Below are 72,089 nucleotides of genomic sequence, written 5' to 3'. Positions count from 1 at the left end.
CATCTTGCCCATGAGGCACGGTTCGCAAGCATCAAGTGATTCATAATCAAGTGATTCCAAAATCCCATCAGTATGGAGTTTCTTCATGCGCTTTACACCAATATGACCTAAACGGCAGTGCCACAAATAAGTTGCACTATCATTATTAACTTTGCATCTTTTGGCTTCAATATTATGAATATGTGTATCACTACGATCGAGATCCAACAAACCATTTTCGTTGGTGTGTATGACCATAGAAGGTTTTATTCATGTAAACAGAACAACAATTGTTCTCTAATTTAAATGAATAACCGTATTGCAATAAACATGATCAAATCATATTCATGCTCAACGCAAACACCAAATAACACTTATTTAGTTTCAACACTAATCCCGAAAGTACAGGGAGTGTGCGATGATGATCATATCAATCTTGGAACTACTTCCAACACACATCGTCACCTCGCCTTTTACTAGTCTCTGTTTATTCTGCAACTCCCGTTTTCGAGTTACTACTCTTTAGCAACTGAACCAGTATCAATTACCGAGGGGTTGCTATAAACACTAGTAAAGTACACATCAATAATCTGTATATCAAATATACCTTTGATCACTTTTACTAGTCTCTGTTTATTCTGCAACTCTCGTTTCGAGTTACTACTCTTAGCAACTGAACCAGTATCTATTACCGAGGGGTTGCTATAAACACTAGTAAAGTACACATCAATAATCTGTATATCAAATATACCTTTGTTCACTTTGCCATCCTTCTTATCCACCAAATAGTTGGGGTAGTTCCGCTTCCAGTGACCAGTCCCTTTGCAGTAGAAGCACTTAGTCTCAGGCTTAGGACCAGACTTAGGCTTCTTCACTTGAGCAGCAACTTGCTTGCCGTTCTTCTTAAAGTTCCCCTTCTTCCCTTTGCCCTTTTCTTGAAACTAGTGGTCTCGTCAACCATCAACACTTGATGTTTTTCTTGATTTCTACCTTCGTCGATTTCAGCATCACGAAGAGTTCGGGAATTACTTTCGTCATCCCTTGCATACTATAGTTCATCACGAAGTTCTACTAACTTGGTGATGGTGACTAGAGAATTCTGTCAATCACTATTTTATCTGGAAGATTAACTCCCACTTGATTCAAGCGATTGTAGTACCCAGACAATCTGAGCACATGCTCACTAGTTGAGCGATTCTCCTCCATCTTTTAGCTATAGAACTTGTTGGAGACTTCATATCTCTCAACTCGGGTATTTGCTTGAAATATTAACTTCAACTCCTGGAACATCTCATATGGTCCATGACGTTCAAAACGTCTTTGAAGTCCCGATTCTAAGCCGTTAAGCATGGTGCACTAAACTATCAAGTAGTCATCATATTGAGCTAGCCAAACGTTCATAACGTCTGCATCTGCTCCTGCAATAGGTCTGTCACCTAGCGGTGCATCAAGGACATAATTTTTCTGTGCAGCAATGAGGATAATCCTCAGATCACGGATCCAATCCGCATCTTTGCTACTAACATCTTTCAACATAATTTTCTCTAGGAACATATCAAAAATAAAACAGGGAAGCAACAACGCGAGCTATTGATCTACAACATAATTTGCAAAATACTATCAGGACTAAGTTCATGATAAATTTAAGTTCAATTAATCATATTACTTAAGAACTCCCACTTAGATAGACATCCCTCTAATCCTCTAAGTGATCACGTGATCCATATCAACTAAACCATGTCCGATCATCACGTGAGATGGAGTAGTTTCAATGGTGAACATCACTATGTTGATCATATCTACTATATGATTCACGCTCGACCTTTCGGTCTCCGTGTTCCGAGGCCATATCTGTTATATGCTAGGCTCGTCAAGTTTAACCTGAGTATTCCGCGTGTGCAACTATTTTGCACCCGTTGTATTTGAACGTAGAGCCTATCACACCCGATCATCACGTGGTGTCTCAGCACGAAGAACTTTCGCAACGGTGCATACTCAGGGAGAACACTTATACTTTGATAATTTAGTGAAGGATCATCTTATAATGCTACCGTCAAACAAAGCAAGATAAGATGCATAAAGGATTAACATCACATGCAATCAATATAAGTGATATGATATGGCCATCATCATCTTGTGCTTGTGATCTCCATCTCCGAAGCACCGTCATGATCACCATCGTCACCGGCGCGACACCTTGATCTCCATCGTAGCATCGTTGTCGTCTCGTCAATCTTATGCTTCTACGACTATCGCTACCGCTTAGTGATAAAGTAAAGCATTACATGGCGATTGCATTGCATACAATAAAACGACAACCATATGGCTCCTGCCAGTTGCCGATAACTCGGTTACAAAACATGATCATCTCATACAACAAATCATATCACATCATGTCTTGACCATATCACATCACAACATGCCCTGCAAAAACAAGTTAGACGTGCTCTACTTTGTTGTTGCAAGTTTTACGTGGCTGCTACGGGCTTAGCAAGAACCGTTCTTACCTACGCATCAAAACCACAACGATAGTTTGTCAAGTTGGTGCTGTTTTAACCTTCGCAAGGACCGGGCGTAGCCACACTCGGTTCAACTAAAGTGAGAGAGACAGTCACCCGCCAGTCACCTTTAAGCAACGAGTGCTCGCAACGGTGAAACCAGTCTCGCGTAAGCGTACGCGTAATGTCGGTCCGGGCCGCTTCATCTCACAATACCACTGAACCAAAGTATGACATGCTGGTAAGCAGTATGACTTATATCGCCCACAACTCACTTGTGTTCTACTCGTGCATAGCATCAACGCATAAAACCAGGCTCAGATGCCACTGTTGGGGAACGTAGTAATTTCAAAAAATTTCCTACGCACACGCAAGATCATGGTGATGCATAGCAACGAGAGGGGAGAGTGTTGTCCACGTACCCTCGTAGACCGATAGCGGAAGCGTTATCACAACGCGGTTGATGTAGTCGTACGTCTTCACGATCCGACCGATCAAGTACCGAACGTACGGCACCTCCGAGTTCTACACATGTTCAGCTCGATGACGTCCCTCGAACTCCGATCCAGCCGAGTGTCGAGGGAGAGTTTTGTCAGCACGACGGCGTGGTGACAATGATGATGTTCCACCGACGCAGGGCTTCGCCTAAGCTCCGCAACGGTATTATCGAGGTGTAATATGGTGGAGGGGGGCACCACACACGGCTAAGAGATCTCAAGGATCAATTGTTGTGTCTCTGGGGTGCCCCCCTGCCCCCGTATATAAAGGAGCAAGGGGGAGGCAGCCGGCCAAGGGTATAGGCGCGCCAAAGGGGGGAGTCCTACTCCCACCGGGAGTAGGACTCCTCCTTTCCTTGTGGGAGTAGGAGAAGGGAAGGGGGAAGGAGAAAGAAGGAAGGGTGCGCCCCCCTTCCCTAGTCCAATTCGGACCAGACCATGGGGAGGGGTGCGGTCACCTTTTGAGGCCTTTCTCTCCTTTCCCGTATGGCCCATTAAGGCCCAATACGAATTCCCGTAACTCTCCGGTACTCCGAAAAATACCCGAATCACTCGGAACCTTTCCGAAGTCCGAAAATAATCGTCCAATATATCGATTTTTACGTCTCGACCATTTCGAGACTCCTCGTCATATCCCCGAACTCATCCGGGACTCTGAACTCCTTCGGTACATCAAAACTCAATAAAACTGTCATCGTAACGTTAAGCATGCGGACCCTACGGGTTCGAGAACTATGTAGACATGACCGAGACACGTCTCCGGTCAATAACCAATAGCGGGACCTGGATGCCCATATTGGCTCCCACATATTCTACGAAGATCTTTATCGGTCAGACCGCATAACAACATACGTTGTTCCCTTTGTCACCGGTATGTTACTTGCCCGAGATTTGATCGTCGGTATCTCGATACCTAGTTCAATCTCGTTACCGGCAAGTCTCTTTACTCGTTCCGTAACACATCATCCTGCAACTAACTCATTAGTCACAATGCTTGCAAGGCTTATAGTGATGTGCATTACCGAGTGGGCCCAGAGATACCTCTCCGACAATCGGAGTGACAAATCCTAATCTCGAAATACGCCAACCCAACAAGTACCTTTGGAGACACCTGCAGAGCACCTTTATAATCACCCATTTACGTTGTGACGTTTGGTAGCACACAAAGTGTTCCTCCGGTAAACGGGAGTTGCATAATCTCATAGTCATAGGAACATGTATAAGTCATGAAGAAAGCAATAGCAACATACTAAACGATCGAGTGCTAAGCTAACGGAATGGGTGAAGTCAATCACGTCATTCTCCTAATGAGGTGATCTCGTTAATCAAATGACAACTTATGTCTATGGCTAGGAAACATAACCATCTTTGATTTAACGAGCTAGTCAAGTAGAGGCATACTAGTGACACTCTGTTTGTCTATATATTCACACATGTATTATGTTTCCGGTTAATACAATTCTAGCATGAATAATAAACATTTATCATGATATAAGGAAATATATAATACTTTATTATTGCCTCTAGGGCATATTTCCTTCATCCCCACCTTATGTGGGGTCCGCCAGGGTGACCCGTTCTCCCCGTTTGTGTTCAACATGGTTGTCGATGCCCTCGCGGTCATCCTTGATAAGGCCAAAGCTTGCGGCCATATCCGCGGCGTAGTCCCCCACCTAGTGGGTGGGGGAGGGGTCTCCCTCCTCCAATATGCGGACGACACCATAGTTATGGTGGAGGGCTCCGCACCCGACATCGCCAACCTGAAGTTCCTCCTTCTGTGTTTCCAACAGATGTCTGGGCTCACCATCAACTTCGATAAGAGCGAAGTGATGGTCCTTGGCTATCCTCCAGAGGAGGCTTTATCCATTGCGGACCGGCTGAACTGCCGCCTTAGTGATTCCAGGCTCACCGTCGCTGATCTCCGCCCGACGGTGACTAGGATGCAGCACCGGGTTGAACCCTGGAGGGGGAGGTGGCTGTCGAAAGCAGCCAGGGTAATCCTAATCAACTCTTCGCTTGCTAGCCTTCTCTGGTTTCTCATGAGCTTCTACGGCCTCCATGAGACCCTCCATCAAGAGGTTGCCAAATACCAGTCGAGGTTTTTTTGGGCTGGTGAGGGCGACAAGCAGAAGTACCATATGGTGAGCTGGCCCGACATTTGCAAACCCAAAGACCAGGGTGGCCTTGGGATCTTGTCATCTCGGCGCATGAACATTGCTCTCCTGGCCCGTTGGCTGTGGCGTATCGCCAATGGGGAGGGAGGCCTCTGGCTTACCATCATCCGTAATAAGTATCTTCGGGGCCAGCCTCTTGCCTTTTGCCAGCGTACGGGTGGATCCCAGTTCTGGCAATCCGTGATCCAGCTTCTGCCCGTCCTTCGCATCGGCACATCCATCTCAATTGGATCCGGGTCCTCAACCCTGTTCTGGTTCGACCGTTGGTTAGGGGACTCCCCCTGGCTGCGCGATTCCCAGAACTCTTTGCCATTGCGGCCGACCCTCGGGTCTCTGTCGAGATGGCCCTTATTGACTTAGGGCGTCTCGCTTTCCGGCGCCCCTTCGGCCCCCTTGAGGTGGCTGCTTGGGACTCCCTCCTCCAAGACATCGCCCTTATGCCGATGAACATCGAGGAGGACCTGGATGCCCTTTCCTGGCGCCTTGAGCCATCTGGCCGCTTCTCCACGAAGTCCTTGTACGCCGCCATTGCGCCCTCGGCGGCCCCGGAGCCCTTTAGCCTAATCTGGGACATCCGCCTACCTCTGAAGATCAGGATTTTCCTGTGGCAATGGATCCGTGGACGCCTCCCCTCTGGGGTTGAAGTCCTCAAGCGTAGCGGCCCGGGCGATGGGATGTGTCCCATCTGTGGCACGATCGAGGATGCTAACCACATCTTCTTCTTGTGCTCTACTGCCCAGTTCCTCTGGGCTTGCTTCCGCGAAACGGTCGGTGGACGGTGGTGCAATACCAACTTCCCCGACTTACTTGCGGAGCTAACGCTTCCCCTACCCGCTACCTGAAGGAAATATGCCCTAGAGGCAATAATAAAGTTATTATTTATTTCCTTATATCATGATAAATGTTTATTATTCATGCTAGAATTGTATTAACCGGAAACGTAATACTTGTGTGAATACATAGACAAACAGAGTGTCACTAGTATGCCTCTACTTGACTAGCTCGTTGATCAAAGATGGTTATGTTTCCTAGCCATTTACATGGGTTGTCATTTGATTAACAGGATCACATCATTAGGAGAATGATGTGATTGACTTGACCCATTCCGTTAGCTTAGCACTCGATCGTATAGTATGTTGCTATTGCTTTCTTCATGACTTATACATGTTCCTATGACTATGAGATTATGCAACTCCCGTTTACCGGAGGAACACTTTATGGGCTACCAAACGTCACAACGTAACTGGGTGTTTATAAAGGTGCTCTACAGGTGTCTCCGAAGGTACTTGTTGGGTTGGCGTATTTCTAGATTAGGGTTTGTCACTCCGATTGTCGGAGAGGTATCTCTGGGCCCACTCGGTAATGCACATCACTTAAGCCTTGCAAGCATTGCAACTAATGAGTTAGTTGCGGGATGATGTATTATGGAACGAGTAAATAGACTTGCCGGTAACGAGATTGAACTAGGTATTGAGATACCGACGATCGAATCTCGGGCAAGTAACATACCGATGACAAAGGGAACAACGTATGTTGTTATGCGGTCTGACCGATAAAGATCTTCGTAGAATATGTGGGAGTCAATATGAGCATCCAGGTTCCGCTATTGGTTATTGACTGGAGACGTGTCTCGGTCATGTCTACATAGTTCTCGAACCCGTAGGGTCTGCACGCTTAATGTTTCGATGATAGTTATATTATGAGTTTATATGTTTTGATGTACCGAAGGTTGTTCGGAGTCCCGGATGTGATCACGGACATGACAAGGAGTCTCGAAATGGTCGAGACATGAAGATTGATATATTGGAAGCCTATATTTGGATATCGGAAGTGTTCAGGGTGAAATCGGGATTTTACCGGAGTACCGGAGGGGTTACCGGAACCCCCCGGGGGTTAATGGGCCATAGTGGGCCTTAGTGGAGAAGAGGAGAGGCGGCCAGGGCAGGGCCGCGCGCCCCTTCCCCCTAGTCCGAATAGGACAAGGAGAGGGGGCGGCGCCCCCCTTTCCTTCTCCTCCTCCACCTCTTTCCCCCTCTTCTCCTAATCCAACAAGGAAAAGGGAGGGAGTCCTACTCCCGGTGGGAGTAGGACTCCTCCTGGCGCGCCCCCTCCTGGCCGGCCGCACCTCCCCCCTTGCTCCTTTATATACGGGGCAGGGGGCACCCTAGAGACACAACAATTGATTTGATCTTTTAGCCATGTGCGGTGCCCCCCTCCACCATAGTCCACCTCGATAATACTGTAGCGGTGCTTAGGCGAAGCCCTGCGTCGGTAGAACATCATCATCGTCACCACGCCGTCGTGCTGACGAAACTCTCCCTCAACACTCGGCTGGATCGGAGTTCGAGGGACGTCATCGGGCTGAACGTGTGCTGAACTCGGAGGTGCCATGCGTTCGGTACTTGATCGGTCGGATCGTGAAGACGTACGACTACATCAACCGCGTTGTGCTAACGCTTCCGCTTTCGGTCTACGAGGGTACATGGACAACACTCTCCCCTCTCGTTGCTATGCATCACCATGATCTTGCGTGTGCGTAGGATTTTTTTTGAAATTACTACGTTCCCCAACACTACCGCCATATTAGATGGTTGTGCGTTGGGGTTCTTGCCTGGACGCTTTGGAACATTCGCAATAAGCTTGTTATTCAGAAGGTGCCCCTCCGACGTGCGACTGACGCGATCTTCAAAATGTGTGGTTACTTGCAGCTTTGGCGGCCGCTTAGCCGCCCTCAGGACAGGGACGTCATCACCACCCTCCTCACCGATCTCCACTCGATGGTGCTCCGCGTGGCACCCCCGCTGCCGCCCCCTTCCCCACAGCCGGACTAGGCCGTCTAGTGGCTCTGTGGAGTGTGTGTTTTTGTGTTTAGGGCTTGTTGTGCTGTGCCCTCAGCATTGACCCTTATGTCTTCTCTATGTTCTTGTGGACCTCCGTGTGCGCGTGTGTGTGTGCTTTGTTGAACCTTGTTGGATGCTTGGCTTGGGCGGTATGCTTTATAATATAAAGCGGGGCGAAAGCCTTTTTCAGTAATATAGGCTGCTAGCCTCCACGCGCACACTTGTTTAGGCTTCTGGCCTACACTGGAGTAGTAGTACTACATTGTCTAATAGTGCCAGTTCACAACGTAAAGCTAGCTCGGTTGCTCCTCACGTGAAACTTCTAGGGCAAGTGTCAGGTTGGTCAGATGCAGCGTTTAACTCTAGAAAGATCCATCGACCTCGTTTTGGCGCGCGGCCATGCGAAGCAAATCCCACAAATCATGGCCGTCGGATCAGTTGGGTTCAACATTGATAAATGGCAGTGATCCATCCCGTGGAAAAAATCAATGGCTAAGAAATGCTTCTGCATCACCGTGTGTGGCTAACCCAAATTTAAAATTGATGTACTATAGTAGTAGAGATAGAGATAAACAATGTTTGCGCTCTATCCCAGGCCATTGTATCCAAAGGCGCATCCAAGAGTGAAAGTGCCTTTCTGCTCCCGAGCTCATTTGAGCTCGGTGAACAGTAAAATAAAAAAACAAATCAAAAAAATTCAAAACATTCCTAATTTTTTTGGAGAAACATTGACAAAATTTCTAGGTGCTTGCAAAAATTCGTCATGAAATCACATTCCTGTAAGGCGTGGCAAAAAAAAATTCAGTGCTCCAAAATACTTTTGAAAGTAGCAGTTTCAGAGTACCGATTTTGTTTTTCATTTGCCACGCCTTCTAGAAATGTGATTCCATGATAAATTTTTGCAAGCACTTAAAACTTTTGTAAATGTTTCTTCCAAAAAATTTGGAAATTTTTGATTTTTATATATTTTGTTTTGATTTTACTGTTCACCTGAGCTCATTTGAGTTCGGGTGCAGAAACTCTACGTCCCATCCAAGAGTCCCTTTTTGATCATATTCATGTAGTTAGGATTTCCTTGCGGTGAGTATCCTCGATTTGTGAAGACTTTTGAACTATTTCTTGGGAAGTCTACAAATTGTTAGGCACCCTAGAGCTGATTTTCAAACTTTTTCACCAGTCTCTGGATAGCCCAGGCACCCGGTCCCCTTTACCCGGGTACCCGGGGTAATCAGACCAACCGACTATATACAGGGGAGCGCGTGGGGGCTAGGGTTTCTTTCAACCCAAGTTGCACCCACGGCCCCCAAGGCGCCACTTGCCACCTCCTCCGCACACATTGTTGTCTGGTGACCCTCTGGGCCTTTTGACTTCGCGCGCTCTTTTTGCCGGCCCATTGTGGTGTGGGTGACCCTAGGTTTTTTCTTCTAGTTTTTTTTGCCTTTTAAAAAATGTGCGTGATTTCAAAAAATGTTCACAGAAAATTGAATTTTTTTTTCTATAAATTTTAAAAAACTACATGACTGAAGAAAAGTTCATGATTTTTTCAAAACATTAACTAACTTACAAAATGTTTCGAATTTCAAAATTTGAAAAAAATATATTCATGAATTAAAAAAATTGTTTGTGAATTCAAATATGGTCATGAATTTTAAAAAATGTTTATCGATTCGAAAAATATTCACAAATTCAAAACATGTTTGTGAATTTCCGAAAAAAATCCCAAATTTTAGAAACTGTTCATGTATCTAAAAGACGCTTTTGGATTTAAAAGAACATTCCCTTATCTGCCAAAAACGTCATGAATCTGACAAAACATTCTTGGATTTGAAAAACTATTCTTGTGTTTGAAAAAATTGTTCCCATATCTTAAAAATGTTCACATATTTCAGAAAAAGTCACCAATTTGTAACTTTTTCGTGAATTTAAGAATAACTGTAGCCACGCTAACGAGATTTTTTGAACAAAAATGTGAAGAAAATTTGAAAGGTCACAGATTTCATAACAAATCATGAATTAGGAAAAAATCATTGATTTCAAAAAAGTTCACAAACTTGAAAAAAGTTCATCAACTTTAAAAAATAGTTCGCCAATTTTAAAAAGAAACAATTGATTTTATAAAAAGTTCATCAATTTTGGAAAAAACATTCATCAAGTTTGAAAACAAGTTCATCGTTTTATAAAAAAACTTCTTCGAAAAATTGAATTTTTTTTGTGGATTTAGAAACAAAAGTTCATCCAACATGAAAAAGTTCATCAGATTTGGAAAAGTTCACCGATATTGAAGAAAAGCACATCGAATTTGAAAAAAAGAAGTTCATCAGAAAATTGAAAAAAAGTTCATCAAAAATGAAAAAAGTTCAAGAAGTTTTAAAAAGCACAAGTGAAAAAAAAGGTTCAAACGATTTGAAAAAAAGTTCATGGAATTTGAAAAAAGTTCATCAAATTTCCAAACAAAGTTCATCAATTTGAAGAAAAAGTCCACGTATTTGCAAAATAAATAAATAGTGAACCATGAAGATGAAAAAAACAGAAAGCAAAAAAAAAAGGAGATGGAAAGAATATAAGATGAAAAAAGTGAATGTTACCATATCCCAATAGGTGAGTGGTTATAGCAGCGATCCTTTGTGACGGGGATCGTGGATTCGATTCAGTATCAGCGCAGTTGATTTTTTGGATTAAAAACGCAGGACAAACCAGTAGCCGGGCCGGACCAGCGGGGATAGGGGGTGTGCGCCCTGTACTGGTTCGCCTTTAAGGGGTGCTTAAGGCACCGTTTAGGAAATGCCCTCTCCCTTGGTGGTGACTGGTGAGAACAAGGGGCGCGATCTAGTTGAGGCTACGGCAACAGTTTCATTTGTTTTTTTTCCTGTTTTTCCTTTTTGTTTTCTGACAGGGTTTTCTTTGTTTTTTGTTTGGTTTTCATTTTTTCTTCTCCAATTTTTGTTTGATTTCCTTTTGTACTCTCCGTTTCTCGGTTTTTGGTTTTTCTTATGTTTGTTTTCGTTTTCACTCTACATTTTCATATATGTCAAAAACATATTTTTTATTAAGTGATCAACATACTTTGTGTACATATTGAACATTGTCCAAGCTCTTATTCAATATTTTTCAAATACTTATTCAATTTTTTTAAATATTTGCTTAATATTTTTCAAATGCTTGTTCAACATTTTTTAATACATATTCAACATTTTTGAAATAATTGTTCAACATTCTTAATACTTATTAAACATTTTCAAATACTTGTTCAACATTTTTTAATACTCGTTCAAAGTTTTTTAATACTTACTCAACATTCTCAAATACTTGTTCAACATTTTCAACACTCGTCCAACATTTTTCAAATACTCATTAAACATTTTAATACTTATTCAATATTTTTGAAATAATTGTTCTACATTTTTAATACTTATTATTTTTAAATACTTGATCATCTTTTTTTAATACTTGTTGTCTTAATAGTTATTCGACATTTGTCAAATACTTGTTCAACATCTTTATTACTTATTCAAAATTTTCAAATAATTGTTCAACATTTTGTAATATTAATTCAACATTTTTCAAATAATTTTCAAGATGTTCCATATTCGATGAAGTTTTTCCATATTCGATAATTTTTTCCACAATCGATGAACTTTTTTTCAAATTCGATGAACTATTTTGACATTCGATGAACTTTATTCGAATCTGATGAACTTTTTCCTAAGAATAAGAGTATGTACTGTAGCAACCCGCTTGGTTTTTTCCTAAGAAAATCATGACATAATGAAGCAATTTTGAGAAAAAAAACAAACGATCGAGCATGAGCCAGCGATCGAGTGTGCAGGTAGCGGGAGCCAGTGCGCGTTGCTGGGCCAGGCCCATGCGAGCGACGCAGCAGGCGGTTCGCTAACGGGCGCTGAAGGCGCGGGGAGGTCCTAACCGGCGCTCTCAGTGCCGGTTCGGCTTACTGGCGCCCGCAGGCGATGGTACTGGGCCGGCCCAGCAAATTTCAATAGATAGAAGGCCGAGTTTGCTTGTTCGTGGGTAGCGCGAAAAAATCGGCAAAAAAGGTCTCCTCCTGGATCAAACAAGCGCACGCACGAACACGTTTACGAAAGGTTAACCACCTGACCTAGGTACGTGCTAGTGACCAAGTCCAGGGCGAACTCTTTATGAACAATAATAGATGCGTAATTTACTGCACATCTACCATTAACTGTAGCGTTTGATTTTTCAACAATCTGAAAACTTTTCGAAAAAAGTTAATGAATTACAAAAAAAAATCATTAATTTTGAAAAAAAAGTTCATCAATTTTGAAAAAAGTTCACGGTTTTAAGAAAAAGTTCATCGATTTTGAAAAGAGTTCATCAATTTTCAGAAAATAGATAAAAAATATTGAGAAAAAATTTCACGAATTTGACAAAAGTTCATCAAATTTTAAAAAAGGTTCATCACCTTTGAAAAAGGTTCACGCTTTCTGAGAAAAAGTTCATCGAATTAGGAAAAAGTTTATTAAATCTGAAAAAAGTTCATCATATTTGAAAAAAGTTAATCAAAATTAAAAAAAGTTCATCCAATTTTAAAACGTTCATTGATTTTGAAAAAAAGTTTTGTACAGTTGAAAAAACTTCATCAATTTTGAACAAGTTCATCGATGAAAAAGGTTCATGAATTTTTTAACAGAAAAAGAAAAGGAAAAAGACAGAAGAAACCCGGCCAAAAAAATGGAAAAAACACAACACAGTTTAGTTAAAGAAATGTAAAGGAAGGTAATTACCACCAAGGGAAATCGTTGCCAGTTGGTTTGTGCGCTGGTTCGATCTCAAAGAATAAACAGGTGCTGAGTTTGACCCTCAGCGGCGCTATTTTTTTTGGGAGTTTTTACAGAAAAAGAAATGTAACATGGGCCGGCCCAGCACGGAGCTATAGTGTGCGCCCGTTTGCTGGAATCGAATAAACGGGTACTATTTGGCTAAGAAAAAGAATAAATGGGCGCTGCTGGGACATAGGGCCGGAGCAACTAGTTAACGAGCGCTCCTTCGGGAGCCTCACAACGATCAGCACCACTTGGCGCGCTCTTAGCCATTCGCCACGTGTCGCGCTCTGGGCGCTCCCTCCGGTTTTTTTTATTTTTCTGCACGCGTTTTTGGCTTTTTAAACGGTGTTTTTTCGGGTTTTTTTTGACGTTTTGGTTTTCCAACGGTCTTTCTTAGCTTTTCAAGCAAAAAAAATTTGAAATTTTTTTTGCGTGAAAAAATATGTTTTTTTTTCTATTCGCGAGAGTCATGGTTTTGCTTCCGCGAGAGTCACGGTTTTGCTTCGCGAGAGTCACGGCCGTGCCTCTCAAAAACGAAAAAAACGCGTTTTCTATTTTTTTTCTTTCGCGAGAGTCACAGTTTTGCTTCCGCGAGAGGCACGGGTGTGCTTTCGCGAGAGCACGGTCGTGCCTCTCAGAAACGGAAAGAAAAACGCGTTTTCTGTTTTCTTTTCTTCCGCGAGAGTCACGGTTTTGCTTCCGCAAGAGGCACGGTTGTGCTTTCGCGAGAGTCACGGCCGTGCCTCTCGGAATGGGAAAAAACGCTTTTTCTATTTTTTTTCTTTCACAAGGGTCACGGTTCTGCTTCCGCAACAGGCACGGTTGTGCTTTCACGAGAGTCACGGCCGTGCCTCCTCGGAAACGAAAAAAACACGTTTTCTTTTTTTTTTCCTTTCCACGAGAGTCACGGTTTTGCTTCCGCGAGAGGCACGGTTGTGATTTTGTGAGAGGCACGGGCGTGCCTCTTTCGGAAAGGGAAAAACCCGTGCTCCTGGTTCGGTTTTTTCGTCTGGTTTTTTCGTGAAAAAAAAGTTCGTCAAAACCTATCAACATGGGATCTAGTTTTGAAGATCTTGCGCGAGGAATCCAACGGTGAAAGCGGTTCGAGATTTGGACACACGGTTTGAGAGAGAAAATATTTTGAATAAACGAATCTACGAAAAAAAGAAAACTCACAGGTTGCGACAAGTGGAATGTACGCCACTTGTCTCATCCAGGGGAATTGAAGTGATCTTTGCAACGAGTACTTCTTAATTAGTGATTTTGACCTAGGGCGCTCCTCGTCTGGGACCCGATCACGCTGGCACCCTGAGCTATATGGGCCGTCCATTCTGGTTTTCCTGGAATTAAGATTCCCCAAAGTTTATGTAGATTTTTTGGGACACGCCATGAAAGAGGAGAGCTGGAGAATTCCCTATGACGCGCGAGTCCAAAGCCAAGAAATGTCAGGGCAGAAGTCGGCGCTATATATCAGGAAACAGATTCGACAGGGAGACAGACCACTGCACCAGTCGCGTCCTATGCCTACGGCGGTACCACTGCTACACCCATAGCTGGGGACATGGCTCGTGGTGTGGGTCATATACACGTAGACAATGCGTACAAAATATACGGAAGATACAGCTCCGATGCGGGAATTGATTATGTCTCGGACTTTATTCTTGTCGTAGTGCCATCATCATTGGAGAGCTATAGCTACTTCAGCTAGCTACATGACCGGATCACGATCGCTATGGGGTCATGTGTGTCTAGTACGTAGTGTAGATAGTAGTGGTTTCGGGCTAGCTGTGCTCGAGTCTTGCACCAGCCCAGCGATCACTGGCTCTTCAGGTACCTTGGCCTGGAAAAAGGAGAGAATAAACCGAGGGTTAGTCTAGCTACGTTCCAGAGGGAACTGAAAAAATGAAAAATAAATCCACAAAAGAAATAGAAATGCTTGGCTCACAGTGTAACAAGTATAAATGTTCCCTGTAAAGGTAGAGATGCCGACAGAAACAAAGAAGAGTGTCTTTCCAGTGAAGGACATTAATTTGGAAATAACATATAGTAGCGGATCTATTCTAGTCTAGCTAGGGGGGCAAGAGGAAGAAACCTAAGATTGGAATTTGTTCTGTACGTCCATATGCGAGAGAACAAAACATCAACTGTTGAGACGAGCGGCACTTTATGCGAAAAGACAGCAAGTAAGGGACTGAGCCCGCAAGCTTTACGCACAAATGTTGAGCAAAAGCATGCTCTAGCTGCCTGCTTACTACACTTTTTTTGTTATTCTGGACAAATTAGTCTCCTGCGGTATCTCCTTTTTTTTGCCAGTTAAGGGCATGCTGTGGTTAAAACATCGCCTATAAGCCTAATAAAGGCGCCCTGCTTTTGAGGTTAGTTATCAGATGGATTGTAGGATATATTCTGACGCTGTCCTTTCTTCACCGTCTTTATAAGACCAACTGATAAAGCCAGAAAAACAAACCTGTGTTTATATAGTGATAAACCTGTGTTTATATAAGTGATAAATCTGACAGCAGTTCACTAGTACAGCAGTTCACTAGTTAAGTGATTGGCTACGGTCAGTGAAATGAGTGACGGAACAAAAATATGTTCATGAATTAGTCAAGTACTCCCTCCGTAAACTAATATAAGAGCGTTTAGATCACTACTTTAGTAATCTAAACGCTCTTATATTAGTTTACAGAGGGAGTAACTAGCTTCCCAACAATGGTAAAGGAGTCAATGCTACTACATTTGCAAGACTACATAAACTACAAACAAAATTCAGTAGGGCAAACATAGTTTTTTCCTAAAGGTCAAGAGATAACCAAATATAGCATTTGCAAGACATGTAGAGTAAGAAGGGAACAGAGAAGTCGATGCCTAAGGGAGCAGCAAGAGACCATGCATATTAGTAGAGGGAAATACATGTATGGAAGGAATATAAAGCATCCAGTGCAAGTGACTGCAGGGGGAAAGCTAGTCAGGCCGGCCGAAAGGAACACCGCCCTTTCCCTTTGCAGTTTGCACACACCACATGAGTAGTAGAGGGTGGCCAATTATGTGATGATGCATGTGCATGGATGGAACAGTCCAGAACTAGGAGATTCGGACAGACTACTTACTACCTCTGCCCATCGCTGCTGCCACCACGGCTGGAACCGCCCTTGGTGTTGTTGCTGCTGCTGCCGGCACCGTTTGTATGAATCTCGTCCACGTCTTTTTCCAGCTCCGCGAAGTGCTTCTTCACATCCTCCACCGACTTGCCGTCGCCAACCTCCCGCGCCACGTTCTGCCATCTGTCTGGCGCGTCCTTGTCGTACTTGGCCAGCGCATCCTCGAACACCTTGTTCTGCTTGAATGTCCACGATGAACTCATGCTTGACTGGGCTGTGGCTTCTCAACAAAAAAGAAAACTAAGGTGGATTGCAATGACTACTGTTACTGCTACTACTACTAGTGCTACTACGGTTGCTAGATCACCGGGCTTGGCTTGTGTTTGTATGCAACAAGAGTGGTGGCAATGGTGCAGCTTATATAGTGGGATGAGAGGCTAGTTGGAGAATAATGCTTGGGAATGGTGGGGGTGTATTGGAGGTGTTAGTAGCAGTACCAGTGGGCAAATCAGCGACAAGCTTGCATAGGAGCCACAAGAAGAAAGAAAGAAAGGAGAGGAGCGATTTCGTTTCATATTTTCATTGTACGAAATGAAATGCCGGGGAGAATCCGCATCTCTTTTTGCCTGCCTATCTTCGTTGAGACTATTTGGTTCCTTTGCTCAATGGCAGAGGCCTCTAATACTTTAAGCAGGCTATTGACTACTATGATTAATAATTACCATAGGCTAAATAAACCTAAAGCACCTGCTGAACATGCAAAAATGGCAAGCTGATTCTTCTTTGGACCATTGAAGCTTATCAAAAAAGGCTTTCGCCCTGCTTTATATACAAAGCACCGATCCACAAGCATCATACAAACTCATGCCACCGCTGCACACACAACCAAGGCAAGATACAAAGGAGCCGAGCACGGCTACACCACTGCAACGACTACCAAGCCACTATGTATGAGTGAAGACGAACCGCTTGGAGCCAACGGAGACCTCCACCGCGAGCAATCCTCCGAGGAGAGGTGAGACGGAAAACAACAGAGCAAGGACTCCAAGATGGTGCCTCCTAGAAGGGAACAACCACTGATAGCCTCCACCATCCGATCCCGAAGATTGAGTTTTCACTCGGAGCATCACGAAGGAGTAGGGACACCGCGACGGAGCCTTCATGAAGGATACGGCGTCCACGGCCATCGCCACCGTGGGCCAATACAATAATTGGGCAAGTGATGTACCCTGGCACTCCCACCCCTCCGACGTATCCTAGCTCCACCAACCACCAGCGGCCACCCATCCGCGTGGCCATGGCTGCTCGCCCGCACTCGAGACGTAAGTTCCACCCACGAACGTCGTGCCTCCCGCCGCCAGGGCCCCCGCCCTGCATCCGGACACCCCCAAGACCGACCAAAGTGACCGGCTTTGGGCCAAAGGACGCACCCGACCGAAGAGACCGCAGCATACATCCCGCCTTGAATAACGCCGGAGCCACATCTGCCCACACACGGCCGGGGAAAGGAGGGGGAGCAGACACATCCAGGCTAGCACACCCTCGTACCGGCTCGTCGACGCCTCCCATCCGTCCAACCTGCCTCCCCACCGGACACCCCCCGTGTCGCCCCACCTCGGCGGCATTCGCGGCTCCACGCGAGACCAGGAACATACACCCGTCCACCGGCAAAACGAAATCCCAAGGGCCACCGCCAACCACCAAGGAAGCTCAACGAGGAGCCCATCTGCACTGCCCGCCGTCGTCCAGCCGACGTAGCCCTTGGATCCCGGCCGGCCCGCCCACCACTTAGTCGTTGTTGCGTCACACCACCACCTGCCACGGCCATGGCAGGGACAGAGACCTGCAGCCCGCGCCGCCCCGGCCCGCGCTGTCTGACCCCAGTTCTAGCCTCGATGCTGCCGTCCCTAGCGACCAAGGCGCGCCCACCACCTAGCCGCCCGCCGCGGGGGACAACAGCGCTTGGGCACCGCCACCGCCCGCCACGCCGCCGCGACACCTGGCTCCAGCGCCACGCTTTGGCCCGGAGCGAAGGCCCGTGCCAGCGCGCCTGAACAGGAGGACTCAGAGTGCCCCGCCGCCGCCGGCGACGGCTAGGGTTCGCCCGGCCACGCCCCCAGGAGGGGGCGATGGAGGAGGGGGAGGGTGGGGGCTGGAACCGGCGGGGATTAGGATTGGCCCTCCGGTCGCTGCGTGGGGACGACGCTGAGGGAGGGGAAGGGGGGGGGGGGGTTGACCGACCGTTGAAGCTTTAAGGGGAAATAAAGTTATTCCTACCTTTATTTCTAAATGTAAGATGTTTTGGTAGTTTAAATTGAACTGCCAAAATGTCTTATATTAAGGAACAAAGGATGTATATATTATCATTACCTATCACTAGAAAAATATTTCTAAAGTAATTTTTTTTGAGTGATGCCCAAATGGGTTGGTACTTCTTGGTCGGACTCTTAACTTCAAGTGGAGAGTTATCAAACATCTAGACATACTAGCAAGATGCCCATGCGTTGCACGGAACATCAAGATGCATTTGTATGAGTAGTTTATCTTGTGGGAGAAAAGGATGAACGAGGAAAGGCCTTATTTGCAAATGTGGAGATGGGTGTGGGTATCTTTTTGCAAAATTGCCATAGTTTCCTTCCTATCCGTCGGATATAAATCGGATGGCCTATATTGCAGGATGGCAGACACACCATCATCACCAACTCTGTTTTTTATAAGAGTAGAGACATACATGATGCAGTTCGTAAAAAATGCGCACACATCCTTATTGAGTGATATATCTTAAAACTTCCACTTGAAGAATATTTAGCACCAGATAAAGCCGCAGTGCTGGGAATTTCGACGTACATTATCTCTTAGAAAGCAAACGTACGCTGAATGAATTTTCTTCCCGACAAAGTATGTACACTGATGGAATGTCTGTTGTAGACACTAGGAACAAACAATGTGCACCATCAGTTGCAAACCATAACCATGAATTATCTGTACTACTATGATTCCAGTTTGTAAAAGCAGGACCGATTATGTAAGACACTGCCAGAGAATCAATGCACCTCTAAGGCTAGATGCTAGAGAACTGCTAGCATTGTTGTGTTGGCATTTACCCTAGCCTCTGAAGCAGAGACTTTCAAAGATTTTTAGTCCACCAATGATGGAATGCTGGACTTGTATTACAGGTGTTAATAGAGTGTCTGCATGCTTTATACCACTCTTTACATGTGACATCCAAAAGGACAAGATCTGTGCAGATTCTCTTATGCGACACATCAAAGATGGAACAAACTTGTCTTCCTAGCTAATTTTCTTTATCGTATTTAATCGGGGTAACTCTCTTGACAAAGGGTGAAACCCCAACCAGCTTATTAGGAGCTACTAGGGGAGATTTTTTTTCCCAATAGAAGGTACTAGTGGAGATTAAGACAAAGCCTTGATGGGCTTCCTCTGGTTCAGGAGGATTAAAAAGGAACAGAACATGCATCCTTTTGGTCAGAAATGATAGCAGAGTAGGTTCATCTCCCCTTCCATGAGTTTATTGGTTTCATTGCTCAACCCACGAGGGCTTATGGATTCCAGGTGATGGATAAGTTATGTATAAAATCCATATCCACCCTGAATTTTTTTCTGTTCCTTTTGGATGGCAGACAAATCGGATGCAGAGATTAGTTCTATGACGTATATATAAATAAAATATGCAGAATATATGCATGAATCTACACATATGTTCTTCGGGCTATGAGGTGCATTTGAATTTTGTTAACCTAAGATGAAAGTAAATAAAAAAAACTGAAGTAGAACTTTTTTTTTTTTGAGAAACGAAGTAGAACTAATTCAACGAGGGGTTAGCTTGGAAATGCAGTGATTTGTGATAATATCGTCACATAAATCTGTGGAAAAGCGAGCCTAACGCACTTCTGCTAGATGTTTTACATATTTGACAAGTAGGCATACATCACACTAAAGATTAGAGGCACCTTCTTTAGTAATACCTTAGGCCCAAAATATCCTGGTTAATTAAGCTTTCTATAGACCAAAACGAACATTAGTGTAGGGAAACCGTCATGATTCTACTCAATAACAAAGATGACATACACGTCAACACATACGCAGTTTTGTCTTCTTACTTTTTTGTAGGTCCGCTACCTCTCAGGTGCTTCATGTCTTTTCCTTCTTCGTCCTTGTACCATACTTCGTAATTTGAAAATTTATAAAAATTCAGTTCGTAGAAATCCCGTCCGATTCACTGAAAAAAACTACGTAGTGTTGTAGCATACACGGAACGTGAAATTACCTTGTAAGCTCTAGATGCATAAACTAAATTAAGTCGAAGAACTTACTCAATAGTCTGCGTCATTCAGAAAGTTCCATACTTTCCTTCCATAGTGCTCCTCTTACAACAAGTTTCAAGTGGCTCCAGCTTTAGCCATATTCCAAGTACAGAAAGAAGCATGATAGCAACTCCTGTGGTATTCGAGATTCAAGGTGAGAACATAGACTATTGAATAGCAATTTTCGGGACTTTGATTCGAAGCAGGTTGCAAAGGAAAACTATAACACAAAGAAGGTATGGTGGCTATTAATGTTAGCCATATAAATAACTCATGTTTAAACAAATAAATTAATTTGTGGAAGATGATTTTTGTCCCTCAATTGTTCGCAAAGTTGATTTTTGGTTGCTTAACTTTTTTTGTATACCTTTGGTCCCTCGTCTTTCCAAATCTGAGAGGTTTGGTCCCTCACCAAACCCGAAGTGGTTTTCTCGTTCACATGGTCTGGTTTTAACCCACATGCCACATGACCCTACCCATGCTTCTTCTTTCCATGAATCTTAAATTCCTGCTGATGTGCTTTGAGTCGATGTGCGGACTGAAGATCAATTATGCAAAGACTGAATGGCTCTGGTCAGTTCACATGAGGAACTGTGGGCTTGATTTGCATCCCATCATATATTTGGGCATCCCAATTGACTCTAAGAAGCTTTCAATTGTTGATTTGAAGTCCCTCACGGACAGAGTGGCCAATAAGGTTGACTTGCAAAGATTACTATCTCCCTTTTCCTTGTTCACCAAAAGAAGAACTAAGTGAGGATGTCTTTATTGGGCAACCCTACGCATAACTCTTGGTGTTCAGATCACAAATTTCTGTGTAAAAATCTTGAAATATGCTTCTCCGGTTACCAGTTATATTCTAGCCTAGGTGTCACGCGTTCATCCTCAAGCCAATATATGTCCTATAGCTGAACTACTTGTTTCTAACGAACACCACAGAACTATCTTTTGCACACGCCGTGGTCCCAACGCACCCTATGGACTTTGACATGAATTGGCAATATTTTATAAGAGAAACTTTTCTTTTTGGCTAGAATGTTATAAGAGACTTGCAGAAGAAACAAGCTTCTGTAGTTATGACAGGAACAAGAGACAGAAGTAGATTTTTGCACCTAAGGAGATACGGCATGCACATCAGGAAAAGGTACATATGTCCGTGCTCATGAGAATCTCCCACGTGACATGCTTCAAAGTGCTCACTATCCTGAGGTGCACAGATTTGAAAAGGTGCAAACACCTGCTCAAGTTGCTTCAATTTTGCATCAACTTGGACTTCATGCCTCATGATTGGAGGATAAAGATTCAACTTCGATGGTAACGTGAGTCTTGTCGACTATCACCGAAAGAAGTAATTTTATTCGAATTGTTGATCTTTTCAGTAGAGCTCTTGCTAATCCATTGATCAGAAAATATATTTGGGGAAAGCACCATGTATTTTCTCCCCATGCAGCAACTTCCAATGGAACTACTCCTCTATATAGACGACACATGTATGCAAATGTTAATTGCAAAATATGTCTTCACTAATGGCAAGGGCTTCAAAACAAGATCCCATTTTGTCATTCTTGATGAATTTTTTACCGCAAGTGCATATTAATAACCAACAGCTGCCATGATAATGATGTATGGTCATTGCACAATAATTTGCATGTTTTAGGCATTACCATGTTAAGTAGAGCTAGAAAATGAGTTTTCAAGTTTTATCATCATGCAAATGATGGTACCATATCACAAAAAAAAAAGATCATGCAAGTCTTGTGTGTGTGGAGAATGTTGTTTAGTAATATGGTAACCAAGTTATTATAATTTGACAAATGAGTGACTATAATCTGGCCACGACATCCTCCAGTGACCTGGGAGGGAGTTGGAGCGGTGGAGGTGGCTAGGTTATTTGAAAGGGGTGGAGGTGGCTAGGTTAAGAGGAAAGGTGTGGAGGCGGCTCATAAAAATTAAAGCTAATTCTATTACCGTTGACATCGTCAAAGAATATTTTCCTAGAAAGTGTGTCATCCTAGCGCACCTACATTTAACCCTTTGTTACTCACTTAGAGCATCGCCAACAGTTTTCCTAAAGAGCATCCCCTAAAAGCTCTTTGTCGCTGGAGAAGGAGATCGGGGCCCCCGCGGGCGACCGGCCGCGCCCCGATCTCCTTCTTCAGCGACCCTCCCTCCTCCTTCCCTCCCCGCCGCCGTCGTCGGCGCTCGCCGCCGGGCCTGGCCCGGGCGACGCTGGCGGCGGTGGCCCCCTTGCTTTTCCCCTCTCGGCCTCCTCTGGCGCGGGACGGAGCGGGCTGGGGGGTGTCCCTAGGCGGCGGCGTTCCGGCGTGGCGGCGGGGTCCTGGCGCTACTCGGGCGGATGGCTGGACGGCGGCGTCGCCGTTGGTGGCGGGGTAGCGCGGCGGCGCGTCCTGGCGGCGCCCGCTCGGCCCAGATCTGGGCCCGGGCGGTCCGGCGGCGGGGTGAGCCTGCGGCGCGACCTCCAGGAGGCCGGGGCGTGGTGGCGAGCGGCGGCGGGCTGGCGACGCGGATACCGAATTGCTGCAGCGTGGTCGGCGGGGCTTTGCGGGCCCGTTTGGGCCCGGCCGGGCCAGGGGTGGCCTAGTGTGCCCTGCTGCCGCGTCCGGCCGGCGACCGCGACGGTGCTGGGGGCTCGGGCCTCCCGCACGTTGGCGGGGGAGGTGGGTCCCTCCTGCTCGGTAGCGGTGCCGCTGCTTCCGTCGTTTGGCGTTTCTCTTCGGGTCTCTTGGCCTCGTGGTGGTGTTCGCAGTGAGGCGGCATGGGTGGTGGCGCAACCGTGATGGCGCAAGGTGGTGGGCGGAGGTTTGGCTGGTCGGCTCCGGTTCGGTCGGGCGGCGGGGTTTGGAATGTGGGAGAAATCCTTGCCAGTCTTCGGCTCCGATGCGGTGACGCCTGCGGGTGCCACCATTCCTTCCTGGAGGGTGTCGTTGTTATCCATCCCCCAACTCCCTCCGCGTGCCGGGGGAAACCCTAGGACCCGTCCGGGTAGCAGCGTCGTCGGCGTCGCATTCCCTCTTGGGGGTGATGCTTGGTACGCGGCGGATCGAAGCCTCGGGCTATGGTGGTTTGTCTCCGGTGGGCGCAGCAGTGGCGGATCATCCATGCTTGGTTGAGCTGCCGTTGTTGGCATTTGTTTCTTCTTTTTCTTTTGGGCTTGTTGTGCTGCTCGCCCCAGCGATCTGTAATCGGTGTTCGTTGCTTTGGAATACAAAGCGGGGGGAAACCCTTTTTCGGTAAAAGCTCTTTTTTGCACCACCCCAAACGCGCCTCCCCCTCCACCCCTGCCCACACCCCCGCACCTAAATTCCTTTTTTAGGTTAATTTCCCTCCCTACCCCAACTTATTTTATTACCGTTGGTCGCGAGATCTTATGGATTTCACCTCTATCCGACCTCAACTTGTTTGGGTTTAAAGGCTTTGTTGTTGTCAATTTCCCTCCCTGTATTGTGCATGCAAATCATTAGAACTCAAATTTATATTTTACATGATAATAATTCAAATCAACCAAACAATATTTACATTGATCATATAGAACAGAGAATTCGTCTACACAGAAGAAACGGAACATGTCAGTTTACAGTTCACATTTGATCGTAAAGATTCACAAGAAACACTTGCTGGTAATGTTATCAAATACCTTGCGGGCGTCAACAATGACGTTGGCTAGCAAGGAGGAGGAGACACCATGATGGAGTTCATAGGCAGAGAGGAGGGGTAGGAGGAGGTGGTGACGCACGAGGCGAGGAGGGGTACGACACATGCTGAGGCAGGGACGCAGGAGTCCGTGACAACTGGAAATGGCGGTGGTGACCAACGAGGACATGGGTACTGGAGGTGGCCCCACAGCGTCAGAATGAGTGACAGGGCCCGGAAAGCAGCAGCGGCACAACGAGGGGAGGACGGATGGCACTGCAGGGTGGGTGGAGGCGGCGCCGGTCAGGAGTGGTGGTGGCAAGAGTAGGCGGGTGGTGCTGAAATTTGAGCCCGCCAAAATAAGGTGGGATATGGAACCCCTCCATGTACAGTGTGTGGGGATTTTTTTTGGCGTCCCTGTTTTTTTGGCATTGGGGATGGTAGACGCGAGTCTTTCTAGTATGTTTTTTCAACCTTTTGATGATTTTTTTAGTGAAAGGGTTGTTTTGGGGGATCTGTTAGAGATGCTCTCACATGGTTATTACACCACTAATAGTGGGGTATGGCAGTTCTCTTTTGCTATGGAACGGATAATGGTGCAGCCAAAGGGTTGTTGGGTAACTGTATGATGTTAATAAAAGTTGTCCCCTTGGAATCTATACATCTAAACGATTGTGTGGCTACGGGAGTGTGGTGGTAGACGTGTGGGTTGAACCTTTCTTGCGACCAGGGTCCGGTCACTGGCATTGGTTAAAAGGCCCATCCAAAAAAGAATTTTATCTGACTAGAGCTTCAATGATATGCCATAGCCCTGGAAAAGGTGGTATAAGGTTAAAACATTATTCTCCTACGTTTGACGTTTGAATGATGGACTGGTTTTTTTTTTTTGATCGAGTGAAACTTCTGCAGTGACACCAATTAGCACACTATAAGTATAAGACATCACTAGTTTTTAGAATCTATGCCCATAGGCCTGGTGAACAGTTTAAAAAGTAGTTGCGTTGGATTCCTCTTTGGGGAAAATGGTTACTAGATGCCGATTTTCGCAATATTCTGATGCCCTCTTCACATTTCCCTCTAGCTTTCGTACTGTCCCTACCCCCTAAGTATCTTATGTCATAATTCATGAATTCGTACTGTCCCTACCCCCTAAGTATCTTATGTCATAATTCATGAATCACAGATTGTGTGTATGATGTCAATAACACTACGGAATCATCAAATCACGATAGAATGGTCGGTGCAATGAGATGGGCGTCGACTTCTGCTGAAAAAGCAGAGAATCCCACAGGATAGATATGGTGAATATGTGGCTTAAAAGCAAAAGCATAATGAGTGGACAGGATTGGATAAACCCCCCTGCTTACACTGCTTCGAAGGACATAAATGTGCCATGTAGCTAGATAATAGTGCTGTCCAAATATGATACGGGGACTCAACTCAAACAGAAGTTTTGTTGTTTCTGTGGTTGCTTTTGGATAAGGTTACACTCTTATTTAGCTTCAGGTAAGGTACTAGCTCTGTACCAAATACCTGATCATGGTTGAAGGCTGGATGGTGAAGCCTATAGAAGGGGAAGTACGAAAAGAAGTGAGAGTACAGGTTCGGGGCAGTTGTAATTCATCGGTTTCTGTTTCTGTTTGAATCTGGTGCACATGCTATATAACTGGGCTACAAGAAAACTGGCCTTACATCTAGGAACTAACTGTTTTTTTTTTTCAATAACGAATCTGTTGGAAATATTAGCACTTTTCCGATTATACTTATCCACGAGTAAACAGTAAGCATGGCATAAAAGGTATGCATCTCATAGCGATACCTAAGCATACTAGCACGTACAGAACATAGAATCGAACTATCTATGAGCAGCACATATATGGCTAGCATAAGTACGAGTAAACGAGGGATGAACAGATCATACCCTCCGGTTGGCTAGGCCAACGCAGCGGCGGCGGCAGCAGCCTCGGCGTCGTCCGTGGCCTTCTTCTTAGCGGCGGCGGCGTCGGCCATGGTGTCGATGCAGGGGAGTAGTGGAAGCAGAGGCGGACGGAGTTGGGGACGGATCGGGAGCAGTCGCGTCGAGACGCTCCCGAAAAACCTTATTGCCGTTCTCCCGGGCAGGATCTCGAACGACAGGGTTCCGGAGGCACCTGCTCTCTCGACCAGCCGTGCACGCGGTTGTCGGGATGGGATCGCCGGAGGCAGCACAGAGTGAGGAACAGTAGATGACGGCTAGGTCACGCGAGAGGGAGTGAGTGAACCGAACTAGGTTACTTCACTGGCCAGACCCTTCTTATATAGTCCGTAAGGGAGAAAGTCGTGGGCCTTGCCGAGGCCCACGACCGAGTCGACCCACTCCCGGCAAGGGAGTCGACGAATCCTGGCAACGCGGGTCCCGACAACGCAAGTCAGCCCACAGTCCAACGTCTTGGACAGTGGCCCACATGTTAGCGACTCGTTAATTAATCTCTGATTAATTAATTCGTTCCTGAGCGGCAAAAATAAGCTTCGGCTCGGCTCATTCCCGTAACCCGCGGCGCGCGCGTCGTGACGAGGCGAGGCGGGCGGCGGAGGAGGAGGAGCGCGTGTGTACCACTCCTCTTCCCAAGCTCCCAATGGCAAGTGGTAGAGCAGCCCTTATAAAGGGGTCTCAACTCTCCTCAACTAGCAAGGTGGGACTAAACTTCCCACCACCTGCCATCTCATACATGGGCCTCAAGATTAACCAGGGATTAGTGTCTTATATGGGCCTAAGCCCATCCATAATCCAACAATCCCCCACCAGATCTCGAGGCACATAAGTTTGTCAACTGTTCCAAACAATGTTTGATATACCAGAAATTTTCAGTGGAGACTGTTAAGTTGAACTTCCACCTAGAGCAATAGGATTAGACTTCTTCACAACTGAACAATGGACTATGCCTTGAATTGTCAGTTTGGCGTGCAGAAGTTTCGCCTATTGTCAGCTGATACATGGCTGCCGAAGGCTAAACCCCACGGGTGGAGCCTATTAGTCATACTCCGTACCTTCTCATGAGCTTACTAGAGATTACCCAATCTCATAGACTGTGACCAGCAGTCGGGCTCACATAGGTGTGTTCCTCCAAAGAATGCTCTGTAGGTTAGCATCTTGCTTACATAAGCTTTGGAACACATTAAGACAAAAGTCAGCCCGCCTTACAGAATTGAGAGTATTACTGCATCTCCAACGGAGTGGGTTCATTAAGGATACTCTCCTCAGTTGACCGCTGGATTGTTTTCCCAGGTCCTAATTCACGGCATCTCCGATCACATAGGTTGGGTTACCCCCATGGCAACTTACGTGGGTCTCATACCCATCTCCCTCGATGCATTTTCTATCACAATCCGTGATAGCCCTTTCGTAAAAGGGTCTGCCAGATTCTTAGCCGTCTGGATATAATCCAACGCTATTACTCCGGAGTTTCTTGATTTTCTGACAGATTTCAATCTTCTTCTTATGTGCTTTGTGGATTTCATGTGGTCCTTTGAACTCTTAGCCTTGGCAATCACTGTTTGATTGTCACAGTTCATAAGGACAGCCGGCACTGGTTTATCAACCACCGGCAAATCCATCAAAAGCTCTCGAAGCCATTCTGCTTCGACGCATGATGTGTCTAATGCTGTGAGTTCTGCTTCCATAGTCGATCTGGTTAAGATCGTCTGCTTGCAAGACTTCCAGGAAACAGCACCACCACCAAGTGTGAAGACATGTCCACTTGTGGCTTTCATCTCATCAGCATCAGATATCCAATTCGAATCACTACACCCCTCAAGTACCGTCGAGTACCCAGAATAATGAATTCCATAGTTCACAGTACCTTGCAAATAACGCATCACTCGCTCAACAGCATGCCAATGCACATCTCCCGGATTGAAAACAAACCGGCTCAGTTTGCACGCAGCAAATGCTAGGTACATCAGTGAACCAACCACTTGAGAATATCTCAATTGATCTACAGCCGTGCCTTCGAACTTTTGAATCCGCACGCTAGGATCATATGGTGTTGCAGAAGGTTTGCAGTCCGAATATCCAAAACGGCTCAAAATCTTCTCAACATAGTGGGATTGCAAAAGTGTAATTCCATCCTCAGAATTTCTCAGTAGCTTGATGTTCAGGATAACATCAGCCACACCCAGGTCCTTCATCTCAAAGTTGTGAGATAGAAAAGACTTGACCTCCTCAATGACCTTGAGGTGGGTCCCAAATATCAGTATGTCATCGACATACAGACACAGTATAACTCCTTCGCCCCCACCATAGCGATAGTATACACATTTGTCAGCTTCGTTCACAACAAAGCCAGCAGATGTCAGAGTAGTGTTGAACTTCTCATGCCATTGCTTAGGCGCTTGTTTCAGGCCATACAAAGATTTCACTAGCTTACACACCTTTCTTTCCCGACCATTTACTACAAAGCCATCCGGCTATTGCATGTAAATTTCCTCGTCTAGCTCTCCGTTAAGGAAAGCCGTCTTAACGTCCATCTGATGAACGAGAAGACCATGCGAGGCAGCCAAAGCGAGTAACACTCGAATGGTTGTCAGTCTAGCCATAGGTGAATAAGTGTCATAGAAACCCTCTTCTTCTTTCTGGGTATAACCCTTGGCCACAAGCCTAGCCTTGTACTTCTCAACAGTACCATCGGGCCTAAGCTTCTTTTTGAACACCCACTTACATCCTAATGATCGACAACCATAAGGACGATCAGTGATCTCCCATGTCCCGTTAGCCAAGATGAAAATAATACTAACTCCTTTCAGGTTTATTAGACCTACACGTATCCCAAGATCGATAATTTCGCCAACATAACATGAGTTGCAGTCCAAAAATTATACCATTAGAAAATATTTCATGAAAATAATACTAACTCCCTACGGGCGTCGTTCTCCTCTTAGGGGCGTCATTGTGGTTCTCCCCTTCGTGTCAGGGTTCCGGGTGAAGACCCTTGTCCATCTCGGACTCGGCAGCAACGACTCTTACCACTGTATCCCCTCCTGAGTGCGTTGTCGTGGAGCTATCCATGAAAAGCCTATTTACAGCCTTTTGCAGGTAATAGCAAATAGTCACTCACGCCATATCCCACGTGGGTTAGCCCATTAGCTGGGTCGTGACTCTTGTCATCGCTAGTCTACGATAGGGATGACACATGTTGGACTCCTTCCTTATATTTTCCACTCATCCTATTTTTCTTTTTTATTAACTAATTTCCTTATTTATTATTTACTTGTTTAGCTTAATTTATTTATTTACTTATCTTTTCATTCATTTTTTTCATTTTCTCTTTTCCTTTAGTTGGGTCTTTTTTTTGTTTCAATGTGAATAGAAGAGATATTAGCATGAATAACTCATATTGTTTGTCCTCAAGCACAAGGTAGAGTCTAACTTTTATGTTGTTTAAACATGAGGCGACATTGACAAATTTCATTAACCTTCTTTCGATATACATGATAATATATGATGAGGTGAGAACATGGCAATAACATGTTCTTTAAGAAGTGCCATTTATTTGAGTTGTGTGAACATTTTGACGATTGGTCTAAGATGAGATGTGGACCATTGGAATTAGCTTCCGCTTTTTGGCCGCTATGACTTGATAAATGCATACTAGATGGGCCATGCAACATGAGAGAGAGAGAGAGAGGGAGAGAGAGAGAGAGAGCGCTCTGACCCAGAATCAATCCTGCGTGAGCCTTCCTTTCCTTCCTTGAGTTTGGTGAAACACTGATAGACCAATAGGCTAACGCGTGCTTCACCGCGTCGTTCTTCACTGGTGGGATTAAGTTTTTTTTTCCTCTAGCAGACTATTGAGGTTGGTTGTTTTGTTTTGGTTTTATCTGTCTTGGCTAGGTTTTAATTATGTTCTGCTGGGGTGATGCTAGAGGCGGTATTTGTTCTAAAAGAAGAGTGGAATAGTTCAGTGCGTTGTTGTGGTGGCCTTACACATTTCAGCCTCGATGTCATCTGGTGGTCAGTGTGTGAGCCCCTTGGGAGTTCCTATTCTACCCTTAAACCATGGAATTGCAGTTATAACGTTCAAATGGACCGGCCCACAAACCTCTCGTACGCTCAGCTCGGCTCCTTGCTTTGCTCGCTTAGCATTTTGTGTAGAAAGGCAGCTATCTTTTTTACATTTAAAAAGTTCATTAAACCAAAAGATGTTCATGGATTTTTAAAAATGTTGCAAACTAAAAAACTATGCATTTTAAAATATATTCAGGAATTTAAAAACTAATAATGGATTTTAATTCTTTTTTGTAAATCTGAAACAAATTTTGTAAAGTAAAAAATGTTTCAAAGTTTAATAATGTTCATAAAATTTAAAAATATTCATGAATTAAATATTTTTTGAGATTTTTAAAATATTCGTAGTTCTCTATAATGTTCACAATTTTCAACAATGTTCATTAATTAAAATGTGGAAAAAGAAAGTTAAAAATAGAAAATAGGTGAAAAACCAAAAATAATAATAAGAAGAAAAAAACAAGCAGAAGGAGGAACCTCAACAAACAACACATATATCCTTACAGGCGGCGCCCAGCGACCCACATCATCGACACACCAGGATGCTCCAAAGTCTAGAGAGCTTAGTATCTAGAGTAGAAGGTGACGCGCGCTTTGCCGCGCCATTCCTCGGTAATGAGTTAAGTCTTTTGTTTAAACGGAATAAGTCTTCTTTTCTTTATGAGGCCTATTACAAATAGAGTTGGGCACTATGAACCAAACAAAACTGAGTTGACCAATATTCCTGGTTTATTTAGTTATGGTGTTCGGTTCAGTGTTTCCATTGGTAACTGTTTGGTATTCGGTTGTATTGTTGGTTTTCATCCTACATAAGTTGAACTGACCATCAGACCAAATACACCTAAATTACCGAGTAGGGCATTTTGGAGACCGAGCTCCATGAAGGCCTTTATTTTAACAAATTCAAAATTCAAACTTTCAGTTTCAAAAAATTCTGAAAACAAATACACATGTATGCAAAGATGTAACGCGTATGTGTGAAAAATTTCAGAATGAAATACCTTGAATTGCGAGCCGCACACAAAAAATCATGGTGTTTGAGGATGAATAGTACATATGCCAAAAGCCATAGATTTATATTTTTTAGCTCTATTTCGACCTCAAAATTTGCACACATGTACATTATGTACCTAGGTATATGTGTATTTTTCCCAGAACTTTTTGAAACTAAAAGGTTTCAATTTTGAAGTTTTCAAATTAAAGCCTCCATGGAGCTTGGTCTCCGTTTGACATTTTCAGAAATTGCCTCCCTGGCATCCTAAGGCCCGTGTACAATGCGTGACAATCCAATTCATCGTACCTTTGCCTCTTAGAATCACTCTTCATGCATTGATTTTCATCCCCCAAAAAGACTCCAATCTCTCAACCTAGTCAGCTCTGAACGTTGAGGTTAGATATACCGCCAGAAGGCCTAGCTACAACGGCCGTCTGACATGTACTCATGTTGTCTTGGATCTTCGACGCTCGATCTTTCCATTTCTGGCTCTCCACCAATGCTAGCACGACGTCGGTCTTCCATCGCGAATCCACAACTTGAGGAGCCCGCTAGAGAAAGCGGCGGCCCGACTGCTCGACACACAAACAAAAAGCCACCGCCACCCCCTCTAAAACACACGAAGCAGAAAACCAGATCGTCCCAACCCCCAACAGCAAAATAACCCACAAGAGAGGGAGGTCATATTCAGCGGGCAACATATCAAAGGACTACCAAACACACACGCCCCAGGATGCTCGCTTTGGTTGGCTAGCTAGTCGGCATAGTTGGGTCTCGGGGCATCCAAAGAAGTGAAGAAAAAACAAACAGGAAGGAAAATTGAAGAAAAGAAATGTAGAGACAATATATAAAATGTTTCAAAAAAATAATTTGTGAACTTTCAAAAAGTTGTAATTTTTTTGTGAATTTAAAAACGTTTACGAATTCGAAAAATGTTAGCAAAATTTAAAAATCATGAATTTAGAAAATGTTCACAAATTTCAAAAAAATTGCCTGAATCTACAGAAATGAGCCCAAATTTAAAAAATCATGAAGTTAAACATCTTCACAAATTTTAAAATCTTTTAGCATTTCAAAGGAAGCTCCTTAAATTTCAGAAATGCACACCAATTTTAAAAATGTTCTCGGATTTTAAGAAAGTGTTCACAGACACAAAAAATTACGCAAATTTGAAAAATATAAAATAGAAGAAGAGAAAAAAACCCTAAATATCTGTAAAATGACCGAATAGAAACACAAGAAAAAAAAGGTCGAGAGAATGCTCTAGAATCTTCCTAAAAACGGTAGAAAAAAGTTAGACACTATAAGATTTGCCCACACGTGCGAATTGGAAGCCCTATAAGCGCCATATTACCATGCGAATAGGTCCAATTGCATCCCACAACCGATCCACTCTTTGACATGTGGGGCCATAAACGCGAAAAAAAAAAACTTCATGCACCAGGAGGCTTCATTTCTTAGTATCTCTAGGGATTTTGTGTCATTGAGCAAGTTTTCGATTAAGCCGTATGAGTTACAAAACTGACTTTTCTAACACTATCATTGACTCTAAAAAGTTACGGAGGGAGTACAAATCTATCTTTTCAGTTAACATTTGGAAGCACATTTCCAACTAAAAAAGCTAATCTAAGCTACATAGCTAATTTAACAAAAACATTTCTCCTTGAGAGCAAAAGGCGGGGGACAAGGCAAAGCATCGAAACGAGTCGATTCGTGCATCCAGCCAGCGAACCAACCAGACTGGAACACCACGGACGCGCACAGCAAGCGCGGACGGAGGAAGGAGGTGGTAGCAGGGGCGTACCCGCACTTGTCGTAGAGCACGTCGAAGCCAGATCGCAGCGACCAACCCTTCCTCCACTCCCTCGCCCCCGCCGGGGCCGCCGCGCCGCACGCCGCAGCCATCCCCGCCATGGTCGCGCGCCGATGACTCCCCCGCGCCTTCCTCGGATCAAGCTGTTACCCCCGCCAAAAGGGAAAAGCTCAGTTCACCTCACCGCATCAACCAGCCCCGAGATACGGAGAGAGGGTTCCGGGGCCGTAGGCGGTGGGGAAAGCGTAGTTTTCCGCTGGATGTGGAGAGAGCAACCAACTGACGCGCGCACGAACGGGCGGGCGATCGCTGGCGATTGGTGCATGCGGTGCGGACTGCGGAGGCGGGATGAGAGAAGCCGCAGCAGCGGCAGTTATGTTTAGTCAATTTTTCGTTTTTTCCCCTCCGAAATCTGTTAAATGTGTTTAATTTGCCAAGGCGAAACCTGATATTGGATTCCATTTGTTTTGATATTATATTCCGAGGAATTCATAATTTAACAATTCCTGGGATTTTCTCTGCAATCAATCCCATTTGATTTTTCACATTTAGGAAATGACCCCATAACTACCACACGTGTGGCATAAACCACATGACTCGTCCGGTCATACCTGAGAGGCAGTCCATACGATCATGTGTGGACGAACATTAAAACTGCCCACACGTTCGGGCGTAGCTACGATGGCCCACGTGACCCTATATGACAACTGCTCACCCCCATCCCGTGAGCGCGAACGCATGTGTAATTAACTTTAGTTGCCATGTATAATAACTGTAGTTGCCATGTCTAATTACTGTGGTTGTCATGTGTGATTAACTTCAGTTGTCATGTACCATTAAATATAGTTTTCATATATAACTAAATGGAGTTGCCACGTGTGGTCAATCCATAGTTGCCATGTATAATCAACCATAATTGCCGTGTGTGATTAACTAGTTGCCACATATGCATAATTGTAGTTGACATCTATCATCGTGCAAGCGTCGCATGGGCGAAGGGCAGTTTCATCCACACTTTCAAGCGCCAGTCGTGTGCCCGTTCGGATGAGGAGCACCCACACGTGTGGCACTAAATGATAACGCCCACACGATGTTGTGTGCTTACGTACGTGGCTCTTGGCCCAGATGAGAACTACTACAATATTTGTGCAAATGAAATGAACGACATTGACTATGTATTGATCATGTTGATAAATGTCACATATGCTGGAATTTTGTCTATTTTGGGCTAGCCCAATAGCAGTTTCAGAAATCCCTAATAAATCCTAAAGGCCCACGCAACCCATTCGTGCAAGGCAAGAGGTGGAACTAAAGTTTAGTCGCATATTGCTAGATTGGTGGGAGTTGGACCTCCTTATAAGGGAGGATGTTTTCCCACATGTATAAGCATGAGAACAAGAGGGACATTCACGCGCGCTCCTCCTCCGCCACCCGCCTCGCCGCGCCACGCCTCGTCACGACGCGCCGCGCCGCGGGTTGCGGGAACGAGCCGATGTCTAAATTTTTGCCACGCACTACGGGTATACAAAGGTCACTCAGGAGCTGAAAAGTTTTTGCTGTAGTGGATACTGAATACGAACTCTGCACCCTTCGGCTGCTGCCTGTTCGTTTCGTCTCCCTCGTTCCCTTCAGCTCCCGGCGCGGCCTCTCGCCTCCTTCTCTTGTGCCTATAAAAGGAAGGTCGCTCCTCTCAGAGAGACGCACCAGAAGACTCTCTTCCTCTCGCCACCGAGTTCCTGAGCACTGCGCTACTGCCACGATCTTCCCCATCCCGGCTTGCGGCGTGCACCGCAGGTCGGGACAGTAGGCCTCTGAAACCGCACCTCTTTGAGTCCTGTACGGGAGAAGGTGATAAGGTTTTTACGGAGCGCTCCGCGCGACTACTGACTTCTTCGTCACGGACGCCCCGGAATCCGACGACTACTTCCCCGACGATGACTTCTTCCCCGACGTCAACAACATCTTCGACGACATGGCTGGCGAGGATGTCGACCCCAAGTCCAGTGCTTCTGCTGCTGTCCCGCACATGTTCTTGCTCTTTCTGTTAGAGATCCTGTCGCAATTCTTTGTTCTAGTGTCTATCCTACGTATGTTAGGTTCTACTTCATATATGCAACCTGTTGTACTGTCTACTTTAGACATGTTTGGTTACAGTTCATATTTGCAGATACTATTTACCTATTCACTGTCAGATTGCATGACTAGTTTCTATGCTATAATAGTCATGTTTTATCTAGTATTTCTAGTAATAAAATCATATGGTAAATTGCTCATATTTTCAACAATCCAAAAACCTTATTATAGGCAATTTACACCAAGTGGTTTTGCTGCTTCCATGAGACCTCCTATGTTTGAGGGTATCCACTATAAGAGGTGGCCGTGAGAGCAGTCTTATGGTTTCAAACCATGAGTTGCTATGACGCCACTCTTGGCAAACCTGAAGGGGAGTATGATGCCCAACAGGAACAAGCTTTTTAGAAAATGGATACTCTGTTTAAGGCTGCTCTCTTGAGTGTTCTTGGTGAGAACATAGTTGATGCTTATGCGTCAATTGATAATGGAAAAGATATGTGGGACGCACTCGAGGCCAAGTTTGGGGTCTCGGATGCTGGCACTGAGCTGTACATCATGGAGCAATTCTATGATTACAAGATGACTGAAGAGCGCTCCGTGGTTGAGCAAGCTCATGAGATACAATCATTTGCTAGAGAACTTGAGCACTTCAATTGTATGCTACCGGACAAGTTTGTTGCCGGAGGTATCATCACTAAGCTTCCTCCTTTGTGGAGGAACTTTGCTACCTTATTGAAGCATAAGAGGCAGCTGTTTTCTGTTCCGGATCTCATTGGTACTCTTGATGTGGAAGAAAAGGCGAGAGCAAAGGACATACGTGCTCGAGGTATTGAGGGAGGATCTAGTGCCAATCTGGTACAGAAGAAGAACTTCCAGCCCCACAAGTTCAAGAACAAGGGCAAGTTTGATGGTAAAGTAAAGTTTGATGGGAAGAAGTGCAGCACACAAACTTCAAGAAGTAGAATGACAAGAAGAAAGGTGTTTGTCATGTGTGTGGCGATCCTGATCATTGGGCTCCTAGTTGCCTTAATCGCTATGACAAGTGTCATCTTGGGAAAGGCGGCAACACCGCTAATGTTGTCATTGGAGACACTGACATGAAGGATGCTGGGTATGGTATATTTCCCACTATTCTTTCAGTATGTCATTATCCTGATTGGTTGATTGACACGGGTGCTAATGTGCATGTATGCGGTGATATTTCCATGTTTTCGTCTTAGCAGACCGCAGAGACTTCCACCATGCTGATGGGAAACGGTTCAAGTGCTTCTGTTTGTGGTGTTGGCAAGGTCGATCTGAAGTTTACTTCGGGGAAGATCGTGCGGTTGAAGAACGTGCATTATGTCCCCTCCGTCAATAAAAATCTTGTTAGCAGACCTCTTCTGTGTAGAGATGGCTACAAGCTTGTCTTTGAGTCGAATAAATTTGTAATATCCAAGTATGGAACCTTTGTTGGTAAAGGCTATGAGTCAGGAGGCCTGCTTCGTTTATCCTTATCAGACGTTTGCAATAAAGTCGTTAATCATGTTTGCAACAATAGTGAATCAAATGTGTGGCATTCACGTCTTTGTCATGTTAATTTTGGTTGTATGTCGCGACTAGCAAAGTTGAACTTAATCCCTAGTTTCACCACTGTCAAGGGATCTAAGTGTCAAGTGTGTGTGCAAGCTAAGCAACCTCGTAAGTCTCATGTGACTGAGGAAACAAGAAATCTTCCACCACTAGAGCTCATACATTCAGATCTATGTGAAATGAATGGTGTTTTGACAAAAGGTGGAAAGAAGTATTTTATGACGTTAATTGATGACTCCACTAGATACTGTCATGTGTATCTTCTGAAATCTAAGGATGAGGCTTTGAACTATTTCAAGATCTATAAAGCTGAAGCGGAAAACCAACTTGATCGAAAGATCAAGAGGCTTAGGTCCGATCGTGGTGGAGAGTATTTCTCAAATGAATTTGATTCCTTTTGTGCGGAACATGGTATAATCCATGAGAGGACGCCTCCCTATTCACCTCAGTCAAATGGGGTGGCCGAAAGAAAGAAACGTACTCTAACTGATTTGGTTAACGCCATGTTAGACACATCGGGTCTCTCCAAGGCATGGTGGGGGGAGGCGATATTGACGGCATGTCATGTCCTAAACCGAGTTCCCACAAATAACAAAGAGATAACTCCATTCGAGGAATGGGAGAAGAAAAGGTTAAAGCTCTCTTATCTACGAACATGGGGTTGTTTGGCGAAAGTAAATGTGCCAATTCCAAAGAAGCAGAAGCTTGGACCAAAGACTGTGGATTGTGTTTTCCTGGGATATGCTTTTCATAGCATTGGTTATAGATTCTTGGTTGTAAAATCTGAGGTACCTGACATGCATGTCGGTACGATCATGGTGTCGAATGATGCGACTTTCTTTGAAGATATCTTTCCCATGAAGGATATGGCTACCTCATCTAATCAGGAGATGCCTAGTTCATCGAATCAGGAACCAGTTACAATTACTGAACTTGTCATTTCGATGGAACACTTTGAAAATCCCGTGGAGAAGAACAATGAAGTTCCTACTAGGAGCAAGAGACAGAGGACTACAAAGTCCTTTGGTGATGATTTTCTTGTGTATCTCATAGATGGCCCTCCCAGTTCTATTTCAGAGGCCTATGCATCTGAAGATGCTGACTATTGGAAGGAAGCGGTCCGTAGTGAGATGGATTCCATCTTGGCAAATGAAACTTGGGAGATCACTGATCGTCCTTTTGGGTGCAAACCTATAGGGTGCAAATGGGTATTCAAGAAGAAACTTAGGCCTGATGGTATTACTGAGAAATACAAGGCACGTCTCGTGGCCAAGGGTTATACCTAAAAGGAAGGTGAAGACTTCTTTGATACTTACTCACCTGTGGCTCGATTGACCACTATTCGAGTACTACTTTCTCTAGCGGCCTCACATGGTCTTCTCGTTCATCAAATGGATGTTAGGACTGCTCTCCTAAATGGAGAGTTGGATGAGGAAATTTACATGGAACAACTAGATGGGTTCGTAGTAGATGGTCAGGAAGGAAAAGTGTGCAAGTTGTTGAAGTCTTTGTATGGACTTAAGCAAGCACCAAACCAGTGGCATGAGAAGTTTGAAAGAACTTTAACAGCTGCAGGCTTTGTTGTAAACAAAGCTGATAAATGTGTGTACTATCGCCATGGTGGGGCCGAGGGAGTTATCCTTTGCTTGTATGTTGATGACATACTGATTTTCGGAACAAATTTGAATGTTATTAAGGAGGTCAAGGATTTCCTATCTCGTTGTTTTGAGATGAAGGATTTAGGAGTGGCTGATGTCATTCTGAACATCAAAGTTGTTGAGAGACGATGATGGTGGGATTACATTGCTTCAATATCACTATGTGGAAAAGATCTTGAGTCGCTTTGGTTATAGTGACTGCAAGCCCTCTCCAACACCATATGATGCCAGTGTGTTGCTTTGAAAGAATCGAAGAATTGCTAGAGATCAATTGAAATATTCTCAGATTATTGGCTCTCTTATGTACTTAGCCAGTGCTACAAGACCTGGCGTCTTTTTTGCTGTTAGCAAACTGAGTCGGTTTGTCTTAAAACCAGGAGATGTGCATTGGAAAGCTCTAGAGTGAGTTTTGCGTTATTTGAAAGGCACTACGAATTACGGAATTCACTACACCGGGCACCCAAAGGTGCTTGAAGGGTATAGTGACTCAAACTGGATCTCAGATGCTGATGAGATAAAGGCCATGAGCGGATATGTATTCACTCATGGAGGTGGCGCTGTTTCTTGGAAGTCTTGCAAGCAGACCATCTTAACGAGGTCAACAATGGAAGTAGAACTCACATCACTAGATACAGCTACGGTCGAAGCAGATTCGCTTCGTCGGCTCTTGAATGACTTGCCGGTTGTTGAGAAACCTGTACCGGGTATCCTTATGAACTGCGACAATCAAACTGTGATCACGAAAGTGAGTAGGTCAAATGATAACATGAAGTCGTCAAGGCACGTTCGAAGGTTAAAGTCTGTCAGAAAAATGAGAAACTCCGGAGTTATTGCATTGGATTATATCCGAACGTCTAAAAATCTGGCATATCCTTTTACTAAGGGTCTATCACGTAATGTGATAGATAATGCATCGAGGGAGATGGGTATGAGACCCACAATATGATTTGTTCACAGTGGTAACCTAGTCTATGTGATCGGAGATCCCGTGAATTAGATGTGGAAGACAAGCTGTTGGTCAACTGAGAGGAGAGTATCCTTACTATTAACAATACCACTCCATGAAGATGCAATACTCTCCTAAATTTGCATGGCAGGTTGATGTATATCTTAATGTGTTCTAAGTGGCTCATTGAAGCAGAGATGTTGTCCTGCAGAACATCTTTTAAAAAAACACACCTATATGAGTCTGATTATTAAACGTCGCAATCTATGAGAGTAGGGTTCTCTCTAGTAAACTCATGAAACGTCTCGGAGTATGACACATAAGCTCCACCCACGAGGAAGACCCACAGTAGCCACGTATCGGTCAAGGCTTTGTGTGTAGCTAGATTCGCAGAAAACTTGCAGTTCAAGGCCCAGTCCACTGTTCAAGTTGCTTACTAGTGTAGCATAGAGTTCTAGGTGGATGTTCAACTTAACAGTCTCCACTACAGTACCGGTATATAAAATAGTGTTTTGGAACCAAAGGCAAATTTTGTGTGCCTCTGGGATCTGGTGGGGGATTGCTGGAATTTTGTCTATTTTGGGCCAGCCAAATAGCAATTTCAGAAATTCCTAATAAATCCTAGAGGCCCACGCAGCCCATTCGTGCAAGGCAAGAGGTGGAACTAAATTTTAGTCCCATATTGCTAGTTTGGTGGGAGTTGGACCTCCTTATAAGGGAGGATGTTTTCCCACATGTATGAGCATGAGAATAAGAGGGACATTCACGCGCGCTCCTCCTCCGCCGCCCGCCTCACCATGCCACGCCATGCCTCATCATGGCACGCCGCGCCGCGGGTTGCGGGAATGAGCTGAGCCGATGTCTAAATTTTTGCCACGCACTACGGGTATACGAAAGGTCACTCGGGAGCTGAAAAGTTTTTGCTGTAGTGGATACTAAATACGAACGCTGCACCCTTTGGTTGCTGCCTGTTCGTTTTGTCTCCCTCGTTCCCTTCAGCTCCCGGCGCGGCCTCTCGCCTCCTTCTCTTGCGCCTATAAAAGGGAGGCCGCTCCTCTCAGAGAGACGGACCAGAAGACTCTCTTCCGCTCGTCACCGAGTTCCTGAGCACTGCGCTATTGCCACGATCTTCCCCATCCCGGCTTGCGGCGTGCACCGCAGGTCGGGACAATAGGCCTTCGAAACAGCACCTCTTTGAGTCCTGTACGGAAGAAGGGTGATAAGGTTTTTGGGGAGCGCTCCGCGCGACTACTGACTTCTTTGTCACGGACGCCCCGGACTCCGACGACTACTTCCCCGACGACGACTTCTTCCCCGAAGTCGACAACATCTTCGACGACATGGCTGGCGAGGATGTCGACCCCTAGTCCAGTGCTTCTGCTGCTGTCCCGTACGTGTTCTTGCTCTTTCTGTTAGAGGTCCTGTCATAGTTCTTTGTTCTTGTGTCTGTCCTACGTATGTTAGGTTCTACTTCATATATGCAACCTGTTGTACTGTCTACTTTAGACATGTTTGGTTATAGTTCATATTTGCAGAAGCTATTTACCTTCTCACTGTCAGATTGCATGACTAGTTTCTCTGCTATAGTAGTCATGTTTTATCCAGTATTTCTAGTAACAAAATCATATGGTAAATTACTCATATTTCCAACAATCCGAAAACATTATTATAGGCAATTTACACCAAGTGGTTTTGCTGCTTCCATGAGACCTCCTATGTTTGAGGGTATCCACTATAAGAGGTGGCGCGTGAGAGCAGTCTTATGGTTTCAAACCATGAGTTGCGATGACACCACTCTTGGCAAACCTGAAGGGGAGTATGATGCCCAACAGGAACAAGCTTTTCAGAAAATGGATACTCTGTTTAAGGCTGCTCTCTTGAGTGTTCTTGCTGAGAACATAGTTGATGCTTATGCGTCAATTGCTAAAGGAAAAGATATGTGGGACGCACTCGAGGCCAAGTTTGGGGTCTCGGATGCTGGCACTGAGCTGTACATCATGGAGCAATTCTACGATTACAGGATGACTGAAGAGCGCTCCGTGGTTGAGCAAGCTCATGAGATACAATCATTTGCTAAAGAACTTGATCACTTCGGCTGGATGCTACTGGACAAGTTTGTTGCCGGAGGTATCATCACTAAGCTTCCTCCTTTGTGGAGGAACTTTGCTACCTTACTAAAGCATAAGAGGCAGGAGTTTTGTGTTCAGGATCTCATTGGTACTCTTGATGTGGAAGAAAAGGCGAGAGCAAAGGACATACGTGCTCAAGGTATTGAGGGAGGATCTAGTGCCAATCTGGTACAGAAGTAGAACTTCCAGCCCCACAAGTTCAAGAACAAGGGCAAGTTTGATGGTAAATCAAGGTTTGATGGGAAGAATAAGGCCGTGTAGCACATGAATTTCAAGAAGAAGAATGACAAGAAGAAAGGTGTTTGTCATGTGTATGGAGATCCTGACCATTGGGCTCCTAGTTGCCCTAACCGCTATGACAAGCGTCATCTTGGGAAAGGCGGCAAGACCGCTAATGTTGTCATTGGAGACACTGACATGAAGGATGCTGGGTATGGTATATTTCCCACTATTCTTTCAGTATGCCATTCTCCTGATTGGTTGGTTGACACGGGTGCTAATGTGCATGTATGCGGTGATATTTCCATGTTTTTGTCTTAGCAGACCGCAGGGACTTCCACCGTGCTGTTGGAAACGGTTCAAGTGCTTCTGTTCGTGGTGTTGGCACGGTCGATCTGAAGTTTACTTCGGGGAAGATCGTGTGGCTGAAGAACATGCATTATGTCCCCCCCCCCGTCAGTAAAAATCTTGTTAGTGGATTGCCGCACGCTCCTCTCCCTCTTCTCCATTGCAAAACCACCTCCTCTCCTCTCCATCATCTCCATTCAAAAACCACCGTCTCGCCTCTCCCTCTTCTCCATTGCAAAACCACCTCCTCTCCTCTCCATCATCTCCATTCCAAAACCACCGTGTCGCCTCTCCCTCTTCTCCATTGCAAAACCACCTCCTCTCCTCTCCATCATTTCCATTCCAGAACCACCGTCTCGCTTCTCCCTCTTCTCTATTGCAAGACCACCGTCTCTCCTCCCATCTTCCAAAGCTAGCACCGGACCACTCAGAAGGACATTTATGGAGAGGATGCAGCAGCGAATCAAGCAGATCGCCGGCGGCGACCAGGCAAAGTTAGCCAGGTTGAAGGAGATCCTTACTTCGTTTGACAATGAGTGGGAGATTTCGAGGACGGTGAGGGCCATGTGGCAATGTATGCGAAAGAGTGAGACGGTGGCGATGAGGGCGGCGATTTACATGTACTCCTCGGCGGCAGTCACGCCGCAGTCCTTCGAGTTCATCGAGTATCTCCTCTGGGCGATGGAGCAGACAGATTCGCCCGAGGCGAAAGTCAGGCGGAGGTGGTGGGCGTACATGTCGACGGTCGAGCACCCAGAGGATAACGAATCGATCGAGTACGGTGTGCCGTTCGTGAGGGTGCAGAGCCAGCCAGAGCCACAGGAGTATTCGTTCTCCCACTGCAAGAGGAGGCCGGATGGCGCGACGTCGCTTCCCCGCCGTTCTCCACGGTTCCCTCGACGCTCGCCTCGTTTCAATGGCGGCGGTAGGGTTTAAGGTAAGCTTCGCACTAACCTAATCTTCCACCTGCTCATGCTTACAATCAGTGTGATAGCTAATGAAAATCATGCTTACAATCAGTCTCCGAGTACTACGCCAATCACCCTTAAATAGCTCTGGACCTTTGGGTCAAAGTTGTGACACTGTGTACAAATAAAGAAAAATAGATTGGTGCTTCTTTCAGAAAAGAGTACTCCCTAGAAAACTGCCATTATAAGCCACTAGTATTTGGTTAGAGGATTTGCTGCCGAGAAAGACCCGTCCACAGAGAGCGCCACACATCCCACTGGTGGTGGTGGATGCCAATGCGTGCATGGAGCATGGTTGGTGTCGGTAATTTTTACTTGACACACCTCTCACTCTGCATATATGCCGGTTCCATCCGTACATTTGTGCAGTTCCACCAAAATGCAGCTGAATAACCCTGTTTGCACAGATAATGAAAAAGCGTGATTACATTATAGTGGCACTAGTTGATGAAACACGCAAAATAAATAGAAGAAAATATTGCGATAGTATCATAGTATGCCATGCTGCGAGGGCGAGATGGGCCCTGCGACGCCTCATACGGTACGCCACGCCTCATACTAGAAATCGTCCCAAGTCTCCCCGATACACCTTCTGCCAGTGATGAACATCAGTGTACAGCGGTAGTACAAGGAGGGGCCTTGAGACATTCAAATCTCTATTTTTTTGCAGATCAACTAAAATTAAGCACCCCAGTTTGCAGAAACGCTTAAACATTAACAATGGGACTAGTTGATGAAACATACATTAACAAAGAGAAGCACTTTCTTTATCTACATTGGAAATGAAATGATAGAGAGGACACTCGCTCTATTTTAACCGTATTATTACTTCATTTTATCAGTGACACTAGGGTCGAGCAGGTGTCAAACGAGGTGTACCGTGCATCGCAAGGATGAAGGCCAGGGGTGCTTAGACTGGGATGCTGAAGCTGGCTCTTTCAGTCCCTACCTTCCCCCTGATGTCTCTATGGTAGCATTTGGGTTGTAATCCAAACTTGGTCGAGATGGTGCTGCATCCCCCTACCTGCCTAGCTTATGTGGCGAACTTGTCTCCTGCTAGTACTCAGTCCGTTCTAGTAGTAGTTGCATAACTGCCTGTTTACACTGAGATGTTGTCGGATAATGGTTCTCTATGGTTGGGTTTCTTTAATGAAATTGGAGGGAACCCCCTCTTTCGATATATAAAAAAAACAGTGGCACTAGCGGTGCCAAAACATTGCCTCAAATTAATAGTGCCACTAGATTAAGGTGCAAAATAATAACATTACTGCTTTAGCATGGCAGTGCCAAAATAGTAGCACAAGAGCAGAATCAACATGCAGGATCTTTGGCAAACGGTCAGACCAAAAAGGAATATACCTCGTGATGGGAACCATATCTGTAGTCAACACCATCGTAGAAGGGATGACACCAGTCACCAACATGGATGATTCAATTCATGGGACCTTTTGGTGCAGTTCACCTAAAATGAAGCAATGTCCCATGAGCTAGCAGCTTCTTTTTTTTTAAGAAAAGGGCTCCAGCCCCGGTTCCATTTCCATCAGAAAACGAAACCCACAGAGCTTCTTCTTCATTAGTTGCAATAAAATTGAGCAACATCAAGGTTGGTCGTGAAGCTCCTGGAATGTTCAACTATAATTTGGATATCATTTGTGAAGTTCAACTAAGATCAAGCGTGAAATGTATATCTCTGTTTGCACAAAAATGGTGGAAAGGAGGGTTGACTAACAAGTGATGAAACATGCATCAAATGAAAAAAAGCATGTTCCTTATCTGAATGGCAATCGTACAAGGATAGTAGCAATTTCTAGCAGCATTGCTAGATATTAGTGTGGGCATTAGGATTAACTATGACAACCGTTAAATATGACATTACTTTAATGGTGCCATTGCTTCATTTTACCAGCAACATTACATTAACAGCTGCTACAGAGTCGGTATTTGGGCACAGGAGAGTAGGCAGACCAGGACAGTTGCATCTCTAACGAAAAGAAGCAACTTATCTTAATGGGAAATTTAGCAGGACATGAAAAAAGTGCCATTGATTCATATTACTGGCGGCATTACATTGAAAACAACATTGGTTTAACGTGTCCTTACTTTTAACAGTGCGTCTGCTACATTTTACAAGTGGCATTACATAAGAGCAGCTCGGGGCAACTAACATCAGAAGAGGATATCTGGGTTGGTCCCATTTTTGTTCGGTATATAGCCACCATTTACTGTGTGAGGCTAGCAAATATAGTGCTGGACTTACTCTGTTGACTTGTCCCCCAGTCCCCACTTTCTTTCCTTTTTCAACCAATGGATCGGGTTTATATTGAGTTTGTACTGCGTTCCCTTTATTTCCCTATTAGACCTAGAGACCAGTTGAATAGCCAGTCTTTGCTACTTTTCGCCCCCATTATTTCCTCTTTCGACCAAGTCCTAGATTCAGGTAACAAATCTTCCCCCACCCCACCCCCGTTTCTTCCTTGTTTGAACGAAGTACTACTAGGTTCGAGTGCATGAACTAGTTTTACCTCTTAATAGTAAAAAATTAGGTGGTTTTCGAACAGCCGATCGATCCTATCTACGAGGGGGCCTAAGAAATAGTAAAAGATACAAATGTAGTGACGTCAGGAGCTCGGGAAGTAGAGCAAGGCCGGTTTCGAAGGAAGTTATACCTGAAGGTCGCCGGGATGTCGCTAGGTGGGCGGTGTCGGTGTCAAAACCGGCGGATCTCGGGTAGGGGGTCCCGAACTGTGCGTCTAAGGCGGATGGTAACAGGAGGCGGGGGACACGATGTTTACCCAGGTTCGGGCCCTCTCGATGGAGGTAATACCCTACTTCCTGCTTGATTGCTCTTGATGATATGAGTGTTACAAGAGTTGATCTACCACGAGATCGTAGAGGCTAAACCCTAGAAGCTAGCCTATGGTATGATTGTTGTTGTCCTACGGACTAAACCCCCCGGTTTATATAGACACCGGAGGGGGCTAGGGTTACACAAAGTCGGTTACAAGGGAGGAGATCTACATATCCGTATTGCCAAGCTTGCCTTCCACGCCAAGGAGAGTCCCATCCGGACCCGGGATGAAGTCTTCAATCTTGTATCTTCATAGTCCAACAGTCCGGCCAAAGGATATAGTCCGCTGTCAGAGGACCCCCTAATCCAGGACTCCATCAGTAGCCCCTGAACCAGGCTTCAATGACGATGAGTCCGGCGCGCAGATTGTCTTCGGCATTGCAAGGCGGGTTCCTCCTCCGAATATTCCATAGAAGATTTTGAACACAAGGATAGTGTCCGGCTCTGCAAAACAAATTCCACATACCACCGTAGAGAGAATAATATTTCCACAAATCTAATCTGCTGGCAGCTTTTCTTAACGTGACGTTCTGCCGTGGTCTGGTCATGACGAACCATTTTTCCGAGCCTGCCACTGCACGTGTCGTGAGGCAGTTTTGTTGGCACGTCTTGTCGAAGCAGAGACCGTGTCCCTCTTTTCATGGGATTCTCATCAATACGGGTGCGGGTAACCCAACCGCGCCATCAATTGCGGTGCTTGGGGAATAAGCGGTTTTACCAGGCAAGTGGGGAGGCGCAGAATCCTTGCTACCTTTATAAAGGGATAAGGACTCCCATTCGCACCCACGCTTTCTTCTTCCCGATCCATTCCCCTCCGCCCGAGCTCCAGCGCCCAAGCGTTCATCTTCTCTGCCCACAAAGGCCTTCCAAAAATGTCCGGATCCAGAGCAGGAGGCAAATGGATGGCCTCTACCGTCTGGGAGAAGGATATCAAGAAGCTTCGGGAGGCCGAGTATCTGGCCAAGAAAATCAGCCACCGTCTCCCGACGGCGGGACAGATCGTCCCTACTCCGGAACCCCACAAGAGGGTTGTATTCCTCCCTCACTTTGTCCGCGGGCTAGAGTTTCCCCTCCACCCGTTCGTTCGCGGCATCATGTATTACTATGGGATCGATCTTCACGATCTGTCCCCTAATTCCTTCCTCAACATCTCGACATTCATTGTCGTTTGCGAGGCTTTTCTTCGCATCTCGCCACATTTCGGCTTATGGCTGAAGATTTTTAATGTGAAGCCCAAGGTAGTGGGTGGCGAGCACGCCGAGTGCGGGGGCACTATGGTGAGCAAGATGCCCAACGTTACATGGCCAACAGGCACCTTTAACGATTATGTCAAGGAATGGCAACAGCAGTGGTTTTACATCACCGAGCCGCGCGGCACGGAATGGGCCGCTACTCCCGAGTTTCGATCTGGTGCCCCCTGCGGCTTGCATCCTAGGTCAAGAAGGGCCTGAACTGGTCCTCGTCCGACGAATTGTCGGCGCTCCAGACGCGCGTTAAAGATATGGGAGACAAGAACATTGAACTTGTCAATGTAGTCCAGGTGATGTTAGTTCGCCGGATCCTGCCTTGTCAACACCGGACTTGCAATCTATGGGAATTCGATCCGGCCAAGCACCAAACCCTGCGAGAGCTTTTCGGCTCCTCGCACAAGGACATCTAGAAGGTGCTTTTCAAGTCCAGCAAATCATGGCCGGACTCCGCCGAAGACCGCGGGTACCAACTGTCCCGCCCTGCAAGTTCGGTGAGTCATCGTACTTTTTATCCGCATAACCCAAGGGAAGCACTTAATGTGTTTTCCACAACTCTCCTAGGGCTGGACGAAGAAGGCAGAGCAGATCCATTGTCCGGCCCCGCTACCCGAAGAACCGGCCGTCCCACTTTTGACGAAGATGTTGGTCCCGGTGCCTTACAAGGTGCCGAAGAAGACGGCCGGGAAGGAGGCCAAAAAGACCCGGGGCGGCCTTCGTTGCCGCGGCACTTCGGACACAATATCCGAGGGCTCTGATGCCCGTTCCGCCTCTGAAGCGGACGAGGAGGAGGATGAATCCCCTGCAGGGGGAAGAAAGAAGAGGACGGCCTCCGCACACTTGGAGGCCGAGTCGCCTAAGAGGGGAAAGCTTCTGTTCCGGAGGAGTCCTCTGCCGCCGCCGACAGCGGCCCGACGTGGGATCCCAGGGCCCAGCCCCTGGTGAACTCGTGAGTATAAAATCCGAACACGTTTATGCGTCCAGTCTCATCATGGCATAATATTTTGACCTGAGCCATATTTTTGTAGTCCGGCGAGGTCCCGCACCGAACAATCCTCATCAGAGGATTTGCTGAGCTCGGATGTTATGGAGAGCGGGATGCCCCCAAGGCCCCTTCCCCGAAACATGTGGATAACACCGAGGCTTCGTCCCAGAAGGACCCCGGCCAAGGAGGGGAGGAAGAGATAGTGAAAGCAGCGCCTGGAGGTCAAACTTCAGGGGCCGGAGACATGGGGGAAACGATTCCCATGGGAATCGTCGGCGGGAGCCATCTTGAATTTGGCTCCCAGCCGGACGCAATTCTGGAGACCAATACGGCTCCAGAATCAAGCAGGCAGCCTTCCTCGGATGGAGGGGGCGTGCCTGTTCCACTGGCAATCTCTATCCAAATAGAGGTGCCAGATGCTTTGTTGGCGGCACTGAAGAGCGCCTCCATTGTCGACGAACACCATGCCCTTATGGGTGCGGTGATTGAGAAGATTCAGTCTGCTGAGAGTGTACTGAATGAAGCCTACATCAGCCTTATAAGAGGCTTTGAGGTATGTTTTATGAGGTTTCGAAGAATGTCATGGTATGGATTGTAGCCCCCGATACACTGTTCGGTGAAAGAAAGAACCGGACAGAGGATCGAATTTATGTTCGCAGGAAGACTCATTTGATGACATCTATCTCTTTTTTATAAGCAGGCGTCTGCAGCGGCTGCTGCCTCTCATACTACGGAGGTCTCCGGACTGAATCAAAGTCTGGAGCGGGCCAAAGAAGAACTTGGCCAGTTGAAAATGCATTTGGGAGATAAACAAGGTATGCGCAAGTCTTGTTCGCGTCTACTGCGAATAAATTTGCAGTATGATAAAATATGTTTCATGATTTGTGCTAGGGATGATGACCGAAGTCGAGGCTCTGAAGAAAGCCGTGGCCGAGGCCGAGAAAAAGGCAGCCGTAGAGCAGGCTCTTCGTGAGAAGCACGAGGCTAGGGTTATTGAAATTGAGCAGGAGCTTCAAGAGGCCGTGAAGAAATGTGAGACCTTGGAGCAGAGTTTAACGGAGAAAGAATCCGAACTCACCAAGGCTCATCAGGCCACGAGCGATGCTCGGGGGGAAACCCAAAGCGCCTTGCAGGGGATCCAAGAGGCGAGGAAGATCGCGGCGGGTAAGGCTTTTTTCCATGTAAAGCAAGTATTTGAGGAGAAAATTATGTTTCTAATTTTGAATTCGGATTTCTCCAGGGGTATTTGCGGAGCTGCCCCGCAGTATATCGGATGCCGCCCAAATCTACCGAGCCGAAGAAAGGAACACTGCGGATAAGCTCTTCTGGTCACAGTATCTGGCACCGAATTATCCGGTGCCGTTTGCCGATCAACTGAAACAGCTGATCGAACTGCATAAGGTGGCGGAACTAGCCATGAAGGATTTGATTATCCGGCTATGGCCCACCAAGCCGATTCCAAGCAGCTACTTCGGGCTCGTGAAGCGGCTTGTAAGTGCTTGCCCTCGACTTGACGTCATCAAGCGGTCGGTCTGCATAGAGGGTGCGCGAATGGCCTTCGCCCGCGCAAAGGTGCACTGGGGGAAGATGGATGCTGAAAAGCTGATGACTGGGGGACTGCCAGAGGGGAAGGAGCACCGCAAGCCCGAATTATATTATGAAAGTGTCCTGAAAGGATCCTACCTTGCAGCGGAGCTATGCACCAAGGACGTTATATTTCCATGAATGCAAATCATGTTGTCCTTTGTAATGTTTGAACAAGGTCATTTCTATTGTTTATTGCCTGTTATATGAAAGTTTATCCTCCTGCGCGGCTGTTTTATATATTAATCCTGACAGTTGGCCAGTCGTCGGCTTCTGCCCCCACGTAGGAAGTACGGGGGTGTTCGGGATAAACCTGATCACTCTTTATCCCAGTTTTGGGTCCTTCGAAGGAGGTGTTCAGCACAACGAACCACGCAATCGGACTATAGGGCTTTATCACTCTCACTTAGCCATAGGAGCTTTAGGAAGGTAGGCGCAACCCCTGGTGTTCGGAAGACCGCACGAGGGGCTCTATAAGCACCTGATCGGAAGAATAACCGATCCACCGCATGCTGATTGGTTATGGCATTATGCAGGAGAAATTCTTAAAGATTTTACAACCTCTCGAACAGCTGACCAGCTCTCGCCGCATCATGACAGTCAGTTTTCGGCTTTCTCTACTGAGGTGCTCGTCCGGAAGAACCGGGACACAATCGCAGTAGTTCTCCCAATGCTACCTTAGCCGATATAGCGGAACGTAAGGTACCAAAACATGGGAGCTGGGCAAACCCAACTATTGACCCAAGACATGATTCGGAGCTGATGCATATAATGCTACAAGTTCGGGGTGCCGAACTTCCATGAAGGTATTCGTACTTTGTTGCCGTATTATGGGTAAAACAAAGCCCCTGGCATATTTTAAGGCATATCGCTGTGTATGGATGCCACTTGACAAAAGAATTTCAATAAGAAATAACAGCAGGTAAGCGTCATATAAATCCACATGTTGTATTTGAATAGTACGTCGATGCGTATGAGTATAGGTAATGTGATAAAAAAGAAATATGACTGTGGAACCTGCTGAGACCAGGGGGAAGAGGCTGCGCGCGGATCTGGAGTATAGTCGGATGGTCGTCGCGGGGAATATATAAGGATTCCCTTGCGCGTTCGAGCTGCCTCCATATCGCCCGTCCTGGTCGGCGCAAAGGTGAACCTGCAAAGGAAATGTAAGAAATGTTTGTGTGGCGAAGAGCGGTTGAGCCGCTGTGTGCGGCCTGTCCTGGCCTTCGCCGGAGTGTTTAATTAAGCTCTGGACGAGCCGGGCTATCTTGCTGCGAAGTAGTTTGGAGTCCTTTGACGGTGTCCGGGAGCCTGGCCGTCGACTCGAGGTTCGGCTGTAGGGTGCTGCCCGTTGCTTCTGCTGTTAAGGCAGCGGTGTACTTGTTGGTGCCGAAGGAAAGTTCGGCCTTGCCATTAACCGTGATGACGCCGCGTGGACCGTGCATCTCGAGGTTATGGTAGGCATAATGTGGCACCGCGTTGAATTGAGCGAACGCAGTTCGTCCGAGCAGTGCCTGATAATCACTACGGAAAGGGACGATTTCGAAGATTAATTCTTCGGTACGGTAATTGTCTGGTGATCCGAAGACTACCTCAAGGGTGATGGAGCCTGTACAACTGGCCTCCACACCTGGTATAATACCTCTGAAGGTGGTTTTAGTGGGTTTGATCACCGAATGATCAATGCCCATCTTGCGCACTATGTCCTGGTAAAGCAGGTTTAGACTGCTGCCTCCGTCCATAAGGACTCGTGTGAGGTGGAACCCGTCAATTATTGGCTCTAGGACTAGTGCGGCTGGATTGCCCTGATTGGTGTTAACCGGACGATCCATGCGATTGAAGGTGATCGGCCTGAGTTTATATTGTGGGACGACTGGTTTCGTTAAGTCGATATCCCTAAGGGTGCTCATCCGTTCCAGGCTGGGGATGTGGGTAGCATTTATCACATTCACCGTTTTGATTTGCGGGGGAAATTTCTTTTGCCCTCCTGTGTTCGGTGATCTGGGCTCCTCGTCGCCATCATCGCTTTGAGACCCCTTCTCCTTGTTTTCGGCACCTGACCTACCGGCTTGTTTGAAGACCCAGCATTCTCTATTGGTATGATTGGCTGGTGTTCCTGGGGTGCCATGAATTTGGCATGGACGGTCAAGTATGCGGTCCAGACTGGACGGGCCCGAATTGTTATTTTTGAATGGCTTTTTCTGCTGACCGGACTTAGAGCCACTGAATCTGGCATTGACTGCCGTGTCTTCGGCGTTATCACCATTTTTGCGACGCTTGTGTTTGTTGCGTCGGGGTTTGCCGTTGTTATCTCTGGCCTCTGATGTGCCAGGGTTGCTTGCTGTGTTGTTGCTACGGGCCAACCAGCTATCCTCGCCCACGCAAAAGCGGGTCATGAGTGTCGTGAGTGCTGCCATGGATCTTGGCTTCTCTTGGCCGAGGTGTCGGGCAAGCCACTCGTCACAGATGTTATGTTTAAAGGCCGCTAGGGCTTCGGCATCCAGACAGTCGACAATTTGGTTTTTTAGTTAGGAACCGAGTCTAGAATTTCCTGGCTGACTCTCCGGGCTGTTGTGTTATGTGACTTAAATCGTCAGCATCCGGTGGTCGCACATAAGTGCCCTAGAAGTTGTCCAGGAATGCGTCTGCCAGGTTCTCCCAACTTCCAATGGAGTTTGCCGGCAAGCTGTTCAGCCAATGCCGAGCCGGCCCTTTCAGTTTTAGCGGGAGATACTTGATGGCGTGTAGATCATCCCCGCGGACCATGTGAATGTGGAGGAAGAAATCCTCTATCCATACCGCGGGGTCTGTAGTGCCATCATATGATTCAATGTTTACGGGTTTAAACCCTTCTGGGAATTCATGATCCATTACTTCATCAGTGAAGCATAGGGGGTGTGCGGCGCCTCTGTGCCGGGCTATATCACGACGCAGTTCATACGAGTCTTGTCTGCTGTGTTCGGCCCGGCCGGATTTGCTTTTAGTATATCCGGCGTGACGGTTGTTGTCACGCGTTGAGGCGCGCCCCCGTGATCCGTAGATCGATCTTGCATGTCCTGCTTTGTTTTCCAATACGTCTCGCATGTCCTTCGTATTACCCCGGGCCTTAGTATTTTTGTTTGACTGGCGGCGGGGTGTGGGCTGGACTTCGGCCTGATACGCCGCTTTGTCTCGGCCACGAGGTGGCCGGTCAGCCGCATCATACGCTGGAAGCGTAGGCTTTAATGCTTTCTCCTTGAGTTGGGGTAGCAACCTGCGGTTTGTGTAACTTTTGGTTGGGCGCTCGAGTTCGTATTCCTCGGCCGCTAGGACCTCAGTCCATCTATCCGCTAGCAGATCTTGGTCAGCTTGAAGCTGCTGTTGCTTTTTCTTCAGGCTATTTGCTGTGGCTATAAGCTGGCGCTAGAAGTGCTCCTGTTCGACGGGATCCTCAGACACGATAAATTCTTTGTCGCCGAGGCTCACCTCGTCTTCGGAGAGAGGCATGTAATTGTCATCCTCTGATTCTCCGTCTGCTGCCTATTCCTTAGGGCTAGCTTGCCCATCCTCCCGCTCGAGGTCTGGCTGGAGGGGATTGTCTTTGTCTTCGGCACTATCCACAACGTTATTGTTTCTTGTGCCGGTATCACTGCTTTTGCTATGGCGGGGCTTAGAACATTGCTGCTGACGCCGGTGCTTGGGTTGGTCTTCGGAGGGATTATCCTCCGTTGCCTTATCGCCATCGCCTTCTTTGGGGGTGTCCACCATGTATATATCATATGATGAGGTGGCAGTCCAGCGCCCTGTGGGTGGTGGTTCCTGTTCGTCTCCTGCATTGTCGTCCATACCGTCGATGTCTTCAGAGCTGAAAACGAGCATGTCGGTTAGATCGTCGACAGTGGCTATTAAGTGGGTGGTGTGTGGGGAACGAATTTCTTCGTCGTCCACTTCCCACTCAAGCCGGACATAGTTCGGCCAAAGGTCTCCTGACAAGGAGAGAGACTTTAATGAATCAAGCACGTCGCCCAAGGGCGAGTGCTGGGAAATATCCGCGGAGGTGAACTCCATGATCGGTGCCCAATCAGGTTCGATAGGCATGGACGCGGGCGGTGCGGAGCCCGTGGCCGGGGACGAATCCAAGTGTCCGACAACACAGGTCTCATAGGAGGTGCAATCAGTATTCGGCTCTATCGCCACTTAGTGTGCGGCCTCCGTGGCGGGGTCCATCCACCCGTCCTCGGACGGCGCACTCTGCTCCGGATTTAGGGCCGGAGTAGCCACAGGTGTGATCTCCTGAACACCGTCCGACGGTAGAGTTAGGTCATGCTCATCGTGACTGTGCGGCTGATGACCCACAAGTATAGGGGATCTATCGTAGTCCTTTAGATAAGTAAGAGTGTCGAACCCAACGAGGAGCACAAGGAAATGATAAGCGGTTTTCAGCAAGGTATTCTCTGCAAGCACTGAAATTATAGGTAACAGATAGTTTTGTGATAAGATAATTGGTAATGAGCAACAAGTAACAAAAGTAAATAAAGTGCAGCAAGGTGGCCCAATCCTTTTTGTAGCAAAGGACAAGCCTGGACAAACTCTTATAAAGAGAAAAGCGCTCCCGATGACACATGGGAATTATCGTCAAGCTAGTTTTCATCACGTTCATATGATTCGCGTTCGGTACTTTGATAATTTGATATGTGGGTGGACCGGTGCTTGGGTGCTGTTCTTACTTGAACAAGCATCCCACTTATGATTAACCTCTATTGCAAGCATCCGCAACTACAACAAAAGTATTAAGGTAAACCTAACCATAGCATGAAACATATGGATCCAAATCAGCCCCTTACGAAGCAACGCATAAACTAGGGTTTAAGCTTCTGTCACTCTAGCAACCCATCATCTACTTATTACTTCCCAATGCCTTCCTCTAGGCCCAAATAATGGTGAAGTGTTATGTAGTCGACGTTCACATAACACCACTAGAGGATAGACAACATACATCTCATCAAAATATCAAACGAATACCAAATTCACATGACTACTAATAGCGAGACTTCTCCCATGTCCTCAGGAACAAACATAACTACTCACAAAGCATATTCATGTTCATAATCAGAGGGGTATTGATATGCATATAGGATCTGAACATATGATCTTCCACCAAATAAACCAACTAGCATCAACTACAAGGAGTAATCAACACTACTAGCAACCTACAGGTACCAATCCCGGACTTGGAGACAAGAATTGGATACAAGAGATGAACTAGGGTTTGAGAGGAGATGGTGCTGGTGAAGACGTTGATGGAGATTGCCCTCTCCCGATGAGAGGAGCGTTGGTGATGATTTCCCCCTCCCGGAGGGAAGTGTCCCCGGCAGAACAGCTTTGCCGGAGCCCTAGATTGGTTCTGCCAAGGTTCCGCCTCGTGGCGGCGGAGTCTCGTCCCGAAAGCTTGCTTATGATTTTTCTTCGGACGAAAGACTTCATATACCAGAAGATGGGCACCGAAGGGCCAACAGGGGGCCCACGAGGCAGGGGCACACCCAGGGGGTAGGGCGCGCCCCCCACCCTCGTGGCCAGGTGGAGGCCCCTCTGATGTATTTCTTCCGCTCAATACTTTTTATTATTTCCAAAAATAACTTTCGTGGAGTTTCAGGACTTTTGGAGTTGTGCAGAATAGGTCTCTAATATTTTCTCCTTTTCCTGCCCAGAATTCCAGCTGCCGGCATTCTCCCTCCTTATGTAAACCTTGTAAAATAAGAGAGAATAGGCATAAGTATTGTGACATAATGTGTAATAATAACCCATAATGCAATAAATATCGATATAAAAGCATGATGCAAAATGGACGTATCAACTCCCCCAAGCTTAGACCTCGCTTGTCCTCAAGCGAAAGCCGATAACGAAAAATATGTCCACATGATTAGAGGTAGAGGTGTCGATAAAATAAAGTACGGACATGAGGGCATCATGATTATTCTCATAACAGCAACATATATGGATATTGTCATATGATTTCTTATGCTCAAGTAATAATCTATTCACAATGCAAAGTATGAATCAAAAACTTTATTGAGAACTAACAAACTATAATCTCAGTCATTGAGGCAATTGCAATTTATCATAACATCAGAAAGAGTCTATGTCAGAGCTTTCTAGCAAGTCCACATACTCAACTATCATTTAGTCTTTCATAATTGCTAACACTCACGCAATACTTGTGGTTACGGAGTTTTAATCGGACACAGAGAAAGATAGGGGCTTATAGTTTCGCCTCCCAACCTTTTACCTCAAGGGTAATGTCAACACTAATAATTCATGCTAACTTACATCCAATTAGATATACCTATCAGGATCTTTCCAACACCCTGTGCTTGCCAAAGGATAAAATATAAAAAGGAAAGGTGAAGATCACCATGACTCTTGCATAAGGTAGAAGGTAATAATAGTAACAGATAGGCCCTTCGCAGAGGGAAGCAGAGGTTGCCATGCGCTTTCAGGGTTGGATGCACAAAATCTTAATGCGAAAGAACGTCACTTTATATTGCCACTTGTGATATGAACCTTTATTATGCAGTCCGTCGCTTTTATTTCTTCCACATCACAAGATCGTATAAAGCTTATTTCCTCCACACCAATCAATCATACATATTTAGAGAGCAATTTTTATTGCTTGCACCGATGACAACTTACTTGAAGGATCTTACTCAATCCATAGGTAGATATGGTGGACTCTCATGGCAAAACTGGTTTAAGGGTTTTGGGAAGCACAAGTAGTATCTCTACTTGGTGCAAAGAATTTGGCTAGCATGAGGGGGAAAGGCAAGCTCAACATGTTGGATGATCCATGACAATATACTTTATCTTAGATATAAGAAAAACATAACCCATTACGTTGTCTTCCTTGTCCAACATCAACTCTTTAGCATGTCATATTTTAATGAGTGCTCCCAATCATAAAAGATGTCCAAGATAGTATATTTATATGTGAAACCTCTCTTTCTTTATTACTTCCTATTAATTGCAACTATGACCAAAGCTATGTTTGTCAACTCTCAACAATTTTTAATCATCATACTCTTTCTATGTGAAGTCATTACTCTCCATAACATCAATATGATCTCTTTGTTTCTTTTTTTATTCTTTTCTCTTTTCTTTTATTCACTCAAGATCATGGCAAAATATTCAAGCCCTTGACTTAACACTAATCTTTATTATATAGCTCACGGACTCGATTACATAGAAAGATCATAAAGCAAAACTCAAAACTAAATCATACCAAAACTTTATTCTACTAGATCAAGATACTACTAAATAGGATCGAACTAAGAAAAACGGTAAAGATAGGAGTGTGATGGTGATACGATACCGGGGCACCTCCCCCAAGCTTGGCAGTTGCCAAGGGGAGTGCCCATACCCATGTGATTATGTCTCCTTTGCTGGTGAAGGGATTGTTGATGATGTAGGCTTGTTGTCCATCTTCCAAGGCATAGGCTCACCATCTTAGAAGGATGATCGAGTCTCCGGGATCCTTAAATCTGCAGCCAAACTCATCCTTTTGAATCTATATTCATACTCACAGTTTTGGTTTTGCAGGTCATAGATTTGAGCTTGGAGGTGCTTGATTTTCTCGTGGAGCTTGAAGATGGCCTCCCCAACGTCCTTGGCATCCAACTTGTGGTTGTTGGTGAACTCCATGATCATTATGCTATTGGAGTCAAGTCCACGCTCCACCATCTCCTGGCACTTGAAAAATTGCTCCATTGCTTCGAGCCTTGTCTCCATGCTTCCGGTCCTCCGTGGTCCCTCAACATCGCGGATGTGCAGCAACCCCTCCCGCATATCAATGGTTTGAGGGTGTTGCAGCACCTCCGCGAGGTAGGGGTTGATGACCTTCTCGAAGAACTTGTCCTTGGGGGCGCTTGGAGATGTCATGATGATCTAGATCTGTCAGAGAAACAGCTCGAAACGAAAACAAAGGATATTCGCGTGATACAGGAGTCAAAACCTTCGGGAGATTATATAATGAATTTTTACCGACCAAAATATGTATCGTGCAAGAAAACGGTGTCCGGAGAGCACACGAGGTGCCAACGAGGTAGGGGGGCGCGCCCAGTAGGGTAGGGCGCGCCCTCCACCCTCGTGGAGGCCTCGTGTCCTTCCCGGACTGCTTCTTATTTTTCTATTTTTCTAAATATTCCAAAACGGAGAAATATTGCCATTAGAACTGTTTTGGAGTCGGTTTACTTACCGTACCACATACCTATTCCTTTTCAGAGTCTGAAACGTTCCGAAAAGTGTCCCTTATGTACTCCTCCGGGGTTACGGTTTCAATAACATTGGTTTCAACATTTATGGGATTACCTGAGATATAACGTTTGATTCTTTGACCGTTCACCACCTTAGGATTTGTGCCTTCGAAGTTGTTGATTTTTATGGCACCGGAACGATAAACCTCCTCCATAGCGTAAGGGCCTTCCCATTTAGAGAGAAGTTTTCCTGCAAAAAATCTTAAACGAGAGTTGTATAGCAATGCATAATCACCTACATTAAACTCACGCTTTTGTATCCTTTTGTCATGCCATCTTTTAACCTTTTCTTTAAACAATTTGGCATTTTCATAGGCTTGTGTTCTCCATTCATCAAGTGAGCTAATGTCAAATAACCTCTTCTCACCGGCAAGTTTGAAATCATAATTGAGTTCTTTAATAGCCCAATAAGCCTTATGTTCTAGTTCGAGAGGTAAGTGACATGCTTTTCCATAAACCATTTTATACGGAGACATACCCATAGGATTTTTATATGCAGTTCTATAGGCCCATAATGCATCATCAAGTTTCTTGGACCAATTCTTTCTAGATCTATTAACAGTCTTTTGCAAAATTAATTTGAGCTCTCTATTACTCAATTCTACTTGACCACTAGACTGTGGGTGATAAGGAGATGCAATTCTATGATTAACATCATACTTAGCAAGCATTTTACGGAAAGCACCATGAATAAAATGTGAACCACCATCAGTCATTAAATATCTAGGGACTCCAAACCTCGAAAAAATAACTTCTTTAAGCATTTTAATAGATGTGTTATGATCAGCACTACTAGTTGGAATAGCTTCTACCCACTTAGTAACGTAATCAACAACAACTATATCCATTAGAGGCAGGAAAAGGTCCCATATAGTCAAAGCCCCAAACATCAAATGGTTCAATAACAAGTGAATAATTCATAGGCATTTCTTGACGTCTACTAATATTACCAATTCTTTGACATTCATCACAAGATAAGACAAACTTATGGGCATCCATGAAGAGAGTAGGCCAATAAAAACCAGATTGCAATACCTTATGTGCAATTCTATCTCCAGCGTGGTGTCCTCCATAAGCTTCGGAGTGACACTTGCGTAGGATCTGTTCCTGTTCATGCTCAGGTACACAACGTCTAATAACACCATCTACTCCTTCTTTATAAAGATGTGGGTCATCCCAAAAGTAATGTCTCAAATCATAGAAAAACTTTTTCTTTTGCTGGTATGTGAAACTAGGTGGTATGAATTTAGCAACGATGTAATTAGCATACCATGGAGCAGTACGAGAAGTATTTATGACATTTAATTGCTCATCAGGAAAGCTATCATCAATAGGTAGTGGGTCATCAAGAACATTTTCTAACCTAGACAAGTTGCTACAACGGGGTTCTCAGCTCCCTTTCTATCAACAATATGCAAATCAAATTCTTGTAGCAAAAGAACCCATCTAATAAGTCTAGGTTTAGCATCTTTCTTTTCCATAAGATATTTAATAGCAGCATGATCCGTGTGAATAGTTACTTTAGAATCAACGATATAAGGTCTGAACTTATCACAAGCAAATACAACTGCCAAGAATTCTTTTTCAGTAGTAGCATAATTTCTCTGAGCATTGTCTAGAGTTTTACTAGCATATTGAATAACATTTAATTTCTTATCAACTCTTTGCCCTAGAACAGCACCTACAACATAATCACTAGCATCACACATAATTTCAAAGGGTAAATTCCAATCAGGTGGCTGAACAATAGGTGCAGAGATCAATGCTTTCTTAAGTATTTCAAATGCTTCTACACAATCATCATCAAAGACAAATGGTATATCTTTTTGTAATAAATTAGTCAGAGGCCGAGAAATTTTGGAGAAGTCCTTAATGAACCTCCTATAAAAACCGGCGTGACCAAGGAAACTTCTTATACCTTTGATGTCCTTGGGACATGGCATCTTTTCAATAGCATCAACCTTGGCTTTATCAACTCAATACCTCTTTCAGAAACTTTATGCCCCAAGACAATACCTTCATTAACCATAAAGTGGCACTTTTCCCAATTCAAGACAAGATTAGTTTCTTCACATCTCTGCAAAACTCGATCAAGGTTGCTTAAGCAATCATCAAAAGAGGATCCATAGACGGAGAAATCGTCCATGAAAACCTCACAAATCTTTTCACAAAAGTCAGAGAATATAGCCATCATGCATCTTTGAAAGGTAGCAGGTGCATTACATAAACCAAAAGGCATACGTCTATAAGCAAAAGTACCAAAAGGGCAAGTAAAAGTAGTCTTTGATTGATCATTGGCTGACACAGGTATTTGAGAGAAACCAGAATAACCATCTAGAAAGCAAAAATGTGTATGTTTGGATAATCTTTCTAGCATTTGATCGATAAAAGGTAAGGGGTAATGATCTTTTTTAGTAGCCTTATTTAATTTGTGGAAATCAGTTACCATCCTATAACCTGTAATAATTCTTTGCGGGATCAATTCATCTTTATCATTAGGAACGACGGTAATACCTCCCTTCTTAGGGACACAATGGACAGGACTTACCCACTGACTATCAGCAACGGGATAAATTATACCTGCCTCAAGGAGCTTTAGTATTTCCTTTCTTACCACTTCCTTCATCTTAGGATTCAGCCGTCGTTGATGATCACGAACTGGTTTGGCATCTTCCTCCAAATTTATTTTATGTTGACATAGAGTGGGACTAATGCATCATCAAGAGTATATCCAATAGCAGCACGGTGCTTCTTCAGAGTTTTCAATAATCTCTCTTCTTCATGCTCTGAAAGGTTAGCACTAATAATAACAGGATATATCTTTTTCTCATCAAGATAAGCATATTTAAGAGTATCAGGTAACGGTTTAAGCTCAAACATGGGATCACCCTTGGGTGGAGGAGGATCCCCTAGGATTTCAACAGGCAAATTATATTTTAGGATAGGTTCCTGTTTAAAGAACACTTCATCTATTTCCCTTCTTTCATTCATAAACATATCATTTTCATGGTCTAGCAAATATTGTTCTAAAGGATCACTAGGAGGTACGGCAATAGAAGCAAGACCAATAATTTCATCCTTACTAGGCAATTCCTCTTCACGGTGTTGTCTACTAAATTTAGAGAAATTAAACTCATGAGACATATCACCTAGACCAATAGTAACAACATCCTTTTCGCAGTCTATCCTCGCATTAACAGTGTTCAAGAAGGGTCTACCAAATATAATGGGACAAAAGCTATCTTGTGGGGAACCAAGAACAAGAAAATCAGAAGGATATTTAGTTTTCCCACACAAGACTTCAACATCTCTAACAATTCCCATGGGTGGAATAGTATCCCTATTGGCAAGTTTAATTGTGACATCAATATCTTCTAACTCAGTAGGTGCAATATCATGCTTAATTTCTAGGTATTGCACTAGCACTAGCACCCATATCGCATAAGCCATGATAACAATGATCTCCTATTTTAACAGAAATAACAGGCATGCCTAGCACAGGTCTATGTTTATCTTTAGCACCAGGTTTGGCAATTCTAGCAGTTTCATCACAGAAATAAATAACATGCCCATCAATATTATCAGCCAAGAGATCTTTAACCATAGCAACATTGGGTTCAACTTTAATTTGCTCAGGGGGTGTATAAGTTCTAATATTGCTTTTACGGACCACAGTTGAAGCTTTCGCATGATCCTTTATCCTAACAGGGAAAGGTGGTTTCTCAACATAAGAAGTAGGAACAATAGGATCACTATAAGTGATAGTCTTTTCTTCAACTTTAATAGGTGCAGCTACTTTTACTTCTATGGGAGGATGATATTTAAACCACTTCTCCTTAGGGAGATCAACATAAGCAGCAAAAGATTCACAGAAAGAAGCTACTATCTCAGAGTCAAGTCCATATTTAGTGCTAAATTTACGGAAAACATCGGTATCCATAAAAGATTGAACACAATCAAACTTAGGTGTCATACCTGACTCCTTACCTTCGTCGAGATCCCAATCTTCAGAGTTGCGTTTAATTCTATCCAATAGGTTCCATTTGAATTCAATAGTCTTCATCATAAAAGAGCGAGCACAAGAAGTATCGAGCATGGTGCGATTGTTATCAGAAAGCCGAGCATAAAAACTTTGAATAATTATTTCTCTTGGAAGCTCATGATTGGGGCATGAATATAACATTGATTTAAGCCTCCCCAAGCTTGAGCGATGCTTTCTCCTTCGCAAGGCCAAAAATTATATATATAATTGCGATCATGATGAACAAGATGCATAGGATAAAATTTCTGATGAAATTCCAATTTCAATCGTTTGTAGTTCCATGATCCCGTATCATCACATAGCCTATACCATGTCGATGCATCTCACTTCAAAGATAAAGGGAAGACCATCTTCTTAATAACATCACCGGGTATACCTGCAAGCTTAAATAATCCACAAACTTCATCCACATATATTAGGTGCTCATCAGGATGCTTTGTTCCATCTCCTGCAAAAGGATTAGCTAGCAGTTTTTCTAACATACCCGAAGGTATTTCAAAGTGGACATTTTCATTTTCATTTTCAGTAGGTTCATTAGGTTGAGGAGCAACTGTTTGCTCTACTGGTCAGGGTGAAGATACCCCGAACAAGCCCCTCAGAGGATTACTTTCCATAGTAACAAGTGACAGTAAATTTCAGCACACTATATAAATTTTTCCTTACCAAATTCCACCTACCAAAGGCGCTTCACTCCCCGGCAACGGTGCCAGAAAAGAGTCTTGATGACCCACAAGTATAGGGGATCTATCATAGTCCTTTCGACAAGTAAGAGTGTCGAACCCAACGAGGAGCAGAAGGAAATGATAAGCGGTTTTCAGCAAGGTATTCTCTGCAAGCACTGAAATTATAGGTAACAGATAGTTTTGTGATAAGATAATTGGTAACGAGCAACAAGTAACAAAAGTAAATAAAGTGCAGCAAGGTGGCCCAATCCTTTTTGTAGCAAAGGACAAGCCTGGACAAACTCTTATAAAGAGAAAAGCGCTCCCGATGACACATGGGAATTATCGTCAAGCTAGTTTTCATCACGTTCATATGATTCGCGTTCGGTACTTTGATAATTTGATATGTGGGTGGACCGGTGCTTGGGTGCTGTTCTTACTTGAACAAGCATCCCACTTATGATTAACCTCTATTGCAAGCATCCGCAACTACAACAAAAGTATTAAGGTAAACCTAACCGTAGCATGAAACATATGGATCCAAATCAGCCCCTTACGAAGCAACGCATAAACTAGGGTTTAAGCTTCTGTCACTCTAGAAACCCATCATCTACTTATTACTTCCCAATGCCTCCCTCTAGGCCCAAATAATGGTGAAGTGTTATGTAGTCGACGTTCACATAACACCACTAGAGGATAGACAACATACATCTCATCAAAATATCGAACGAATACCAAATTCACATGACTACTAATAGCGAGACTTCTCCCATGTCCTCAGGAACAAACGTAACTACTCACAAAGCATATTCATGTTCATAATCAGAGGGGTATTGATATGCATATAGGATCTGAACATATGATGTTCCACCAATAAACCAACTAGCATCAACTACAAGGAGTAATCAACACTACTAGCAACCTACAGGTACCAATCCCGGACTTGCAGACAAGAATTGGATACAAGAGATGAACTAGGGTTTGAGAGGAGATGGTGCTGGTGAAGACGTTGATGGAGATTGCCCTCTCCCGATGAGAGGAGCGTTGGTGATGATGATGGCGATGATTTCCCCCTCCCGGAGGGAAGTGTCCCCGGCAGAACAGCTCTGCCGGAGCCCTAGATTGGTTCCGCCAAGGTTCCGCCTCGTGGCGGCGGAGTCTCGTCCCGAAAGCTTGCTTATGATTTTTCTTCGGATGAAAGACTTCATATACCAGAAGATGGGCGCCGGAGGGCCAACAGGGGGCCCACGAGGCAGGGGGGCGCGCCCAGGGGGGTAGGGCGCGCCCCCACCCTCGTGGCCAGGTGGAGGCCCCTCTGATGTATTTCTTCCACTCAATATTTTTTATTATTTCCAAAAATAACTTTCGTGGAGTTTCGGACTTTTGGAGTTGTGCAGAATAGGTCTCTAATATTTGCTCCTTTTCCAGCCCAGAATTCCAGGTGCCGGCATTCTCCCTCCTTATGTAAACCATGTAAAATAAGAGAGAATAGGCATAAGTATTGTGACATAATGTGTAATAACAGCCCATAAGGCAATAAATATCGATATAAAAGCTTGATGCAAAATGGACGTATCAGCAGCGCACCTGACATGGGCTCGAATCCGTCAAAGATCATGTCTCCGTGGATATCGGCCGTATAGTTTTAAATTTCCAAACCTGACATGACAGCCAGGGGCGTAGCTCTCGATCTGCTCTAGATGGCCAAGCGAGTTAGCCCGCAGTACGAAGCCGCCGAAAATGAAGATCTGTCCGGGGAGAAAAACCTCACCCTGGATCGCATCATTGTTGATGATCGAAGGATCCATCAAGCCTTATGGTGACGGCACAGTGAAACTCTCAATGAAAGCACCAATGTCGGTGTCAAAACCGGCGGATCTTGGGTAGGGGGTCCCGAACTGTGCGTCTAAGGCGGATGGTAACAGGAGGCGGGGGACACGATGTTTACCCAGGTTCGGGCCCTCTCGATGGAGGTAATACCCTACTTCCTGCTTGATTGGTCTTGATGATATGAGTGTTACAAGAGTTGATCTACCACGAGATCATAGAGGCTAAACCCTAGAAGCTAGCCTATGGTATGATTGTTGTTGTCCTACGGACTAAACCCCCCGGTTTATATAGACACTGGAGGGGGCTAGGGTTACACAGAGTCGGTTAGAAGGAGGAGATCTACATATCCATATTGCCAAGCTTGCCTTCCACGCCAAGGAGAGTCCCATCCGGACACGGGACGAAGTCTTCAATCTTGTATCTTCATAGTCCAACAGTCCGGCCAAAGGATATAGTCCGGCTGTCCGAGGACCCCCTAATCCAGGACTCCCTCAGGCAGCGGGAGGCCGGATCTGCCCACACTACGGCAGTGAGGAAGAAGGGGTGGGAGGCTCTCCCTCGCCAGCGATGCTTGGGAGAGAACGGCAAGGCACGCTGATCGGGACGCGCCGACAGTGGGTAAGAGCCGTTTCCGAGGACGACCGCGTGAACGTTGCACCTTCTCACCTACTCCGACGGAGAGGATCCGGCTGGATCTGTGACCAGCGGTGAGTAGAGAGAGAGAGAGTGTGGCCACCACTGTCGTGTTTAGATCTGGAGAGGACGAGACAGTGTGAAGAGAGCAACACTAGCAAGCAAGCGCGGAGGCTCCTGCCTATATAGTGGAGTACTAGTTTTCTTTTGTCTACCGGCCAGAGCCGGCTTGACCTCGGCAATGACTGTCGAGAAGTCTTCATGCACGTGCTCCAGAGGCGCAGTTGTCGTCATTTTGATCTGAAGCACCGAATTATAACATATAACACGAAAAAAATGCCACATGACAAGAAATCATAACCTCACTGCCCAAAGGAGACAAGATGAATCCCGACGGGCAAACTAGATGAGGATCAAAGCTCAAATTAAAGATAAACTCATAGAAAAGGGGTCCGTCGATAGATGTCCTAATTAACATAGCCGGCTTGACCTAGATGGCAGCCGAGTAGTCTTCGTGCATGTGCCCCCAATGACTAGCCCAACTCAGTTGTCCCTGTTTAACCCTCGCAGTGATCCGAAGCACATGACACCTAATTTTGCGAGATGACAAGAAACCTTTTTTTAGATTTCTCACCAGAACTACAGCCCTGTACAACACAGCCTGCACGACATGTAGACAATAGCCAATCCAGGCGTGTCTGCTGGAGTTTGGTCACATGCATGGACGAACTGATCTTCCGTGTCTTGCAGGGATCGTCCAGGTACCAACGTATGTACTCCTACAACACTTATCTAGTAGTACTATCGCTCGTCTCTCTCTTCTATTAACTCACCCGACTTGCGGGGCCGGGGAGTGTGCCTATGGTCGGTTCTCAATTGCGGTCCCACATGTGTGTGCAAACGCAATATGACGCGCGTTCCATTCGGAGAGCGGTGTGCCAGACCGACCGACCGTCTGGGGTGCGACGCGAACGCGACGGGCATGCTGTATACTCCATACATGTGTACCGCCGTTTTCTTGAGGCTTTGCTCCATGGCGCAATCCATGGATGCAAAATTAGTATACTGTACTATTTAAAAGTCGAGGGCGGGGCTTTTCCCGCGCGGTAGGCGGGGCAGTTCCGCCTAGTCGGTTCGACAGAGACGCGAGAAGATGAGGGCGTAGGCTGCTGCAAACGTAGGGCTGTGTGATTTGACAATGAGTTACTACTGGACGAGTGGGGCCTGGTGATTTGACTTGCCATTATCATTTTAACCGCGGCGCTACGACCGGCGTGATTCTCCCGATTCCTGACCACCTCCATACAGGTGCCTCTCCCGATGCTCCACCATGTAGAGGCTGGCTCATGCTTGAGAGCCCACTCCTCCACTTTTTCCTTGCCTCTTTCCCCCAATTGTGCAAAAATGCCATGTAAAGCGGGCTTATAGCCCACTATTGTACTTGATCCTACAGGTGTTAAGCCTGCCACATAGGCATAAAGTCTGATGTGGCAAGTTAATTAAGAAGAGAGAGACTACTTTGGTGACCCCAAGAAGAAACGGTGATAAGCGCGTGTACCTAGATGAAGCAAACTTAGCAACAAAAAACTAAGAACCCATGCATTGGGGACTTGAGTTGCTAAGCCATTTAATGCCCATAGCACCTCATCCAAGCACCATTTCATTGGAAGAGGTCACTCCTTGGCAAATGCAATAAAAACTACGAAGAAAGAGATAGAGAGAAGTAAACAAAAAAAATACTCTTATAGCCAACCTTATAGCTAACCTTGTTGTATGAGTGACTAAGTGATGACTATGTATGACATGCCAACATCAGATAGCCTAACGCACCATGTTAAATCTCCAAGGGCGCGACCGCGCGAGCGAGGCGACGGTCGTGGTAGGCGCGACCATGATACGGGCTGCTGGCAGCCCTTGGATCTGAGATCGAACGGTCGCATGCTAAGTTGCTGAAAATTTGCAGAATAACCCTCCAGGATAGAATATTCACCCATAGGTCTAGAATCACACCATGCAACCGTTCGATCTCAGATCCAAGGGCTCTCGGAAGCCAGTATCATGGGAGAATGGAAAGCTTCGTATCACCTGTAATTTTCCCTACGCTTGACATGACATCGAAAGCCATTTAATTGGGCGTCGAGTAGACATGACATCTAATTGGGCCCCCATAGTACTGTGCATGAATCCATTTATCCACCAGGCAAGCCACTACCCTACCATTCGCACGCGCCCCCACTCGACATTTTTACAATCGATAAACCGCTCCTAGTCGTCCTGTCCTTTCACATTACGGCAGTTCCACTAATCCTAACCCTCCTCCCAAATCCATGGCGTCCCAAATCTCCATGATCAGCGGTGAGTACAAGGTTAGAACCATCACCGGCGACGAGTTCGACGTCATCTACACCCGTTCTTCCGCAACGGTGAAAGAATGCCTTGCTCGCTTCAAACGCATGTTCGAAAACTCAAATGATGAGTGGGTCGCTGGGCTAGATGTTGAGTACACCAAAGTCCTGGGAAGCGAGAAGAATCTAAAGGAGGCAGAGAAGAAGAAGCCCGCCATGATCCAGGTTTGTGTGCATGACTTATGCTTGGTCTACCACATATGCCATGCCGACGTTGAGTGCGAGGAATTTAAGAAGTTCCTCAAGGGCGGCCGAGTCAAATTCGTTACTGTAGACTTTAGGAACGACAAGGAAATCCTGGGTCGGATAGGCCTCGTTGTAGGCGACCCCTTCGACCTCCAGACGGAAGGGCTGGTGCCCTCCCTTGATCAGCCTTCGATGCTGACCCTGGCAGGAGCCATGGTTCATCCTTCGTACGGTGAACTGAAGAAACCTCCGCACACGTTTCATCGCGCATGGTAGTGGACTGTACTAGATATAGACCACATCCACTACGCTGCAATGGATGGCTACCTTTGTTTCAATATCTACAAGGGTTGGATGAAGAGCAAGAGCCAAGTGTGCGGTTCAAGCAAAGAAGTATCGCCCAAGAGGAAGAGGGACAGGGACAAAGTCGAGGACGTGGAGCAGGACTCCGAGTAAGGTGGCAGTGTCGTTGCTCATGGTGGTTCTAATGCAGTGTCTACCGGATTAGTTGCTTAGTTTAATTTGTGGTGTGCTTAGCTTTATTTGAGGGGTGTGTTGTGCTGAGCCCCCAGCAAAACTATGTTATGTTTCTTCTCGTTATATTTCATACATTTCATCTTTTAGTTGGTATAGTACTACCACTCGTTTCTTCACATTATATACGTACAATATATATGGCCAACATCATATAGCTAGCAGTTTAGTTGTCAAAGAATTCCAGGGTGCTTAGTTTTGTCAAAGAATTCCAGGGTGCTTTGTTTTATTTGAGGGGTGTGTTGTGATGGACACCATTAACTTATCATTGTGAGAATTGGCTTATTTTTGTCATGTAACATGGTTAACGGGTTTGACGTGAAAATAACAATGTCTAATGGCATTTCTGAGCAAACATCTAACTTAACGATGGCATTTTTTAGATATCTAATTGCATTTTTCAGCAGGCATATCACGGATCGATGTCATTTTTTGAGTAGTTGTAACTTCTAATGGCAAAACTGAGTAGTGATACACAACTAGTGGCATAAATAATAAGAACCCAAGAATTAAATAGGTATGCTAATTTCTTTATTTCTTTATACCTTTGTGTGCGAAACAATATACGCTGCCTCCCCCCAGATTTTCTTTACAGAGGCGACATAGAACTATATGAGTGCCCTGTTAAATTTTGGAATTATTCTGGGTTCGTTTGGCCTTTTTTATACATTAATTGAGTTTCTGGTCATTTAATGTGCATAATTCAAATTTGAACTACAAGCACATGCTCCTGTGCACCAAAGTTGATTGAAAAATCACATGTTTGTCCTCGGGTGAATTTCTACGTCCCATGCAAGAAATGGGAATGAAATTCAAACATCTGGGCATCGTGGTTCGGCCTTGAGAAGCTTGGTTTCAAAATTCTTGTAAATCCAAAACAAGCCTGAAAATCATGAAACTTGGCATGGTGTCATGTCATGGTACTACCATGCTGTGGTAAAAAAAATTGCAGAATAGGAACAAGTTTTGGTATAAGTTTCTTTCAAACTGGAGCTTCTCTCAAGAAGGCTCGTGGTTTTGAGAGGGAACGTGTCACCTTTGTGTGCATAATTCAAATTTTAAATACAAGCACATGCTCCAGTGCACCAAAGCTGGTTGAAAAATCACATGTGTGTCCTCGGGTAAATTTCTAGGTCCCATGCTAGAAATGGGAATGAAATTCAAACATCTGGGCGTCATGGCTCGGCTGGAAACATTGAGAAACTTGGTTTTTTAATTCCTGTAAATCCGAAACACGCATGAAAATCATGAAACTTGGCTTGGTGTCATGACATGGCACCAACATGCTGTGGTAATTTTGCTGCCCGATTTGCGAAGGCGCACACATTAACAATCAACAAAGTCATTTTAGAACAAGTGTTGTCACGTTACAATCGGAAACACAAGTATTATTGAAACCGTGGGCGTTCTATTTACCATTTACGTGCCGCCACGCGTCCCCTTTTTTTATTAGCTAGGAGGCGCCATGCAGGGTAGCTATTTGAGTACGGGAGGTGTGCGATCAAACCCCTGCGCATGCTTATCGGGAGGAGAGCCCTTTGACCTCCATCTACGGTCCACCTCTCTCCCAAGGTCTCCATTAATGGCGCCCGAGCCTCTGTTTAATGGCGTGGCAATGTCTCAGACGACTGAGATTTAAGAGAGAAAAAAGAAAATCTGAAAAGAAAATTTTGCACGGATCTTGATGTAAGATCCGACGGACCTATATAGCATCTACTGCGACTTATAGCAAGACTGATGAATATATATAAGGACGACGAGAGTGGATAATAATTGTCTTACATAATTAGGAAGGCAATTAAAAAAGCCACATGCGGCTACACCCGAAATACACAAGGGCAAAAGAAGAAGGAAGACACATACAACGATCTGGCTCGCTAATCTCTACTTTCTTTATGCGCTGCAGGTGGCGGAGACTAGTTCTCGCGGCGGGCGATGATCTCTTTCATCAGTTTCATGTCCTTAATACGCTGCTTGGCAGCATCCATGGATTCCTCCATCAGCCTGTTGCGCTCGATGCGGAGCATGGCATTCTCGTCCATAAGTTTCTTGATGATGACGCCTGTCCTCTGCAACAAGGCAGCGGTCTCCTCCTCCTGCTTCGCCCTTCCGGCGATCTTCGCCCTCAATAGGTCGCGCTCGCCCCGGAGCTTCACATTGCCCTCCCCTAGTTGCCGGATGACGCCGGTAGCCTCGTCCTGCAACCTCGCCCAGCTGGAGATCTGATCCATCTGGCTGTGGACCATCGCATGCATGCGCCTGTAAGAGTCCTCGCCTGCCCGCGAGAAATTTTCCCAGGCCGCCGCGGTGCGGCGGGACCTCCCTGCTGCTTCGGCGGTGCGCGGGACATCTCTGCTGCTTCCGCGGCGTGGCCGGACCAGTCTGCTACATCGACGATGCGGCGGGACCTCCGTGCTGCTTCGGCGGCGCGGCGGGACCGAGGAGGAATGTGGAGTCATCTTAGCATAGTAGTATTTATAACCGAGTACTACTAATACACTCCTAAGTGGGAAACCGTTTAGGTTGTGATCGGTGTGAACAGGTTTGCAATTAAATATAGCGTGGTAGTATTAGTAATTTGGAATGTGATGAGACGCGCTCAAAATTTATTGACGGTTCTAGTTTTGAAATGCGGCACTATTCCCGGATGGCGTAACGTCGGCACGTTTTCTCGGCCGTGGTGTAGCATATGCCATGGTACAAGTTCTTTTTCTACTGCTGTGTACGTGCAAAAACTGGCACCGTCGCATACATATCTTACGCTTGGCGTTCGACAGCAATAGCCTCGTGGCGAGCTATGGACTAGTCTTTTTTTTCAGACGCATTACACCTATATCTCGGGACTTCTCGCATGCACCATCACTGCTCCCTAGGTCGATGCCACCCACATACACTTGTACTCTGAGAAGAGGTGCACGCACGCACTCGTCCTCTCTCACACACGCATTTGTAGCTACGAATTGTAGTGTTCTCAACCATCCGATTGGCTCTATCACAGGTTTCACGTTGCTCCTTGGCCTTGAGATTGAGAAGTTTAAAACGCGGAGGCTAAGATGGAGGCGCGAGGTTTTGGTTAATGTGTGGGACGCACACAACACCAACACGACACGAGCTTCGTCTGCCTGGTGCGCATGCAGTCGGGTGAGTTGTCCAAGTATAGACACAACCAGGCCCTCGTTGGTATCCGCGCCTCGACTTTGGCTGGTCATAGTGGAGAGTAACATAGACTAGTTACTAGTCTATGTTACTAGTACCTTCATAGTGGGTAGTGTCATATAGTATATGCATAATTTGGCGCCGAGTGCTCTCTATATGTACCACCTTTTTTCTTTAATTTCATCTTGTTAGTTTTGCTCCATGGCGCAATCCATCGATATTACTACTGTACAAATGTATACATTTTTTAAAAGGCTAGAGGGCGGGGCAGTCTAGCTTGGTCCTTTTCACGAGAGGCGAGGGCCTTTGTGATTTGACGGCTCGTTACTGCTGGAAGGCTGGGCCTTGTGATTTGACTGCTCATATAAATGTGCCGACGACCTGAGGAGGAGCAAAGAACCGTGCGGTATACTCAAGTTTTCCACTGGAGTAGTACTACGACGGAGGAGCACGAAACACTGCAGCCCAGTGCCATATAGCGATAAAAAGGATCTAATTTGCTAGTCATCTCATTGTTAGCATTGTTCTATTCATGCCTCGCAGAGAACATGACACGTGCGGCGAAACACCCGAAGCAAAAGAAGAAACACATGAGCAAAAGAAGAAGGAAGATTATCACCCCAAATGATCTAATTCTCCGCGGAGTCGTAACTGCTTCTTCATCACCTCCACGACCTCCATCTCCTTGCGCGTCTCCTCCGACATCTTCTTAATTTTGTCCATGACGCAGAATTTCTCGACGCGAGCCTTCAGCATCTGTTCCACGGCGGCATTACGTACCTTGACAGCAGCCGGGTGCTCGATGCGGAGCTTCGCCAACTCCTCCTTCTGTTCCATGATGAGGGCCTGCAGCATCTTCATCGAGGAACTACTACTCTCATGCAGCTTCTTCCAGCCGGCGTTCTTCTCCTTCAGCAGGTCGAGCTCGTGGCAGAGCTTCTCCTTGTCCTCCTGAAGTTGCAGGATTTCGCCGATCGCCTTCTTCTCCGAGGCAATGCTCTTCTTCAGCAGCATCACCAAGCCGGCGGTCAACTCCCCCGGCTTATTGAGCTCAGCGGGCATGTC

The 72,089-nt window shown here is 45.6% G+C and overlaps 1 protein-coding gene and 1 long non-coding RNA gene across 3 annotated transcripts; both read right to left on the bottom strand.

Moving 5' to 3' along the window:
* Positions 1-14,230: 14,230 nt before the first annotated feature.
* LOC123169280 (protein RADIALIS-like 4) lies at positions 14,231-16,448 on the bottom strand. Of its 2 annotated transcripts, none has more exons than XM_044587116.1 (2): positions 15,898-16,448; positions 14,231-14,627 (listed from the first exon to the last, which is right to left on the bottom strand). In XM_044587116.1, coding segments are annotated over exons 1-2 (255 nt in total). In that variant the 5' UTR covers positions 16,152-16,448; the 3' UTR covers positions 14,231-14,626. The 2 variants fall into 2 exon arrangements, with proteins under 2 accessions (XP_044443051.1, XP_044443050.1); XM_044587115.1 differs by having other exon boundaries at positions 15,901-16,308.
* Positions 16,449-19,632: 3,184 nt separating this feature from the next.
* On the bottom strand, positions 19,633-33,149 carry LOC123169279 (uncharacterized). The gene is made up of 3 exons (XR_006484712.1): positions 32,706-33,149; positions 20,223-20,346; positions 19,633-20,128 (listed from the first exon to the last, which is right to left on the bottom strand). It is a non-coding gene; the product is annotated as an uncharacterized lncRNA (long non-coding RNA).
* Between the last annotated feature and the right edge of the window lie 38,940 nt (positions 33,150-72,089).

Source organism: Triticum aestivum, chromosome 7D, assembly GCF_018294505.1.
Source record: "Triticum aestivum cultivar Chinese Spring chromosome 7D, IWGSC CS RefSeq v2.1, whole genome shotgun sequence".
Lineage (NCBI taxonomy): Eukaryota > Viridiplantae > Streptophyta > Magnoliopsida > Poales > Poaceae > Triticum > Triticum aestivum.
The sequence above is the reverse complement of the archived record's forward strand: the minus strand, read 5'-3'. Positions and strand labels throughout refer to the sequence as shown.

Coding starts and splice junctions, on each gene's coding strand:
- LOC123169280 (XM_044587115.1), bottom strand. CDS start 16,151: ATGAGTTCATCGTGGACATTCAAGCAGAACAAGGTGTTCGAGGATGCG. Junction 14,628..15,900: donor GGCAGCAGCGATGGGCAGAG/GTAGTAAGTAGT, acceptor TCCTTTTTCCAG/GCCAAGGTACCTGAAGAGCC.